Raw genomic sequence first — 72089 nt, forward strand, 5'->3', positions numbered from 1 at the left:
GGTGAACATTTCCTTAGGTGTTTCTCTTCCATTCAATATTCCTCTATTGTGAATTCTCTGTTTAGTTATGTAAACCCCCCCCCCCCTTTTTTAACTAGAGTACTTGATTTGTTGCTGTTTAACTTCTTTAGTTCTTTATATATTCTGGATATTAGTCCTCTGTCAGATAAAGGGTTGGTGAAGATCCTTTCCCAATCTGTAGGCAGTTGTTCTGTTCTGGCAACAGTGTCCTTTGCTTTACAGAAGCTTTTCAGTTTCATGAGGTCCCATTTATTGATTGTTGATCTCAGAGACTGAGCTTTTGGTGTTCTGTTCAGGAAGTTGTCTCCTATACCAATGAGTTCTAGGTTCTTCCCCACTTTTTCTTCTAACAGGTTTATTGTGTCTGGTTTTATGTTGAGGTCTTTGATCCACTTGGACTTTACTTTTGTGCAGGGTGATAAATATGGATCTATTTGTATTTTTCTACATGTAGACATCCAGATAAACCAGCACCATTTGTTGAAGATGCTGTCTTTTTTTCCATTGTATGATTTTGGCCTCTTTGTCAAAATCAAGAATACTTAGGTGTGTGGGTTTATTTCTGGGTCTGCTATTGAATTCCATTACTCCACAATTCTTTTTGTATGCCAACACCACGCAGTTTTCATTACTGTTGCTGTATAGTACAGCTGGAGATCAGGGATGGTGATACCTCCAAAAGATCTGTTGTACAAGATTGTTTTAGGAATTCTGGGGTTTTTGTTTTGTTTTGTTTTTCCATATGAACTTGAGAATTCTTCTTTCAAGGTCTGTAAAAAATTGTGTTGGTAATTTGATTGGAATTGCATTAAATTTGTAGATTGATTTTGGTAGAATGGCCATTTTCACTATGTTAATCCTACCTATTCATGAGTGTGGCAGATCTTTTCATCCTCTGATATCTTCTTCAATTTCTTTCTTCAAAGTCTCTCTTCAGAGACTTGAAGGTTTTTTGCTCTATTTTTTTTTCATACAGGTCTTTAACTTGCTTGGTTAGAGTTACACCAAGCACATTTATGTTTTTTTGTGGCTATTGTAAAGGGTATTATTTTCCTAATTTCTTTCTCAGCCCTTTTGTCTTTTGTATACAGGAAGGCTAGTGATTTTTTTTTTTTTTTTTTAGTTAATTTTGTATCCGGCCACTTCGGTGAAGGCATTTATCGGCTGAAGTTGTTCTCTAGTAGAATTTTTGGGGTCACTCATGTATATTATCGTATCATTTGCAAATAGTGATACTTTGACTTCCTTTTTACCAATGTGTATTCCCTTGATTTCCTTTAGTTGTCTAACTGTTCTAGCTCAGACTTCAAGTACTAAGTTGAAGAGATAAAGAGAAAGTGGGCAGATTTCAGTGGGATTGATTTAAGTTTCTCTCCATTTACTTTGATGTTGGCTATAGGCTTGCTCTGTATTGCTTTTACTATGTTTAGGTATGTGCCTTTTGACCCTGATCTCTCCAAGACTTTAAATATGAGTGGGTGTTGGACTTTGTCAAATACTTTTTCAACATCTAAGGAGATGATCATGAATTTTTTCCTTCTCTTTGTATATGTTGTAGATTACATTAATGGGTTTCCATGCCTGGAAACATTAATAGATTGCATGCCTAGGATAAAGCCTACTTGGTCATGGTGGATGATATCTTTTATGTGTTCTTGGATTTGTTTTGCAAGTATTTTATTGAGTATTTTTGCTCCATGTTGATAAGTGACATTGGTCTGAAATTATCTTTTTTTTGTTGGATCTTTGTGTGGTTTAGTTGTGAAGATGACTGTGGCTTCATAGAATGAGTTTGGAAATCTTCCTTCTGCTTCTATTGAATAGTATTGGCATCAGCTCTTCTTTTAAGCTCTGTTAGAATAGAATTCTGCCCAGAAAACCACCTGGCCCTCCAGAAAACCACCTGGCCCTAGGCTGTATATATATATATATATATATATATATATATATATATATATATATACCAGCGGCTATTTCCTTAGGAGATATTGTACTAGTTAATTTATTTACCTGATCTTGATTCAGCTTTGGTAAATGGAATCTATCAAGAAAATGGTCCATGTCAAACTTTGTTGCATATAGACTTTTGAAGTAGGACCTAATGATTCTTTGGATTTTTTTCAATGTCTGTCGTTATATCCCCCTTTTCATTTCTGATTTTGCTGATTTGGATAGTTTCTCTCTGTCTTTTAGTTAGTTTGGTTAAGGGTTTGTCTATCTTGTTGATTTTCTCAATGAACCAGATCTTGGTTTCATTGATTCTTTGAATTATTTTATTTTTTTCTAATTCATTAACTCCAGCCATGTGTTTGATTATTTCCAGCTGTCTACTCCTCTTGGGTGTGTCTGCTTTCTTTCTTTCTTTCTTTCTTTTTTATCTAGGGGCTTTCAGGTGTGCCATTAAGTTGCCTGTATGAGATGTCTCTACTTCTTTCTGAAGTTACTTAGTGCTATGAACTTTCCTCTTTGCATTGTTTTCATGTGTCCCATAAATTTGAAAGTTGTGCTTTCATTTTCATTGAATTTTAGGAAGTCTTTAATTTCTTTTTGTGTTTCTTCCCTGATCCAGCTGTCATTGAGTAGAGTTGTTTAGTTTCCATCTGTATGTAGGCTTTTTGTTATTTCTGTTGTTGTTGAGGTCTAGTTTTAGGCCATGGTAGTCTGATAAAATACAAGGGATTATTTAAATCTTCTTATATCTTTTGCGGCTTGCTGATGCCTACCTTTTGACCACCTATCTAGTTTACATTTATCTTTATCAGTGTATTTCCAGGGAACAATTACTATATTTTTTTTCTAGAGAATATTGCTTTTTTACTATAGATATAGATGCTATTGTGTTGTTTGGATATTCCAAAAGAATGAGAATATGTGTTTATTGCTCCCTTATAAGGAAGTTGTAGTTTTATAAAATGAAATTATGGCAAAAACGTAAGCTGGGATTTGTGATTTTGATCACATCATCAGGGTCTTTGATATACCTTCAACAAAAGGAAACACACAGTACTTTCCCATATATGTTTCTGTCTTTTCCATAATTTAATAAATTTTAACTTAGTGTGAGTTCACCCAAAGAAAGATGTAATTTTTTTAAAACAGGGTTTCTTTCTTTAGCTTTGGCTGTCATGAACTCACTTTGTAGACCACGATGGCCTCTAATTCACAGGGAGCTCCCTACCCCTGCCTCCCTTAGTGCTGGAATTAAAGGCATGTACCACCATGCCTGGCTGAGCTGTGATTTCCTTAGACGACCTTGCAGTTTGGCTGAGCAATGTCACTGGCTGAGAGTGACACTGCACTGAGAGTCAGTGCAGTGAATGCAGAAGGCTCTTCACAAAATTAACAGGGTTTCATTGACCATAGAATGATTCATGAGTTGGGAAACACTCAGGACTAGGACAGGTTTGTAGAATTCTTCCAAGAAGTCTGAGCAGCTGTGTTGAATAGCCTACTGCAGAAGCAAGGCAAAGGAAGTACTTGATAGGCTACAGCTAAAGCATTAATATTTGCTTTTTCTGGTGCAAAGTCCTTCGTTGAAGGTCTTGAGCTATAGTTTGCTAGTGTTGGAACCCAAGCTGAAGAGCAGTCTTAGCTTGCTGGCCTCTCAATTAAATTTCTAAAAGCAATGTCTTTGTTTAGTAGCATTTTTTGCGAAAGCATAAGTTGGGGGTTATTTGCTGAAGCAAGAACACTGGGTCAGTGACCACAACACTAAAGAAAAGGAGAGGCAGGGACTCCGGCGAGCAGAACGCACCGTTTTGGAGAGGCAGAAGACATGAATCTCCGGAATTGGTGAGTGGAGAGTCAATCGAAGCTAGAATTTGGACTTTTGGGCTTTCTAAAGGAGAGGGGACACCACAGAAGTGTGGAGTGCTAGTAGATTTAGATCGGGCACGGACTTCTCCGGGAAGGAAATAGGGTGTTTCCCTTGTCCAGGCCTCCCTCGGGGAAACCCGCAGACAGCACCAGGCAGATGAGCGCAAAGCTCACATCCAGGAGATCAAGGCAGCAGAGACAGTGCTCGGGGCCCCTTACAGCAGTGGTCTGCTGTAACCACCCGTTGAACACTCGTCCCCTCCTTGGACACACGTCCCACTCAGGGCCCTCTGGACTCGTGGAGCGTCCCCTCCGCCATCCCGCTGACGTGATCCAGAGCTAGACCTCAGCAGGAAGTGCAGTGGAGCTCACGCCCCAAGCAACCAGAGCGCAATAACCACAGAAACCTCCTCACAGGAGGAGCGCAGGCCCAATCACAGAGCTCCAACCACTGAGCACTAACCACAGAGACTCAGATCCACAATACAATTCTTCCTAGATACCAAAGTGGCAAAGCTCAGTGTCTGGGACCCAAGACGGGCTGAGGCAGGGAGGCAGGGCTCCAGACCCCGCAGCCGCAGCGGAGAGCAGTAACAACCTGCTGAACGCCACCACTCAGAGAAGAACACACCCCACCAAGGGCCCTCTTGCAGAGCTCTTGACCCCACTCAGACCCACAGTACAACCCTTCCCAGATCCCAAGCCTACAAGTGGCAGCACGGTCTACACAGGGCTGCCCAGCCAGTGATTGTATGGGCCATCCAACCCCTCAGTGGCAGAAAACCAGCTGAATAGACACCAAAGACCAGCAGACTTGTAAAATCAATATGCGTGCATTCTTCAACAGCGCTTGCGATCCCTTAGTGCCTTCAACAACTTCAGTGCCTGCAGGGAACCCCTCTCACACACTGAAGGCCTCTTCATTCACCAACATCCTGTCCCTTAGGACACACCCACAAGCACATGCTCAAACACACACGCTACCCCGCATTTGTCCTTCTACGCCTTCGAACTTTCCTCCTACAGGTATAGCTGAATAACCAACGCACACACTGAAACCACTAGACCTCACCCATTTTCCTGAAGAATTCTCCAGATACCAGAGAAAAACCAGTCTGACCTGCAGAATCCAGGAACAGACAGTGAACATTACAGATAACCAAATGGCCAGAGGTCGGCGAAAGAATGCAACCAACGCAAATCAAGATATCATGGCTTCACCGGCAACCTTCAAAATTATTGGACACTCCAACTCAGCAAAAACACAAGAAAATGATTTTAAAGCTATGATTATCCAGTTATTTTTGGCACATAAAGAAGAAACCAACAAATCTCTCAGAGAAATAGTCACAGAGATTCAAACAGTTAAAGAGAATACAAAAAAATTCCTTAAAGATCTGGCCTCCCAAATAGAAACAAAGAAAAACGAAGTGAACAAAGAAGCTCTTAAAGAAACACATGCAAATATAGCCAAACAATTGGAGGCAGAAGCAGAGGCACTAAGAGAGGAAAGAAACAAAAAAAAAAAAATAGAGACCATCTTGGAGACACAGGAATCCACACTCAAACAGATGAAGGAAATGTTGCAAGACATGAAAACAGAATTAGAATCAATAAAGAAAACACAAACCGAGAAAACCCTGGAACTGAAGAACTTAGAGAAAAGAGAAGGAATCACAAAGGTAAGCATCACTAATAGAATACAAGAGATGAAAGAGAGAATCTCGGGTGCTGAAGATACACTCACAGAAATTGATACTTCTCTCAAAGCAAAAATAAAATCAGAAAAATCCCAAACACAAACCATCCAAGAAATCAAGGACACCATGAAAAGGCAAAATCTAAGAATAATAGGAATTGAAGAAGAGGAGGAGTCCAGGCTACAAGGTCCAGAAAACATTTTCAAGAAAATTGTAGAAGAAAATTTTCCCAACCTAAAGAAAGAGATGTCCACAAACATACAAGAGGCCTACAGAACACCAAATAGACTAGACCAGAGAAGAAACTCATCATGCCACATCATAGTCAAAACACTTAATCTACAGAACAAAGAAAAGATACTAAAAGCAGCAAGGGAAAAAGGCCAGGTAACATATAAAGGCAAACCTATCAGAATCACACCGGACTTCTCATCAGAAACTATGAAAGCCAGAAGGGCCTGGGGAGATATCATGCAGGCCCTAAGGGACCACAGATGCCAACCTAGACTACTTTACCCAGCAAAGCTTTCAATCAACATAGATGGAGAAAATAAAATATTCCACGACAAAACTAAATTTAAGCAATATTTGAACAACAACCCAGCCCTACAGAAGATACTAGAAGAAAAATTCCAATCCAATGAAAACAAATACACCCAAGAAAACATAGGTTAAAGATAATTTCCAACAAAAATCAAAAGCAAACAAGAAATGATTCACAATAACATCGCCAACTCCACAATAATAGGAAATAACATTTAATGGTCATTATTATCTATCAACATCAATGGACTCAACTCTCCAATAAAAAGACACAGACTAACAGAATGGGTGAGAAAACAGTAACCAACATTCTGCTGCATCCAAGAAACACACCTACGCAACAAAGATAAACATTACTTCAGAGTAAAAGGCTGGAAAACAGTTTTTCAAGCACATGGTCCCAAAAAACAAGCAGGAGTGGCTATCCTAAAATATCTAATAAAATAGATTTTCAACCAAAACAAATAAAAAAAAACATAGAGGGGTACTACATTTTCATCAAAGGAAAAATTCACCAAGAAGACATCACAAATCTAAATATCTATGCCGCAAATACAAGAGCACCTACATTCATAAATGAAACATTATTAAAGCTTAAACCACACATTGATTGCAATACCCTAATAGTGGGTGACTTCAACACCCCACTCTCACCAAGGGACAGATCAACTAGACAGAAACCAAATAGGGAAATAAAAGCACTTAGAGAGTCCCTAAATCAAATGGACCTAATAGACGTCTACAGATCTTTCCCCCAAACTCAAAAATGTATACCTTCTTTTCAGAACCTCATGGAACCTTCTCCAAAATAGACCATATAGTTGGTCATAAAGCAAGCCTCAACAGATATAAAAAGATTGAGATAATCCCTTGTATTCTATCGGACCACCATGGACTAAAGTTGGACATCAACAACAATGGAAATAACCAAAAACCTACATGCACATGGAAACTGAACAACTTGTTACTCAATGACAGCTGGGTTAAGAAAGAAATAAGGAAAGAAATTAAAGACTTCCTAGAACTCAATGAAAATGAAGGCACAACATACCCAAATTTATGGGACACATTGAAAGCAGTGCTCAGAGGAAAATTTATAGCACTAAGTGACTTCAAGAAGAAATTTGTAACATCACATACAAGTAACTTAATGGCCCAACTGAAAACCCTAGAAAAAAAAGAAGCAGATATACCCAAGAGGAGCAGAAGACTGGAAATAATCAAACTCAGGGCTGAAATCAATCAATTAGAAACAAATAAAACTATTCAAAGAATCAATGAAACAAAAAGCTGGTTCTTTGAGAAATCAACAAGATAGAAAAATCCTTAGTCAAGCTAACTAAAAAGCAGAGAGAATCTATCCAAATCAGCAAAATCAGAAATGAAAAGGGGGACATAACTACAGACACTGAAGAAATCCAAACAATCATTAGGTCATACTACAAAAGCCTATACACCACAAAATTTGAAAATCTAAATGAAATGAACAATTTTCTTGATAGATTCCATCTACCAACATTAAGTCAAGATAAGGTAGAAAGAATAACCCTATATCCCCCAAAGAAATTGAAGCAGTCATTAACAGTCTCCCCTCCAAAAAAAGCCCTGGGCCTGATGGTTTCAGCGCAGAATTCTACCAGACCTTCAAAGAAGTGCTAACTCCAATTCTCCTCAAACTCTTCCACAAAATAGAAACAGAAGGAACACTACCAAACTCATTCTTTGGAGCAACAGTCACCCTGATGCCCAAACCACACAAAGACCCAACAAAAAAAGAGAACTTCAGACCTATCTCTCTTATGAACATTGATGCAAAAATACTCAATAAAATACTTGCAAACCGAATCCAAGAACACATCAAAGATATCATCCACCATGACCAAGTAGGCTTCATCCCTACCTGGTTCAACATACGGCAATCCATCTATGTAATCCACCACATAAACAAACTGAAGGAGAAAAACCACATGATCATCTCCTTAGATGCTGGAAAAGCATTAGACAAAGTCCAGCACCCATTCATGTTTAAAGTCTTGGAGAGATCAGGGATACAAGGCACATATCTAAACATAGTAAAGGCAATATACAGCAAGCCTATAGCCAACATCAAACTCAATGGAGAGAAACTTAAATCAATCGCACTGAAATCAGGGAGAAGACAAGGCTGCCCACTCTCTCCATACCTCTTCAACATAGTACTTGAAGTCCTAGCCAGAGAAATAAGACAACTAAAGGAGATCAAGGGGATACAAATTGGAAAGGAAGAGATCAAAGTGTCACTATTCGCAGATGATATGGTAGCATATATGAGCGACCCCAAAAATTCAACCAGAGAACTCCTTCAGCTGATAAACACCTTAAGCAAAGTGGCAGGATACAAAATCAACTCAAAAAAAAAATCAGAAGCCCTCCTGTATATCAAAGACAATAGGGCCGAGAAAGAAATTAGGGAAACAATACCCTTCACAATAGCCACTAATAACATAAAGTACCTGGGGGTGACACTAGCCAAGCAAGTGAAAGACCTGTTTGAGAAAAACTTCAAGTCTCTGAAGAAAGAAATTGAAGAAGATATCAGAAGATGAAAAGATCTCCTGTGCTCATGGATTGGTAGGATTAACATTGTGAAAATGCCCATCCTGCCAAAAGCAATATACAGATTCAACCCAATTCCCATCAAAATACCAACTCAATTATTTTCAGACTTTGAAAAAAAAAAGATTCTCAGCTTCATATGGAGAAACAAAAAACCCAGAATCTCCAAAACAACCCTGTACAACAACAGATCATCTGGAGGTATCTCCATCCCCGATCTCAAGCTGTACTACAGAGCAATAGTAATAAAAATTGCATGGTATTGGCATAGAAACAGAAAGGAGGATCAATGGAACCGAATAGAAGACCCAGAAATAAACCCATGTACCTATGAATACTCAATTTTTGACAAAGCAACCAAAACCATTCAATGGAAAAAATAAAGCATCTTTAACAGATGGTGCTGGTCTAATTGGATGTCTACATGCAGAAAAATGAAAATAGATCCACATTTATCACCCTGCACAAAACTAAAGTCTAAGTGGATCAAAGACCTCAACATAAAACCAGATACGCTAAATCTGTTAGAAGAAAAAGTGGGGAACAGCCTAGAACTCATTGGCACAGGAGACAACTTCCTGAACAGAACTCCAACAGCACAGGCTTTAAGAGCAACAATCAATAAATGAGACCTCATGAAACTGAAAAGCTTCTGTAAAGCTAAGGACACCGTCATCAAAACAAAACGACTGCCTACAGATTGGGAAAGAATCTTCACCAACCCTTTATCTGACAGAGGGCTAATATCCAGTATATATAAATAACTAAAGAAGCTGAAAAGCAACAAACCAAGTAATCCAATTAAAAAATGGGGAACAGAGCTAAACAGAGAATTCTCTGTAGAGGAATATAGAATGGCAGAGAAATACTTAAAGAAATGCTCAATGTCATTAGCCATTAGGGAAATGCAAATCAAAACGACCCTGAGATATCACCTTACACCCATCAGAATGGCCAAGATCAAAAACTCAAGTGACAACACATGCTGGAGAGGTTGTGGAGAAAGGGGAACCCTCCTCCATTGCTGGTGGGAATATAAACTGGTACTGACTTTGGAAGTCAATCTGGCGCTTTCTCAGACAATTAGGAATAGTGCTTCCTCAAGACCCAGCTATACCACTGCTAGGCATATACCCAAAATTTGCTCAAGTACACAATAAGGACATTTGCTCAACCATGTTTGTAGCAGCTTTATTTGTAATAGCCAGAACCTGGAAACAACCCAGATGTCCATCAACGGAGGAATGGGTACAGAAATTGTGGTATTTTTACACAATGGAATACTAATCAACAATCAAAAAGGAGGAAATCATGAAATTTGCAGGCAAATGGTGGGATCTAGAAAAGATCATTCTGAGTGAAGTATCCCAGAAGGAGAAAGACAAACATGGAATATACTCGCTTATATAGACCTAAAAGATATGATAAATATAATGAAATCTATACACCTAAAGAAGATAATCAAGATAGAAGACACTGAGTATGATGATCAATCCTCATTTAGAAAGACAAATGGGTTATGCATTGAACTTATGACAGGAGTCTACTGCAGTAAGCATCAGAAAGACTCTACCTAGCAGTGTTCCAAAGTAGATACTAAGACTCATAAGGAAACCTTCGGCAGAGTGCAGGAAATCATATGAAAGAAGGGGAGTTTGATGTGGAAAGGATAGGAGCTCCACAAGGACCAAACATATCTGGGCACAGGGTCTTTTCTGAGATGGACACTCAACCAAAGACCATGAGAGGATAAAACCTGCAACCTCTGCTCGGATGTGACCCGTGATAGCTCAGTAATCAATTGGTTTCCCATAGTAAGGGGAACAAGGACTATTTCTAACAGGAACTCAATGACTGGCTCTTTGACCTTCCCACCTCCCAAGGGAGGAGCAGTACTGTTAGGCCACAGAGGAGGACTTTGCAGCCAGTCCAGAAAATACCTGACAAAACGGAGTCATATGAAAGGGGAGGAGGTCCTCCCCATCAGTGGACTTGGAAAGGGGCAGGGAGGAGATGAGGGAGGGAGGGTGGGATTGGGGAGGGAATGAGGGATACAGCTGGGATAAAGAATTAACAAAATGTAACTAATGAGAAAAAAAAAAAAAACCACAGAAATTCACCAGGTTGTGGTGGTGCATGCCTTTATCCCAGCACTGGGGAGGCAGAGGCAGGTGGATTTCTGTGAGTTTGACGCCAGTCTGTTCTACAGAGCAAATTCCAGGACAGAGAAACCCTGTTTTGATAAACCAAAAATAAAGAAATAAATAATACAGAAAAAAAAGAAAAGGAGAGGCACTTGTGTAGAGCAGCAGGAGTGGGGGTCAGAGAGGAATAAGAGGTGAAAATGACAAAAGTTCATGATAGAGCTGTCAAACAATAAAAAAAAATCAATAGACTTTTCTTTGTGGAAAAACAACACTGGCATAATTCAGACTAGAGAAACATCCAAGAAATATTGACATTATAAGACAAAAGTCTGAATTCTCAAACACCTCAAAAAGAAAAGCCACCATACTTTTTATGAGCAGCCATGTGCTAAATCTGAGCAGTGTGTAGCCCATGGCAGCTCAGTATGCAAGTGAGTTCCCTATTAATGGGAACAGGGACTGTCTCTGACGTGAACTCTGTGACTGGCTCTTTGATCACCTCCCCCTAAGGGGGGAGCAGCCTTAGCAGGCAACAGAGGAGAACATTGCAGCCAGTCCTGATGAGACCTGATAGGCTAGGTTCAGATGGAAAGAGAGGAGGACCTCCTCTATCAGTGGAGTTGGAGAGGGGCATGGAAGGAGAAGAGAAACGGAGGGTGTGACTGGGAGAGAATGAGGGAAGGTGTTACTGCTGGGATACAAAGCAAATACACTGTAATTAAATAAAAAATAAAAATAATAAAAAAAGTTTTATATGAAATAAAGCTTTATTTTTGTGTAGTTTAGGCCACAGAATTAACACCAGCTGAACCATAGCTACTTAATAATCTCGTATCAGAATAAATTATAAAGAATGAAATAGGCCATAAAGTTTACATATCTATGTCATAGGTTTCAGAAAAATAATTACAGGCTATATATCTACATAAATAAAATCTAATATTCAGTATTGTTTAATGACTAGTTTTTCTCACAATATTTAAATGCAGTCTGCCAACACTGGTATTTTACATTAATGACTCTCATAATCTTGGATTCCTTCCTATGAATGCTATAGATTGTTACTGTAATATGTTTGGCACCATGAATACACTAAGTTCAACATTAGTCTCTATCATACTTCTGCAATAGAGAGAAGATCCACATCAATAAAATGGAACCAGGTTAATACACTGGAATTGGTTTGGATTCATTGAAAAAGAATTCTACTTTCAGGAATTTGTTAAAAAAAACTTTTCAGACATTACAAAATTACATTTGGCAACACTTAAGTAAGTTATAATACAAAGTAAATGAACTATTTGATGTATTCAGAAAGCTAATTAATAGAAAAAATTTTATACTTTTTTCATTAAATTTAACTAAATAAATTTTGTTAAAATGAGAAAAATCAGTAACATAAATGTGTCATGTATTGATATTGTTTGAAGCTGAGTAGTAGGAGTTCAGTATATACATTCTTCTTTTGATATTTTTGAACCTCTCCATAGTAGAATGACAAAACCAAGTGGACAGTAATGTGATTCAGGTAATTTTTAGCTATTTTATCTTTTACATTTTTCAAGAGTTTATAGTACAACCACCTTATGTTCATACTACCAAAATTCACAACATGGAAGAGAATTTTTCAAACTTTTTGTTTGATTCTATTTAATCAATTTAATTCAATTCTTATTTTTGTTTGATTTCCATTTAATACTTTTATTATTATAAATTTTAGATATGAAATGTTGTAAGATCTGAAAACTTGACCATACTTTTATGTTCCCCAATAAAACTGGAAAGCATCTGAGAAAAACAAACAAAAACTACTATGATTAAGTTACCAAGTATAAAGACTTGTTTACAGTTACTCAGCTATTCTTTGAATATGCCCAAGAAGGTAAGTACAAGGACTTGAATGTCTGTTGTGCCTATAGTTGAATCATATGTTAAATGTGAAAAGAAATGAATATAGTCAACAATAAAGAAGAATGTGGTCTTGGCAAATTAAATATTAGATAGAGCTAATGAGGTCCTCTTGAAGAAATGATCTTTGAAGTTCAAGAAAATTTGCTCATATAATCTCATCTCTCCTCCACATAGACCGCATCTTTAAAAACTGAGGAATATTATATTTTCTACAAGTTTATCTCTCACTTTCATTCCCTCTACCATTACCATAGCAGAATGTTTTTTTTTTAATTTTACTCTTTTAAAAAAAATACTATTTATTTATTTATTTTATTATTAGATACATTTTATTAGCTCTGTATCCCAGCTGTATCCCGCTCCCTCCCATCAAGGACCATGTATGGATATAACCTAGAGCCTCTGCTCGGATGTAGCCCATGGTAGCTCAGTAACCAATTGGTTTCCCATAGTAAGGGGAACAGGCACTATTACTGACATGAACTCAATGGCTCTTTGACCTCCCTACCCCCCAAGGGAGGAGCAGTCTTGCTAGGCCACAGAGGCGAACTTTGCAGCCATTCCTGAAGACACCTGATAAAACAGGGTCAGATGAAAAGGGAGGAGGTCCTCCCCAATCAGTGGACTTGGAAAGGGGCAGGGAGCAGAATATGGTTTTTAATGTAATGAATTTACTTCTTGTATGGTTTCATAGGATCACAGCAAAGTTTTCTAAGTTGTTTGAGGATACCTGAAGCATGGGGCGGGTCATGAATTTATAACCCTATTATTTTTTTTCTTTTTTGTTTTTTTTAATTTTTATTATTAGTTACATTTTATTAACAGTATCCCAGCTGTATCCTGCTCCCTCATTCCCTCCCAATCCCACCCTTCCTCCCTCATTTCCTCCCTCCCCCTTTCAGAGTCTTTCAGTAGCCCTCTGTGGTAGGCTCCTGTCCTGTTACTTGTTTTCTCCTACATCCAATGCCCATCCCATTTGTCTTTCTAAATGAGGATTGTTGATCATCTTACCCCAGGTCTTCTTTCCTGTTTATCTTCTTTAGGTGTATAGATTTCATTATGTTTATCATATCTTATAGGACTATATGAGTGAGTATGTACCATGTGTGTCTTTCTCCTTCTGGGATACCTCACTCAGAATGATCTTTTCTAGATCCCACCATTTGCCTGCAAATTTCATGATTTCAGATCTACCAAAGAGTCACATGTTTCACTTAAAAAAATCTTTTCTTCACCACATCCTAAAAATGTCCTTATGCAATAATTGAAATGTGTATCAAAACAATTTGGGTATTACTAAAGCTACTTAATCTTCACAAACAGTCTAAGGATATAAACAAAATGAGGAGCAAATTGCTAAAGTAGACAAAACAAAGTTAGGCATAGAGGAGGACTGAGGTAGGCTAACACATTAAAGGGACGACCCATCTTCATCTTTGAGAATGGAATCTGCCACTCCAATAAATTAAAAGGAAGAATAAACCCTAAGAAACATAAGTCTATGTATGTGACCCTACTAACAGTCATCAAGTTTATCAGTTCCCTGAAAAAAATGATTATATATTGACATCCAGAATCAGAAAACTTCCATTTAATTACAGAGAAAATCTTTATTATTAAAATTCATATGATAAATAAGAGCTGTAAATATCCAGATAAAACATTTCACAGTTTCTTAGAAGTTAATTCAAAAGGCGATGTAAAATTTACAGAGTTGTAAAGAGTTTCATTGATGAATCCTGACAAAGCATGTTAGCTTGATATGTAGTATGTACGGCAAATGGCTCCTCTCCATGAACTACTGGTTGATAAGATTTGCTATTTTATTGCATGACAATGAAAACATATAACATATAAGCCATTTCATTAAAGTAATAAAAGCAACAACAATGAAGACTATTAACAGCATAAAACAACCTGCATTCAAATTTTCTTATTAAAATAATTTGCTTAATTTTGAGACTTAAATTTAACTTTATAAAAGAAGTGAGATGATTTATCTTTAATTATACACTACCACAATTAAGATTCTCTTTGTATTCAGTCTTATAAAATTAAAAATGATAAATAAGAGATTTTAAGAAAATACTTCCCAAAGAGACTAGACAACAGAAAAGAGGCAACTACTTGGTAGTAGCTGAAACACTATTTATCTCATACATTAAACTTTTCTCGGAAAATTATGTCCAGCATTAGAAGAGAGAAAGGGAAAAAGAAAAAAATATCAAGCAAAAACCTGAAAAAAATATATTCATGTTTATGGAGCTATTTCTTAGAATTTAGCATCTTTATAATAGTAAGCAAAATAGGTGGTCATTTGTAATACATTATTTGAAAAGATTGCTTTAAGAATCACTTTCTTGGTTTGCCTGTGGTATATATGCAAGATTAGAGTCTCACAACAGTGTGATGCAGCCTTGATCATTCAGGCCTTTACAGCCATTGAAGCAGGACATTCTCCCCAAGCATGGTTGGATACCATAAAAAGCTAAAATGTTACGCTCAGGATGCGAGGCTAAGCACTGCACTCAGGGTCAGCCGCTTTGGACCCAGAGAAGAGCATGTCTGGTTGCATGCGGGTTGATGCCCCAGGTCCCGCCTCTGAGAAAAAGGTATCAGACCGGTCTGATGTTCTTTGGGTGGATGACACCTAAACGAACATCGGTACAAAGTCCCAATTTATTTCTAATATCAGAGATCAGACCTCTACTCTTGCCTGATGCATCTAAAACAAAAAGGGGGAACTGTAGAGAGCTGCGGAATGCTATGCCTTAAAGATGGAGCTGGTTTCCGCCTTCCGCCTTTCCGATGGTGAGTGCTCTCTGTCACAAACAATTCCACATTTGGCTAAGGCTGAGGATCTGGCTTGCTTCCATGTATGTGGACTTATCTGCATTGCCCACGTGGCACGCCTGGGTTGGCTACCCAGAGGCTATTTAAGCTGTGGGCTGGCTTTCCCCAGGGTCCGAGGATTGTTCAAGGTTTCTAAATAAACTGCATTAAAAAAAAAAAAAAAAGAATCACTTTCTTTACTGTGTCTTCCCTTCCAGCTCACCTCCCTCGGCTGGCAATGCCTCCATTGAATGCCACCACTTCATGCTAATGCCTAGTCTTAAGGTATGAACTTCAGGTATTTTTTGATGAAATAAATGTGAAGTTAAAATTAATAATTAGCACCTTATTATGATTAAGTTCATCAGAAAGCAAAGAAGGTAGAACAAAACTCAAATATTTTGAAGAGGAAGATGAAGAATAAGAAAATTGATTCTGATTCAGTATTCAGAAGCTGAATGCAAACCTACATAGGAAGAGATAAATAGCATAAAATCATTAGATACTTTTCTTATCCCTAAATGATGTAGAAGGACTAACTTACCAATGAACTGTATTTTCAGACACTCTAAAATGGTCAATAATATCATGGAAATAGTTCTCCCTTAAAGTGGTATGATTATAATGAAATCAATGTTATAAAAAGTTCAAACAGTGATTTTCCAAAGTGACATTAAGAAGTGTAATACATGTTACAAAAATAGTAAGCATAGATATTAAGTGTGAGTTCTAGTCCAAGCACCCACATTTGTTTCACAGTTTCACAAATGATTATTTATGATCTCATTACAATACAAAATTATAGTCAAACAGAAATCACTTTAAAACAAACAGACCACACACATTTATAGTTTCTTCTTTGAAAACAAAATGTAATACTTATTTAATACATCAAAACATATGTACATTACAAGGAATAACCAGAAAATACATACATATACTGTTGCTAGCAGCACAATGTCATTTTCCTAATCCCTTATTATTTTATAAACTGTAAAAGCATAATCTGTACTTGCTTAGACAAAACTTTAGAAGGTGTCCAGTAGAATTAGAAGTTATAATTCATGTTGATTTAACAAGTTTATCTCAAAACATATAGTATCATTAACTATATGCCTAAAACTACATGATATTTTTCTTATTATAAAGAACAGTGTTCTCTTCCCATTGTCTAATCAAACATTTAAAAAAGTGATCTAATTTATAATGTATATCATGCTTCAGACTATTCTAGTATTTATAGCCACATAACAGAGTTTTCCTGCTCAATAATACCTAGTAGGTAGTAAAGCTTTTGTAAATAGTGCCCAAGCTGCTGGAATGGTCAACACTTCTCAAAAGGTGAAAGAATTACTTTCAACAGTTTCTGAGAGGTAATTTGTGTAGGCTTAATAATCATGTAATTTAGCTAATGGAAAAAAAATAAAATCAGACTTGAAAGTCCACATGACACATGTCTTTAAGCCCTACTCTGGCTTGTGTAGAGCCCTGATAGGCATCACTTCACTTGGAGAATATTTGAAGGACAATAGTGATTTAAGACATTTACTTTACTTTCTTTCATATTTTCACTCTGCTTCAGCTTAGTAAATAATCGATGCACTGTTTCTTTCTTAGTGTGTAATAGGCTCAGTAAGTGTGGTAGTAACTCCTCAGATTTCTTCACTGTAGTTCTAAAATATGATGGAAAAAAATCTCTCAACTAGTCGGGTTCATACATTTCCAAGTGTGTTCTTTGAAACTAGTTTAAGAGAGACAGAACTGTGATTGTCACCTTTTTCCTTTCTCTAAAGCCTAAAGGCCATTTGAGTCATGTTGGGTCAACTCGAGAAAACTACCTGCTCTGCGAACATTCATTGTAGCATTTTATGCAATCTCAGAGGATTATTATGTATGAATTGTTGTTGCTCTTAGATTAAATATAACAAAGCCTGATTTCAGATTTTCATTTAAGGAATAGATGTGACAGATCATGTTTCATACTGAAACTAACAGAAGTAACCAAGCATTGGAGTTTCCAAATCCTTGAATGGAATAACAGGTAGAAGAGAAAAAAAAATACCCTATATTTGTAATGTTATCTGTACATAGGTATTGTCCATCCCACTCTAAACACAATCAGATATGTTGTTGGATTGCAAACTGTGATCACTACTACAAATAGATAATTGCACTCCCTTTGATTCAGCATCTGAGATAAAACTCCGTGTTTACGGTGGGCTTGAAATAGTAATTTCTTTGTGACTTAGGCTCACAAATAAAACTAATGACTAGCTAAGAGCATATGTGTGGAGAGTGTTGTCAAAATTTAAGCACTTAAATTTTAAAGACTTGGTCATACATTGCTGCATGGGTTTGTCACCAGCAATGACGTAGAAACATAACGGCCTAAATAGGACTTTTCACAAATATGTGCCTTTCCCACACAAGTAACTATAGAACACACTGAAAGACTGTGAACAATTTCTGTGTGTGCTGTCTTGCTCATAGGGTATTGAAAATGTGTTCTGGTACTTGCATTTCAGTCCAAGTTCAGTATTGCCATTTTATTTAGCGTAGTTCAGTAGCCACTGTGGACATGGCATGGTTACTCACAATTTTGTATGATTTGGTATGGAGTTGGATACTACTCGGCAAATCTTGTCTTGAAAGACGTCTTCGGAATTCATTAGTGGTAAAATAATATATAACTGGGTCAAGGCAGGAATTCAGACTTGCCAGACACAGGGCCACAGAATGAAATATTAGAATCACTCTCCTGGCTAAGCAGCTCTGAATTTCATTGGATTTAACCAGGAAATCTAAAGGAAAGCTGAAGTGATAAGGTGCAAAGCAAATTAGAAATACCCCTGCACAGGTCAGAATCATCTTCAAGGCTTTCTTTTTCTCTCCAAGATGTTGAGGAATGGGATATCTATTTCGCAATGATAAAGCTGTCTTCCAGGTACAGTACAGAATAATCATAAGAGGAGTTACAAAGCCAACCACCTCTCCAATAGTTATCATGGCAACAGATTGGGCCAGATTGACATTCCTGGTAGGAAGATCCACAAAACATTTGGTTCTGTTGCCTGGAGTATCATCATTGGTTCTGAGGAGAGGAAAGAGTAGGCAGGCAAGGCAGATGATCAACCACCCAACAATGCTGATATATAAGTCATATTTCTGCTTGCAGTCATTGAAATGAAAGGGGTACATGAGAAACCAAAATCTTCGCACACTGATACAGACCAAGAAGTAGATGCTGGCATACATATTAACATATTTCAGGTAGAAACAAAACATACAGAGGCCAGGACCAAATGGCCAGTCATGGTTCAAGTAGTAAAATATCCTCAGTGGCAGAGAGAGAATTTGTAATAAGTCAGCAATGGCTAAATTTATCATAAACACCACCGCTCTTTTGGTTTCTTTCATATAGCCATAAAATACCCACAGGGCTAACATGTTCCCTATGAGACCGGGCACAAGAATAACAGTGTATGTCACTGCATAAATGAAGTACCGGAAATCTGTGTTGTCTCCATCTGTCTTGTTACATGTATAATTATCAACCATGATTATTTCTAGAGGAACTGTCTGTGCTTACCGTTCATTCAAAATCGAAATCCACAAGTACTTGCTGTACTTTCCACAACAGGACTGGTCAATGATTCAGAAAGGCAGAGTATAAAACAACCTTTTGCCACAATTGTTTGCCTTTATGTATGATTTGGGAACTTAGGAAAAACTGATTGTATGTTTGTCTTAGATTTGTCTACATAACTATACAAACCTAGTGTGCAAGCACACATGAGAAGTTGATAAAGCTTTCCCCACTTGTTTATTGTGTGGTAAGCCTTTTCAGGACATCATGGAAGTTGCATGTCTCCCATTTGATTCCGAACTATGTCAAATTTCCATATGATAGTCATCAATTTGCAGGTGTTTGGAAGGAAATTTCATGTTCTTTATTTTCTTGTGTCTGGCTCACACAGAAGAAAGGTTTGCTTCACTGTAGATTGGATCTGGCACTATTCCATGATGACTTAATTCCATGGGTCTTTTTCTGAGACTTTTTCATATCTGTATTAAAACTGAAGAAAAGAGAGGGGGGGAGACAAACCTGCAGGTAAAAGAAAATAAGTCCATTATATCTGGCATTTGTTAAATGAGAAAAACTTGTCTTTAATAACCATGTCATGTCCAGAAGACAGTATTTCACAAAAATTCTCCCCATCCTCTAGCTCTTTACTCTCCTTTTTCCATTACATTTCTTGAGCCTCACTGGATGGGTGATACAGATATCTTGTATAGAGCTAAGAAGTCACAATCACTTATTTTTAGCATTTTGGTCAGTCTGCATTAATTACTTCCCACTGCCAAAAGAAGCTTTCTGACCAAGATTGAGAGCAGCACAGATCTGTGAGTACAAATAAAAATTTAGAAGGTATTTTGATAACATGAGCATGTTTTAGCAAAAGAGCACAGTAGATTCCCCTCTAGGGCTGATGGTTTTTCTATCCATAGACTTTTGGTAAGGTTTACAGTGTCAGTCATGAATTTCCTCCTATGGAACAGAAGATAACATAAAGTTGTGAGGGAGAAGGTGGGATGAATTTGTGTTTAGATATGTTCAGAACCCATTGTATATTGGTAAAATGAGAAATAAAGGCTATGTGTAAAAATACATTAGTTTAAATAGAATTTTAATGTGAGTAAAGATTAATATGCTCCAGGTTCTATAACAGTTATAGAACAATCCTTTTACAGGGTCACCTAAGACCATCGGAAACAGATATTTCCATTACAAATCATAATAGTAGCAAAATTACAGTTATAAAGTAGCAACAAAAATACTTTTATGGTTGGGGTTGACCACAACATGAAGAACTGTATTAAAGGGTCGCAGCATTAGGAAGGCTGAGAACCACTGTTCTATAAAGTGCAGAAAAGTAAAACTAGAAGGAACTTGAAAAATAATCTAGCATTTTGTTACTAAAATTGTCTAAGCCAACAAATTGGGAGCCTGTTAGAAATTCAGAAGAATATCAGCCCCTCCCTCAGGACCTGCATTTTAACAATTACACTCAGTTGAGTCTTTGGAAACTCTGATCTCCACCTCTGTTTCACAAACTTAACAGATCTTCAGACCCATGTGCGGAAGTCTTTTTCTTTAAAACAACAAAATTAATACAGCTTTCCAGGTGTTTCCTCCAGAGATTTTGATTAAACATGTTTTAGGTAAGGCCAGAAATTTCTATTTTAAAAAAGCTTTCCATATGATTCTGATATAGTCAGCATTACATTTGTCCGTGAAGCATCACTTAGGGGCCAGTGATTTGATTCAAATCCTTCCCAGATGTGAAAATAAGTGGGCAAACAGCCTCTCTTTAAATATTTCCATTTTCATGGGCCATTTAGTCACCTCTTAATTATCCAAGACAAGAGAGCAGAGCACCAGAACAGAGAATCAAATCCCCCAAAGGCTGACTCAGCTGGGTCCATGACCCTTCATCTGAGGTAAACAAATTTTAGCTTAGGGACTTGGATAGTTGCCTCAAGGCTGTTGAAATCTAGAAGGATTTAACTGACTTTAAAAATACGCGGAAAGAATAAAAATGAAAAGAGAATTATGAAACATCCTGCATTGGATTATCAACTCCATGTGATTTGAAGTGTGCATGATTCAGTCCTTGAAGGAATTATTGTTGTTTTGCCTGGTAAATAAATTGCTTGGTAAGGAAAATAGCATGTTTTGTCTAAAAATGTGGATATCACTTTATATAAAAAGTATTCAACTTGAAGATGTTAAATATTTGAAATTCCTCAAATAAGTAAGATGTAGAAACTTGATATTTATATATTAATGTAAAGAATAACATTGATATTAAAAGAGGTAATAACAAATTGGCCAGCTCTGAAAATAAATGGTATCTTCTCTCATGTGGTGATTTTGTTTAGGTGACAGAAAAATATAAATAGCAGGTACAAATATATGAAGAGGTACAAATATCACTAATCACCAGAAAAAAATTCAAATGATAAATTACTATGAAATATCACTCACACCACTATAAAGAACTTTTACAACAATTCAAAAGACAGCATGTAGTAATGAAGATATAGAGAAAAGAGTGATTTTTTTTCCTGCCTCATTGGGGGGAGTATAAATTGATCTCACATTGCAAAAAGAGGATTGCTGTTTTTAAAAAATTAAAACTAGAACTATCACATGACTCAATATTCCTACTCTGTGTTATATATCAAAAAGAAATGAAATAAGCATTTTGACAAAACCTCTTCACTCCTGTGTTTATTTATCATTTCTTTTAGACAACATACAGAATTAATGGCTCTATACCCATCAACAATAAATATAGAAACAAATGTCTGTGCATGCACACAGTTGAATATTACTCAGCCTTTGAGAATAAGGAAATTCTGCAGTTTGCAACAAAACTGCTAGATCTGAAGAAAAAATTTGTTAAGCAAAATATGAAGTCACACACAGATGCTGTGGAACATGAGCTCATGTAAATTAAAAATGACAGTAATCTTGGTATTAAACGTAGATAATTTTCTGTGCTAATATAAGCAATAAATTTAGTGCATTGCAAGGTATCCAATAAATGTTCAATAAACATCACTAACTTAAGTGACTATTGTCTTCAAGGGCATTATTATCACCCCATTTTAAAATTTGCATTTTCTACCCTAGTTTAAGTCTTTATTACTTAATTTAATTATCCATTTTTATTCTTCTCCATTCTACACAAGGCTTTTATTATTTTTTCTAAGTTAGCTCTTTAAAATTATATAATATCTATAAATCAGAAGCTGTATAGCATGGCAATCAATGGTCACCTTAATAACATCGCCATGTGCTTTTATAAAGTTTGATCTGCTATTTTTCTACCAGACCAAATGCTCACTTTCAATAGAAGTCATTCTCTTCAGGTCACCATTTTAGTTTTCACACTCAGCAGTAGTAGTGATGCTGCCTTAGCCTGAAGCTTTCTCCCATTTCTTGTTATTCCTGAAACATTCTGTGGTTAAAACAACATTGATATGCTAGCTGCCATCTTTGGCTCCCATTTGGAATGTTTTAAAATAACCTAACTTCCTCTTCCTTTTGCTATTTATGCATGCGTTATTTATGCTCTTGTCCTCCTGCCCATTATGTAACTAACTCAGAAACTCCTTGAAGTTATAGGATAGATCTTCTGTACCTTTCAGTCCTCTAGGTTCTGAGAACCTGGCTTGGTATAATCATCAAATATTTACTGGGCCAATATTTGTTCAACATCTACCATTTTCCAGGTGCCATAGTTGGTACTGGGAATATAGACAGTATATAAATGTGTGTGAATTTGCTCTTCCTAAACCTTAAAATCCAATGAAAAAGAATCAAAGTCACCATGCAGTTTTTAAGAATGTGGTCATAGAAAACGAAAGCATGTAAGAGAGGAACGATGCATTAGAGGAGAATCTGCAATTAATTAACTTACTAAAGCAACATAATCCCTAACAACAATTTGTAAACATTTGCGCTTAAACCCACAAACAAGTGTAGTCTTCACCCCTTATTAAGGAAACATCTTTTCAGCAGACAGAGATCACTATAGAAAACCATACCCTATCAAAATGAAAGCATACATATGAGTAACATTATACAGAATGGGCAGGTAATGTTTACAAATAGATATCCATATGCAAATACATATACATGTATATATGCCGTACCAATTAATGAAAATTATGCCAAGAATTTGAAAAACAGTGGAGAGTTGGGATGGAGGAAAGGGAAGGGATAAATGTTATACTTAAATTGCAATCTCAAAGAATTTTCAAAAGTTCTAAAAAAGAATGTATTTGCTGTTTGCTGAAGTAAATTAGCTGAAAGTAAGACTATACACTCTTAAAGTCTATTCTCTTCCAGTTTTTATTCCTTTATTATTGGCTACAATTTTTATTGCTATATATTTGTTGTGCAGAATACTGTATCTGATTATGACATTTTTGTACATGTATGTAAGCTGCCTTTATCTGGTAAATTTTCATCTCTATCTACATTTTATCCTAAAGCTCAGAAATATTCTAGAGTAGCTCCTTAATATTTTTCCACCAACTTTTTAGCATAGCTGATGATGCTTTCCTATCATTAGCCAACATGGTATTCTGATAGAAAAAAAATTGAACAAAACTTTTAGTCATAAGAAAAACTTAAGTCAGTAAAAAAATCCAGTAAAGTTACAGGGCACAAGGTTAACAAACAAAAGTGAGCTATGTATATTAAACACAAATAATCATTCATCTAGAGTTATAGGGACAAAAATCAAAGAGACATTTGTTTCAACACATTAAATTATTCATAGAGCCTGTCCTTTCATAAGAAAGAATCCACATTGTAACAGGTACCTGAATGTACCCTGACTTTAAATGAGAGATTTCTTTCAAGTACCATGGCAGACTTTAAAAAAAATTCCCCCTTCTTTCATATGATTCCCAGCACTCTGCCGAAGGTTTGGTTATGAGTCTCAGCATCTGCTTTGATACACTGCTAGATAGAGTCTTTCAGATGCCCTCTGTGGTAGGCTCCTGTCTTGTTACTTCTTTTCTCTTACTTCCAATGTCCATCCCCTTTGTCTTTCTAGGTAAGGAGTGATCATCTTATCCCTGGTCCTTTTTCTTGTTTATCTTTGTTAGCTGTACAGATTTTAGTATGTTTATCCTATCTTATAAGTCTAGTATCCACTTATAAGTGAGTATATACCATGTGTGTCTTTCTGTTCCTGTGATACCTCACTCAGGATGATCTTTTCTAGATCCCACCATTTGACTGCAAATTTCATGATTTCCTTGTTTTTAATTGCTGAGTAGTATTCCATTGTGTAAAAATACCACAATTTTTGTATCCATTCCTCAACTGAGAGGCATCTGGGCTGTTTACAGGTTCTGGCTATTACGAATAAAGCTGCTACAAACATGGTTGAGCAAATGTCCTTATTGTGTATTTGAGCATCTTTTGGATATATGCCTAGGAGTGGTATAGCTGGATCTTGAGGAAGCAGTATTTCTGATTGTTTGAAAAAGTTTCAGACTGATTTCCAAAGTGGTTGTATAAGTTTACATTCCCACCAGTAATGGAGGAGGGTTCCCTTTCTCCACAACCTCATGACCTAGAGGGGACAGGAGCTCCACAAGGACCAAATATATCAGGACACAGGGGTTTTCTATGAGACTGTTTCCTCAACAAAGGACCATGCATGGATATAACCTAAAACCCTTGCTTGGATGTAGCCTATGGTAACTCCGTATCCAAGTGGGTTCCCTAGTATAGGGGACAAGGATTATTTCTGACATGAACTCAGTGACTGGCTCATTGATCTTTTCCTCCCCCACGACAGAGGAGCGGCCTTGCTAGGCTACAGATAAGGACATTGCAGCCAGTCCTGAAGATACCTGATAGGCTAGGGTCAGATGGAAGGGGAGGAGGACCTCTTCTATCAGTGGAATTGGAAGAGGGCAAGGAAGAGATGAGGAGGGAGGGTGATCAGATTGGGGGAAATTGGGGGAAAGAGGGAGGGGGCTATGGATGGGATACAAGTGAATGACCTGTGATTAAAAACAAACAAAACAAACAAACAAAAATAAAAACACTCCCCTTATTTTGGGACCCTAACTTTCCCAAAAAAAAAAAAAAAAGAAAAAAGATGGAAGAGAGAAGAATACAAAAGCTCCAAATCACTTTCTTAAGCAGGTCATAAAATATTTCCTATAACCATTGAGGGGAGTGAGTATATATTTATGTTTATATATATATAACATGTTTTGCTTAATTTTATGTTTTGCTTAATTTTGTTGATGTTTCAAGAGCATGCTTGGTCCATATATAATGTAACTTTGTTTACTTATCTAGGTGAATCTTGCTTCAAATGAGTATCATTTTGAAGTCAAATAGCTCACAAATCCCTGGGACAGCTGTCTGGTAAGTGCTACATAGTGGTAGGAATTACCTTGGGAAAAACATTTTGTTGTTAATTCTCTTATAGTATTCACTCATTCTGTCAGGCCCACTAGATGTTACAACAGACTTTTTTTTTTATTATACAGAAACATGTTCTGCCAGGGTGCCATTTCTAGAAGCTTCAACACCTTCTGAGACTTCTACAGCTCAACTTAATGAAAGGAGGAAAGATGCATACAAGCAGACAGAGTTATTATAAACATTGTCATTCCTTCTCATAGATAAGTCCAAATGTCTCTGTTGAGATTTGAGGGCCATTTCCTCTTAAGCAGACAATGCATCCTGTTATTTGGCTCTAGAAATACCTTCAATTACTTGGACACATCATGAAAAGGGTCACTCAGCTTCACATCACCAGTGAGTAAAGCCAAGTTACATTACCTTCGACTATACTAGTTTGCAATTACTTTATATTTTGGATAGTAGTTCAGTTTTTATGAACTGTTGATGTACAGTACCAAAGACTTTCTGAGCTTGTAATAAGCATTAACAATACTTAAGCAAATGCCAGAATCCTTGCACCCCTTATCCATAAAAATGATAAGGTCAGTGTTTTTTTAAGAGCTGCCCATTTTTTGCTAATCTATTATACTTCCCATTTCTTTAGTCAACTCTCTAAAATTCTGGTCTCTAGAATGACCACAGTGTGTATTTACAGTATATATTCCCAGATTAACTCATAATAATTGCCCAAAAGTCAAAATAAAATATCTACATATTAACAATTTCAGTGTACACCCAAATATAAGGATGTACTTTGATTGTAAAAAAAAAAAGTATTGACATAAAGCCTAGACTCAACTTGTTTACAAAATTATCATTATCTCTTTCTTCTATATTCTTGAGTATCATTTGGTTTAAATTTCTCTGTCTCTATCTGTATCTGTTGAAATTTGCTCTGTTTTTCAGGGCTCAGCTATAATTTTATGTATATGAATCTTGGATTCAAGTAAGTTTGTTGAACATCTAAACCAAAAGATAATTTAATGTTAAGATCTCTTTATGTCATTTATATACTATAATCTTTTGGAAGCAATTTGATAAACCTCCATTTGTGGACTGTTTAACTTGGAATTCATTCATAGTGGTACTCAAGCCCTTTTATAAAAGTGTAATATCAAAACACTAGTGAAAGTATCAACTTACTTTTGAATAACACTCTAAAATACCTAAGAAACTATTTAAAATTCCATTTAGACCAGATCCAGCTATCAGTGTCTTGTATATTTGCCACTCTACATTTGTGTTTCCCAACTCTTTTCTTTTAGAGGACAAGCCACTATTCTACAAAGTTCCATTTCACACATTAAATTTTTAATATTTTTACTTTTTAGAAGTGATGAGGTGATCCCAAGTTATGCTGCAGTGGGAAAACTGTATGCGTTTCCTGTTCTCAGTGCTGACATGGCTTTGGGGATTTTCCTCAGCTTTTCTGAATGTCCACCTTGTGTCTCAGACCAGACATGAGCATTTGGGCAAGAAGAGGGGAATTTTTTTTGACAGGAAAGTTATGAGCTTCCAAGCTTACATAAAATAAACTAACGTCCAAGATAATCACATCCTTCTGGCCCTTTTCACTTTTTTGCCATCCTTCTCAAAATTTTCTCTTTGAGTGTGTGCCCTATTCACTGCTTCACAGGATGAATAGCCTGTGAAAGGAAAGGAGTAACCCAACCTTATGGGGTCTGGTAGAAAGAGCAAGGGTGGAGTAGAAAATAAAACCAGTCCCCAGGGCCTCACCTGAGGACTGGCCATGATTTCTGTGTAGGCTACCCATGTGGTATGATTTTTAAGGAACCAAAAAAGCTTTTTCTTTAGTAAAAGAGATAGAAAAAAATATATTTTTTTATTTGTTGACTAAGGCCCAATCTTCTTTTTCTATAAGGATAAGATTCTGCTGTCTGGAAAAATATTTAGGCTGGAAATGTCAGACTCTCACCTTTAGGAACTGATCTCTCTTTTTTTTAAATTTTATTAATTACACTTTATTTACTTTGTATCTCCCCATAAGCCCCTCCCTGCTCCCCTCCCGATCCCACCCTCCCACCCCATTTTTCATGCATGCCCCTCCCCAAATCCACTGAGAAGGGAGGTCCTCCTTTCCTTCCTTCTGATCTTAGTTTATCAGATCTCATCAGGAGTGGCTGCATTGTCATCTTCTGTGGCCTGGAAAGGCTGCTCCCCCCTCACGGGGAGATGATCAAAGAGCAGGCCAATCAGATTATGTCAGAGGCAGTCTCTCTTCCCATTACTATGGAACCCACTTGGACACTAAACTGCCATGGGCTACATCTGTGCAGGGGTTCTAGGTTATCTCCATGCATGGTACTTGTTTGGAGTATGAGTCTCTGTGAAGACCCCTGTGTTCAAATTTCTGGTTCTGTTGCTCTCCTTGTGGAGTTCCTGTCCTCTCCAGATCTTACTATTTCCCACTTCTTACATAAGATTCAATGCACACTGCCCAACAGTTGATCTCAAGAACTCTAACCTGACAATTTTCTCAAAGAAATTTAAATACCTCCACAGATTCACAATTTCTCAAGTATCCGTAATAGGTCATAAAACTTTTGCACCTTTTTCTTTTAGCTCATTTACTATACCCACATGCCCTAGTCATTTTTCTTAGCATGTTTTCTTTTTTATTTATTATTTGTTACAACTTATTTACTTTGTGTCCAAGCTGTAGCTCCCTTTCTCATCTCCTCCCAGTCCCACCCTCCCTCCCACTTCTCTCTCTATGAACCCCTAGTCCATTGATGGAGGAGGTCTTCCTCTCCTTCTATATGACCCTTGCCTATCAGGTCTCACTAGTACTGGATGCGTTTTCTTCCTCTGTATGCCCCTCTATGATTATTTGTGGTTCATTTCTATTTAGGGTCCTTTCTTCTATTGTATTGAAATTATGTAGAATTTTGTTTTAAATAACAAAGTATAATAGAGAACTAAGCCAGCGGTTCTCAACCTGTGGGTTGCAACACTTTTGGTATCAAATGACACTTTCTCATATGTTGCATATCAGATATCTTGCATATCAGATATTTACATTATGTTTCATAACAGTAGCAAACTTATAGTTATGAAGTATCAACAAAAATATGTTTTGCTTGGGGATCACTACAAGGTAGGAACTATATTACAGGGTTACAGCATTAAGAGGGTTAGGAACCGCTACTCTGAGCAAACACTGAGATCTTTAGCCATTTCAGAAAAAAAAAATGTTCATGGAAAATAATTTAAAGTTTAAGATTTAAAATATTAAATATCACTGATATGAAAATCTTTAATGTTCAGCAATTACACTTAGAATTTCCATAGGAAAATTATATCCCAAGATCATGACATTAATCTAAAATATGGAGATCTCATCATTTTTGTAATTTGAATGGCAGATAATAATTTTATATTAGACCTTAAGGGAAGTAAGGGAGGGAGGTACATAAAACTGAATGCTGTCATTTTAAATGAGGTTCAGTTGTCCCTAGTGACACAGCCTTGCCTTCTGCTGGGTAGGAAATAATTTTCTGGATCTTGGTGGCATTCCTTCTCTGATACTCCAAGAGAAAGGGGTTCTTGTTAGTTACTTCTTAATCTTCCATCACTTTTTCCATGTTTTAAGAGTCAGTCTATCAACAAAACAAGACTCGAGAGCTTATTTCCAAAAAAAGAAAAAAGAAAAAAAAAAGCAAACAAAAACATTGAATGGCCCCTATAGGCTCATATGTTTGAATACCTGGTCCTCCGTTGCTAGATCTTTTGGGGAATGACTTCTAGGAGATATGGGTTGTTGAGGAGATGTGTCACTGAGGCAAGCTTTGAGGGCTCAAAGGCCTTCAGCCATTTCCGTCTCTCTCTCTGCCACTTGATCTCTGTTTTAAGATGTGAGCTATCAGCTGTTTCTACTGCCATGCTTTGTTTTTATTATGACATCGTAACTCTGTGGATTTATAAGCCCTTGTAAATAATGTCTTTTATAAGTCGCCTTGGTCATGGTATTTTATCACAATAGAAAAGTAACTAAGGTAAAACCTCTGGTCTCTTTGTGTGGTGACACCATGCTAGAAAATACCAGTATTGTGATAATACACTCCTCTGGCAGCATTGGCCTCCTGATTAGTAATCACAAATGAAGTTTTTTTGTTTGTTTGTTTTGTTTGTTTGTTTGTTTGTTTTTTATCAGATCTTGGCTCTCAGAGTCAGTTTCCCTCCACTAGAATGACATTAACATCAAATAAGGGTAGTTGGGTATGGCTTACACATCCATGATTCCAGCACTCAGTGGTAGACAAAGGAGGATTATGAGCATGAGAACAGCCTCAGATATATATACACTGTCTCAAAAAAACAATGAAGATGAGTAGATTCCTTGACTTGATCTTCTACCAGTAATGGTTCTGTGTGGTGTACTCTCCCCTTGGCTTAGGTAGAAGCATGGAATAGTATATCATTGTTAGTATACCTCCTGTTGATCCAAACAAAATATTATGACCCATTGCCCTGAATTCAACTCCAAAATAAGATACAGATTAAGACGAGGGAATCCAAGATTAAATTTAAAACAAAGACTCTTGTAACATTGTAGCCACTTTCCAAGTACTCAGATAATGACATAGTCACTTAGGTGTCATCCATCTCTTGGTCTGTAATAAGTACTCTGAGATATAAAATATCATCCATCAAATAAAACTGTAAATATTAACTTAGAATTTTGATAAATTTATAAGAGAAGGCATCTAACAAATGATCTATTAGTGATGTTACATCAAATGACTCTCTCTTTTTTACAAATGACTTTCAAATGACTCTCTCTTTTCTTCCCACAACTGATATTTTAGTTACTGGATTCAAAATCATAGGGATTTTTCTCTCCTGTAGGGCAGGGATGAAATTTCCTAAAGAATCACAGATGTTATTACAATTTCCGCTTGGGATAAGGACAGGTCTTAGAATTTGATGAAAGATTAATATTTGACTGGAATGTTACATACTTGTGCATTGAATAATGTAATCTTACTAAATGTTAATAGGTTAATTTGAATTTTTAGGTAACTTATTATTTCTGTATATTATACAATTTGGCACTAGAAACTAATGAGAGTATTGTCAGGGCACTGTGACATGCTACTTCTGCTTGACTTTAAAACTAAATAAATTACAACTTATTTTCATTGAGTTATGTCAAATTTAAAAATATGTAGAAAGTGTACTCTTCCTAATCTTTTTAGATGTATTTATAGAAAGAGTAAGAGCTTCTTTTCCAAGTTCAAATTGGCTCAAATAACCAAGGGCCTCTTCTACCTCAAGTGAACAGCAACACAATAAGGAATGCTCATTGGCAAATGCAACTTTTTTTATTTTTTTAATTTTTTAAATATTTGTTACAGTTTATTAACTTTGTATCCCAGCTGTATCCTGCTCCCTCATTCCTTCCCAATCCTGCCCTCCCTCCCTCATCTCCTTCCTGTCCCTTTCCAAGTCCACTGATAGGGGAGGACCTCCTCCCCTTTCATCTGACCCTGATTTATCAGGTATCTTCAGGACTGGCAGCAAAGTCTTCCTAGGTGGCCTAGCAGAGTGCAGGGAATCATATGAAAGTAGAGGGAGTTAATATGACCTGGAGAGGAGAGGAACTCCACAAGGACCAAATATATCTGGGCAGAGGGGTCTTTTGTGAGACTGTTTCTCCAACCAAGGACTATGTATGGATATAACCTAGAACCTCTCCTCAGATGTAGCCCATGGTAGCTCAGTATCCAAGTGGGTTCCCTAGTAAGGGGAATAGGTACTATTGCTGACATGAACTCAATGGCGGGCTCTTTGACCTTCCCTCCTCACAAGGTAGAAGCAGCCCTGCTAGGCCACAAATGCAACTTTTTATGTTTTTTGAAGTATAATATATCCAGTAATACCAGGGAGGATTGCAGAAGTGAACAAATACTCATGTTTTGTCTGTTTACAACATTTTGACATGAGTGATAGCCATACTTCCACTTTGTTTTGTTAAATAGCATGACTTTCTTATTTTAAACTGACATATGTCTATAGTTGGGTATTATTTTATCAAATTCAAGCTAAATATATCCTGAAAATTGCAAACTTTACACATGTCTACACTACAAATGTAACTTTGAAAACATTATTCTTTTTTTTCCACTCTGATCTCTTACTGCTGTCCTAGGCTTCCACCATGCAAGAATATATTTGCACACAGCATACTAGGGTACATGTCTTTGAATTTTACCCAAATATTGACTTATTGTTTTAATTACTCCATAAGCTAAATACTTCAGTCTACACCATAGTCCCTCAAAATGCAAAGCAGGAATTCTGTACACTACAGTAATCCTGTGCATTTCAGTCTGGGTTAAGGTGGGTTTATATATAATTTAGTCACTCCCACTTATTAATTTATGGTTTTACCCTACATACAAGTCAAGGAAGAAATAAAGAAAAAATTAAAGACTTCATAGAATTCAATGAAAATGAAGGGACAACTTACCCAAACTTAGGGGACACAATGAAAGCAGTGGTAAGAGAAAAGTTCATAGTACTAAGTGCCTTCATAGAGAAATTCGAGACATCTCATACAAGCAACTTAACGGCATACCTGAAAGTACTAGAAAAAAGAGGAAGCAGACATATCCAAGAGAAGTAGACACCTCCAAATAATCAAACTCAGGGCTGTAATCAATAAACTAGAAACAAGGAACAATTCAAAAAAATCAATGAAATCAAGAGCTGGTTCTTTGAGAAAATAGGCAAGATAGACAAACCCTTAGCCAAGTTAACTAAAAGACAGAGGGACACTTTCAAAATCAACAAAATCAGAAATGAAAAGGGGGCCACAACAGACACTGAGAAAACCGAAAGTATTATCAGGTCTTACTTCAAAAGCCTTTACGCAATAACATTTGAAAATGTAAATGAAATGGCTAATTTTATCGATAGATTCCATTTACCAAAGCTGAATCAAGATCAAATAAATACATCAAATAGTCCTATATCCCCCAAGGAAATAGAAGCTCTCATCAAAATTCTCCCTGCCAAAAATGCCCAGGGCCTGATGGTTTCAGTGCAGAATTCTACTACACCTTCCAAGAAAAGCTGATACCAATACCCTTCAAACTATTCCACAAAATATAAAAAGAATGAACATTACCAAACTCATTCTATGAGGCCACAGTAACCTTGATACCTAAACATCACAAAGACTCACAAAAAAATGAGAATTTCAAACCTATCTCTCTTATGGACATTGATGCAAACATACACAAAAACCAAATCCAAGAACACATAAAATATATCATCCACCATGACCAAGTAGGATTTATCCCAGGCATGCAAGGGTGGTTCAATATATGGAAATCCATCAATGTAATCTACCATATAAAGAAACAGAAGGAAAAAAAACACATGATCCTCTCCTTATATGCTGAAAAACATTTGACAAGATCCAACACCCATTCATGTTTAAAGTCTTGGAGAGATCAGGTATAAAAGGCACATACCTAAACATAGTAAAAACAATATAGAGCAAGCCTATAGCCAACATCAAACTAAACAGAGAGAATCTTAAAGCAATCCTACTGAAGTCAGGAGCAAGGCAAGGCTATCCATTCTCACCTTACTTCTTCAACGTAGTACTTGAAATCCTTGCTAGAACAATAGGACACCTAAAGGTGATCAAAGGAATACAAATTGGAAAGGAAGAAGTCAAAGTATCACTATTAACACATGATATGATAATGTGCATAAGTATCCCCCAAAATTCTACCAGAGAGCTCCAGCTGATAAACACCTTCAGCAAAGTGGCTGGATACAAAATTAACTCAAAAAATAAATCAGTAGACCTCCTGTATAGGAAAGACAAAGGGGATGAGAAAGAAATTAGGGAAACTACACCCTTCACAATAGCTACTAACAACATAAAGTACCTTGATATGACTCTAAGCAAGAAAAAGACGTGTTTGAAAAAATCTTCAAGTCTCTGAATAAAGAAGTTGAAGGAGATATCAGAAGATGGAACGATCTCCCATGTTCATGGATCGGTAGAATTAACATAGTGAAAATGGCCATTCTGCCAAAAGCAATCTACAGATTCAGTATGTCTCATAAAAATACCAAAACAATTTCTACACACTTTGAAAGAATTCTTTTCAATTTCATATGGAAAAACAAAAACCCCCAGAATAGCTAAAACAGTCCTGTACAATAAAAGATCTTTTAGAGGTATCACCATCCCTGAGCTCAAGCTGTACTATGGAGCAACAATAATAACAATATCATGGTACTGGTATAGAGGCAGACTGATGTATCAATGGATTCAAGTCAAAAATAGAGAGATAAACCCACTCACCCATGGATACTTGATTTTTGACAAAGATTCCAAAACCATACAACGGAAAAAAGACAGCATCTTCAACACATGATGCTGGTCTAACTGGTTGTCTACATGCAGAAAAATGCAAATAGATCCATATTTATCACCTTGCACAAAACTCAAGTCCATGTACACCATCTCTGTTTTCATGGTCCACGTCAAAGAGATCTTTGACTGTTGTGGGAATCCCAATGTGAGCTTGATCTCCATACCACTATAGGTCTCTTCTGAGGAGTGCCTTCAGTGGTGTCTATGAGGCCTTAGAGCTCTAGAACAATAAGTGCTACATGGGGAAGGGTATCTCAAATGCTGTTGATATGTCAATAAAACTATTGCACTTTCTCTGGTTGGGAAAAAAAAACTGAATGTTGTAGACCAAGTAAAGAAGGACAAACTGATAATCGAGATTGATTGCATTGAAATAAGTCTAAGTTTGGTATAAATGCAAAACTGAGAGTGTTCCTGCCTATCTGCGAAAGTGCTGCAATAGAAAAGGGTATGTCCCTGTACAGTCACATGGCTTACTTGGCTGGCAACCCTGAAATCATCCTGGTGGTCTAGCTTTTCTCTATGAAGGATCCCATGCTGGCAACATGCAAGAGTCTATGATCCTTCCTGTGGGAGCATCCTATTTCTGGGAAGTAATGCACACTGGAGCAGAGGTAGAAAAAAAAAGTGTCATCAATGAGAAATACTGGAAGGATGCCCCCAATGTTAATGATGGGGACGGGTTTGTGCCTAAGATTCCTAAAAAGAAAGAAGTGCTGGGGTTGCCAAAGACCAAACTGGCAAAGGCTAGCTACACTGACCAGGTCATCATAGGAATGGACTTGGCTGCCTTTGAGTCCTACAAATCTGGCAAGTGTGAACTGAATTTCAAGTCTTCTGATGACTCCAGTAAGTACACTACACCTGACCAACTCGATCACCTGTATAATTCCTTCATCGGGGATTATCCAGTGGATACTCCATAGAAGAACCCTTTGACAAGGACAGAGTGTGGCAAAAGGTCACAGCCACTGCAGGCATCCAGGTGGTTTGGTATTATCTCACAGTACCCAACCCTATTTAGATTGCCAAGGCTGAGGGCAAGAAGTTCTGCAACTGCCTACTGCTCAAAGTGGACCAAATTGGCCCTGTGACTAAGTGTCTGCAGGCATATAAACTGGCCCAGTTCTATTGTTGGGGTGTCATGGTGTCCCATCACCCTAGGGAGACTGAGGATTCTTTCACCACTGACCTGGTGGTGTTAGGTCAGAGATCTGTGCTGGGTAAATCAAGGCTAGTTGCCTATCTGAACACCTGGTCAAGAGCAATCATCTCCTTAGAATTGAGGAAAAGCTGGGCAGTAAGGCCAAGCTTGTCTTTCAGGACCACGTATGGGCTGGAGATCCCTGGAGCCACCAGATTCTTAGACTCTCCCTGTCCCTGATGTCATTGAGGATGCTCAAAGTTGGCCCAGTGCTTGCCCTTCATGTCAATGCCTCCATAGACTTCCGAAGCCACGCCTGACCACTCAGAGCCCTAATGGAAACCCCAGCTTTGTAAGCATGTGATTGGGCCACATCATGTTTCTGTCACTTTGCTTCCCAGCTGGTGTCCAGAGTAATCTCTAGGTGATCACAAGGAAGCTTTCTCAGTGATTCTACAGGCAAAATAAAAGCCTCTGTGACCCATAAGAAAAAAAAAACGTTTTTAATGAGTTTTATGGTTTTTTTAGATTGCTTTATTTGGTTTCTATTCAGTTCTTGATAATATTTTTTGAGACTTCTTTATCTCTCAAGGAAGAAGTTGTAAATTGATTAGTGATATTCATGGCTATCTATTACAAAAAAAAGGTAGATCACGGGGTGAGTGGAATTACTGGTGTAGATCTGACACGAACCCCACAAGGAGAGCAACAGAACCAGAAGATTTGAACACAGGGGTCTTCCCAGAGAGTCATACTCCAACCAAATACCAGGCATGGAGAGAACCTAGAACCCCTGCACAGATGTAGCCCATGGCAGTTTAGTGTCCAAGTGGGTTCCATAGTAATGGGAAGAGGGACTGCCTCTGACATAATCTGATTGGCCTGCTCTTTGATCACCTCCCCCTGAGGGGGGAACAGCCTTACCAGGCCACAAGGAAGACAATGCAGCCACTCCTGATGAGATCTGATAGACTAAGATCAGAAGGAAGGAGAGGAGGACCTCCCCTCTCAGTGGACTTGGGGAGGGGCATGCATGAAGAAGGGGGTGGGACATGCTGGAGAGGTTGTGGAGAAAGGGGAACCCTGCTCCACTGCTGGTGGGAATGTATACTGGTACAACCACTCTGGAAAGCTATCTGGCGCTTTCTAAGACAAATAGGAATAGTGCTTCCTCCAGACCCAGCTATACCACTGCTAGGTATATACCCAAAGTTTGTTCAAGTACACAAAAAGGACACTTGCTCAACCATGTTTATAGCAGCTCTATTTGTAATAGCCAGAACCTGGAAACAACCCAGATGTCCATCAACGGTGGAATGGGTACAGAAATTGTGGTATTTTTATACAATGGAATACTACTCAGCAATCAAAAAGGAGGAAATCATGAAATTTGCAGGCAAATGGTGGGATCTAGAAAAGATCATTCTGAGTGAAATATCCCAGAAGGAGAAAGACAAACATGGGATATACTCACTTATATAGACCTATAAGATATGATAAACATAATGAAATCTATACACCTAAAAAAGATAATCAACTGAGCGGACATGGGGTAAGATGATCAATCCTCGTTTAGAAAGACAGATGGGATGTGCATTGAACGTATGACAGGAGTCTAATGAGCGCACCTGAAAGACTCTAACTAGCAGTGTTTTCAAAGCAAAGATTCATGACCAAACCTTTGGCAGAGTACAGGGAATCATAAGAAAGAAGGGGAGTTAGTCTGATGGGGAAAGGATAGGAGCTCCACAAGGACCAAATATATCTGGGCACAGGGTCTTTTCTGAGACTGACATTCAACCAAGGACCATGTATGGATATAACCTAGAACCTCCACTCAGATGTAGCCCATGGTAGCTCAGTAACCAATTGGTTTCCCAAAGTGAGGGGAACAGGGACTATTTCTAACAGGAACTCAATGGCAGGCTCTTTGACCTCCCCACCCCCGAAGGGAGGAGCAGTCCTGTTAGGCCACAGAGGAGGGCTTTGCAGCCAGTCCTGAAGATACCTGATAAAACAGGATCAGATGAATGGGGAGGAGGTCCCCCCCATCAGTGGACTTGGAAAGGGGCACGGTGGAGATGAGGGAGGGAGGGAGGGAGGGACTGGGAGGGAATGAGGGATCGGGACACGGCTGGGATACAGAGTTAATAAAATGTAACTGATAAAAAAAAAAAAAGATCCTGCCTTAGAAGAGGATGAAGACCATCAGGCATGAACAAAAGCAGATGGGTTTTTAATGCCTTTTCCAAGATCAATGGAGTGAGCAAGGCAGTAGACCAGGGCTAATAAGGCAGTTTTTTTCCTGTAACCCCTAAACTGCAATATTTTGGTCAGTCAGCTTTTAATTAAAGAACTAAATATGTCAAAAAAAAAAAAAAAAGAAGGGGGTGGGAGGATGGGATGGGGGAGAGGAGGGAGGGGCTTATGGGGGGATACAAAGTGAATAAGTGTAATTAATAAAATAAAATAAACACCTTCTTTGCAGAGAGAGTCCTCATGTTATGGAAATGGATGTAGTTGGTCTTAGGAGTCAAGTGTCTGCCTAGAGAAGGGATCAGGTACATGCAGGTGACATGGGTGGAGCTTGCTGCATGGCACGGGGTTCAGGAGGTGGAAGTCTAGTTTCTACCAGCTAGGGATGGGAACAAACAAGTTCATTTGTAAGGATAGATGAGATTATCTGTTAGAGTCAGGGCTTTCTACCTGAAGAGGTTGTCCAAGAAGGGGCATAAGGAGGCACGATCCCAAGAACACAGGTATTAAGATTAAGAATTAATAAATGGGACTTCATAAAACAAACAAGAAGCTACATAGTAGAGAACACCATTGCTCTAGTAACAGGATAACTGTCTTACCAGTTATGCATTCAACTGAGGGTTAGTATCTAGAAAATATAAAGAACCTTAAAAAGGAAACAACAAGAAAACAATAACCCATATTAAAAATTGAATCATAAGAAAGAAGGAGAGTTAGTCTGATGGGGAAAGGATAGGAGCTCCACAAGGACCAAATATATCTGGGCACAGGGTCTTTTCTGAGACTGACATTCAACCAAGGACCATGTATGGATATAACCTAGAACCTCTGCTCAGATGTAGCCTGTGGTAGCTCAGTAACCAATTGGTTTCCCAAAGTGAGGGGAACAAGGACTATTTCTAACAGAAACTCAATGACTGGCTCTTTGGTCTCCCCACCCCCCAAGGGAGGAGCAGTCCTGTTAGGCCACAGAGGAGGGCTTTGCAGCCAGTCCTGGAGATACCTGATAAAACAGGATCAGATGAATGGGGAGGAGGTCTCCCCTATCAGTGGACTTGGAAAGGGGCACGGTGGAGATGAGGGAGGGAGGGAGGGACTGGGAGGGAATGAGGGATCAGGACACGGCTGGGATACAGAGTTAATAAAATGATAAAAAATAAATAAAAAAACTTAAAAAAATTGAATTATAGAACTAAATAGAGAGGTGAGAAAAGATGAAACACTAAAGGCTGAGAAACATTTTTTTTTTAATGTTCAATATCCTTAGCTGTAAGGAAAATGTAAGTTAAAGGACCTTTGAGTTTCCCTTTCACCTCAGTCAGGATGGCTATAAAAAAATAAATGACAAAAGCTGGCTCAGATGTAGGGAAAGGAGGGGACTTTTCATCACTAATAGAACTGCAAACTGGCATGTTCAGTATAGAAATTAGTGTGAAAATTTGCAAAGCACTAAAAATAGATTTATACATAATTCATCTATACCCCACTCTTAGGCATATACACAAAGGACTCCATGTCTTATTGTAGAGATACTTGCTTGTCCATGTTCCGTTCTATTCACAATAGCCATTGAATGAAAACAGTCTATCAACTGATGAATGAATATTAAAATTGTGGTATATTTACATATTTGGCTGTTATTTAGCTATTCAGAAACATGATATTGTGAAATTTCATGTAAATGGATGGAGCTGGAAAAAAATCATTCTAAGTGAGCTAATTGTGATCCAGGAAAACAAACATCACATGTTTTCTTTCAGATATGTGTGCTTCACTAGGAATACCCATAGAAGTCAAGGAATTAATAAGGGCTATGGAAAAAGGCTTTTAAGGGAGGGGAGGTAGGATGAACTGCTATAAATCGTTAAAAGGGAATAATGGAACAGAGAGGGTTAATCTTGGGTTAATAAATAAATACTAGGATATATGTGTGTGTATGTATGTACGTATGTTAACAAAGATGAAAAAAGTTACTCATAACCATCACTGAGCTTTTTATTTGCTAGCATCTACTAGGGATATTGTTGCCCTGTTATGAGTACCCTCTCGCTCTCTCTCTCTTCTTACTAGAAGATAATTGTTGGACTCGGAGGTCTAATAGACCATGAAACATTACAAGCTTTTGGCCATTTTTCTTGGTTACCCTCTAGAACTTAAAGGTAAGAGCATATTGCTGAAGATATCACAGGTTTGAATCATAGAATGTTGGAGAAGTCAGGCTGGTACTGACCTGGAAACTTCACTTCTCTTGGCTAGTTTCCAAGTGCTAAATGGTGCTATATAAGCTATGAGAAAGAGAAGTAATGACATTATTACTGAACTGCAAGCCTTGTGAACTACATTAATGATTGTTTGGTGAAGAAATGCCCACCGATGTGATATAGGTATAAACATCATGGGATCACCCACCAACTTTCTAATTGGACTTGAGATAAAACCCATATTTGGTCCCATGATCAGGCCAGGAACCTATAGCTATAGAGATCATAGGCTCTAGGGGAAAGCCTTCTACTTTCAAGCTGCTAAATGGTTAAGATGCTAAAGTGATAAATTGATTTCTAATGACATTATTATACTCATAGATAAATGCGTCTCTCAACCATCATCAGAGAATCTTTTATTTGCAGTAGGTGGTGTGTAATACAAAGAACTACAACTGGCCAACCATCATAGAATAATAGACTGTAGAATTCCTATAAGGAATGTATATACCATAAATCCCCCATCATAATGGAAGAGGGGAGGAAAGAGTATGAGAGTCTGGAGTGGTTCATTACCACAAGGGAAATTTATCTAGACACAGCAGGGAAGATGCACATACTCACAATGGTTTTACCACAAAACCTATGTTAGATTAAGTCAGATCAAATCCTAGTATGGAGAGGGAAGTTAGGCAAAAGTTAGAACTAGAAATATAGACCTATAGCCAGAAGTTATATAAATATAGTTTATTGTTAGCTTTTGGAAGAGGTAGAAACGCTTTCTCTAAGAATTTAGTCCCTAATAAATTGACAACTCTCCAGTGAAACACCATAAAATCAAGCATAACTGTACAGCACAAATTTATCTTGATTTGGACACAGAGTTGAGTAGGTAAGGAAAGGGAGTAAATCAGGGAATAGTTGAGGTGTGTGAATATGATAAAACACACTGTATTATATTATCGAAGAATTACTTGAGTTCCTCCCTATTTAAGTGAATTTCAAATTTCCTCAAAATTACAAAGATTACCCAGCACTCATCTATTAACATTTTCCATATACATATAGTACTTATTTGAGATAATAGATGGTCCCTTTTGATGATAGATGCATGTATAGGCTATATAGGCTACTTGCTGTATAGACTATTCTATCATGTATCATGTGTAAGTAATTTATGTCTTACCACTGTGGACACGTGCCTGCTTTTATTTCTTCCATCTCTTGTTACACTCACTCTTACTATATTAAGGAACACCTCAAGATCTTTCTTCTTTTAGGAAAATATGCAATTAGAAAGAATAGGCCCAGCAACTTGAATGTGGCTTCCAGATGCCCAAAATTGAGTACATATTGAAATACATTACATTAAATACAAACATATTGACATGTAGAAAATATGTCTACTATGGTAGTAATATTGTTTATTAAATACCTAACTTACTGATTAAGAATATAATTTGTTTTATCATGAGATATCAGCAGCAGAGTACACTCACATTTAATTTATCTATGCAGTCATTTTGCTCATGATTTATTTATTCAATTTTTTTCTGTGACCATACATATATATACCAAATTTTGGTCACTCTCAGTGCCTATCACCCTTTCTCATGCCCCCTCTCTCTTGATGGAGACCATCTATTTCCAAAAAGCCACCTCTGACTTTGCACTTTTTTTAATCTTAAAAATATTGAAGTTTAAATCCACAAACACTACACATTTCCTAACAATGATTATATATCTACATGGTTGCTTGAGTATTATAATTCTGAGAACAGCCCTCCAGATAGGAAAAGGAAAAAAATACTTCTATTTTTCATTCTGAAAATTTCACCATTCTAATATGTCTCCAACCACAGACTTGTTAACCAACAAGTAAACACTTGCCTAATATTTATGCAACATCGTCATGTGCACTATAATTTTTCACCACGGAAAAATGTCATATTTTTTCTCATGTAACTATTGTTCTATTTATTTTCTCTATGCAGAGAGGCCAGTGTGTGGTGAGTGAGTTTGTGTATGCACACATACTCACACATTATATATAAACATATATAAGTTAAGATATATATCTTAAGTATATAATGTTGAAAATGTTTATGTAATCATTGCATAAATTTAATTTCAAATGTAAGTGAAGGCTAGGTACCCTAATTTTTTAGTTTCTTTCTGAAGAATATTAAATAAACACCTCACACAAATAGGGACAGGACTACAATGAAATGACCTAAGTACTTCCCTTTGATTTAAGAGGCTGGAAAACCAGCAATAAATGTAAGCAGTATTATAATGCAATATGTTTTACAATATCAAAAATATTGACAATGGACACACTATCTAAATAGCAACTAAAAATGAGGATAATTATGAATTTTAGCTTTGCCTAGGCTCTGCTATTACTACAAAGGGAAAAAATTAAAATAACACATTTTACCAAATCCTCTAGTAAATCTTTCCATGTGATGCAAGGGTACATCATTTTACTGTTATAACCTTCTCACTATGTGGTAGATTACTATATAAATCAGCATATATGCAGCAGGTAGGTGATGGAGGCTCTCAATATTTGCTTGGTTATCTTTGGGTAAAAGAGTAATCTTTAGGGGAAGGATGCTGGAACAAAAGTTAAGATAATATTTAAATACTTACTGTTTATCCAGTTCTGTTAGAAGCTCTTAATCCATTTCGCTGCAGATGCCATCATAATAGGGTTGGTTAATTCATTCATGCCTGAAAAAAAAAAAAAACATAAAATAGTAAACAAGTGCAGCCTGGAGGACTAGAAAGTTTTAGCAGCTACTGAAAATGAGACACCAAAATTGATTGCAAGAGGCAAAACAGAATGAGTAGATAGTTAAATCTAGCCCTCAGTGGTTGCAAGGTAGAGCGTGTAGCTGTCCTTTTACCATCTGACATCTCAGTTGAGTTGGCAGCCTTTGAAGTCTGTGAGAGAAGATAGGAATGCCACTGGCAGGGTTCACAAGTCACTCCCTGGTCACAAGGTGCACTCAAATTTGATGAGTTATCCTAGAAAAATCCCACATTCCCTAGTCAAACTCACAGCATGATTGGAAGGAAGAAGCTTTCTTTTCCTCTGTCAGCAGTTTCTGAGAGGTTCTCCTGTCGACAGTTCTCTCGCTTCTTAGAAAATACACAAGGAAGGAGACTCAACTAGGTGTGAGCATAGCTGTTGCTGGAAGTCAAATTTCTCCACAAAGTTGCCACCTGTGTGCCTTTCTTGTGTTTGTAGGTTGCTTCTGTGTAGGGTGAGTATGGACACAAATGACTACACCCTATCTTTCTGCATTGCACTTTATCTAGTGAGCCCTGCTCAGGTTTGCCAACTTGTTTGAAATATCCTATGACATATCCAGTCCTTATAGGCACTCTTTCCAGGAATCTCCAATGAAGTGAACATATTGCCAGGATTTGTTAGATATTACATTTTTAACAGCGATAAATGACACAAAAATTTTATTTAAAAAGGCAAATGAGTAAGATATAAAGAAGTATATCTTACTTGGTAAAAAGAGTAAAGTAAAAGTACACAGAGGGAGACAATGTTCCCTGACTGAGAAGTAGGAGTATCTGCTAGCCATAATATTGCACCGTACGTGTTGGGAAAGATCTTGCAATTAGGAGGAGAGGGCATGAAAGATATTGCAAGCTCTTTCCACTAAAGACATGAATTGAAACTTTCTGTAGGAGAATCTCAAATCAATCACCTCCTTTGTTCCCCCATCTCACCTGGCCTCATAGTCTCCATTTCCTTATCTTAGAAGTTAATATAATAAATTGTGCCTACTTTTAAGATGCATCATTAAGATTATATGATATCTCCCAAGTAAAATTCAGTGAGACAAGGCTTGGAGTCAATAGGTGTTCAATAAATACTGTCAATCCTTTATCTTGCCTCTGTCACTTATATAACAGGATTCTAGAAATATAGAAGAGTCTCAATAAATGCTTGGAAGAAACTAAAAAAGTAAGAATGGTGAAAATAAAAACTATGGAAGGTGTTTTTGGTTGTTGTTGTTTTTTATTACTTTGATGGTGCGGTGACATAGAAACAGAATCTTAAACTTCTGTGGTCAAAGCAGGAGAATCACAAGTTTGAGGCAATCCTGGGTTATACGGTGAGCAACCAAAAATATTTTGTCATTGGAAGAAGGTGCCAAAGTGGAATAAAAGGACACCTAAAGAGTATGAGTAATAAAAAGGCATCTCCAAATGCTTCAGAATTCAGTTATCTGTCATAGGGAGTAGGTAAGAAAACTCACATATCTATTCCACTAAGCTAAGCAGTATTGGTTTGCCCTTTTCATAAAATGAACTATAGAGTGATCAGAGCTTTTGTTCTTTTCTAGCTAACTTTTACCTGTTTAGAACCAATGTTTTTACTTTAAAGGTCAAATCTACTATGATTTTGCAAGCGATTTTAAACTAATGCATTAATGATAGAACTGAAAGCAGTCTCCATGACCTTCACAGAGATCATGCAGGTATTTTCTCGACAGAGTTACTTAAGTAATTTATGGGAATCAGTATGGGTTTAGGCACATTTCCATGGGAAGATAGATGATAGCTTCAGTGCCTCATATCATAAACAAAAGCTTCCTGAGAGGGCTCTACAAATTGAACCAGTGCACATATAGGCAGCCCTTGGGAATGACATGATGTTTACATTGATATGACTGATGGTAATATGGATCAGCAAATATTGTGATCTCTCATTTACTATCAAAATATATTAAGAATTTTAACAGTTTTTTAACATTAGACTTTATTAATCCTTTATTAAAACTTTTTTGGTAGCGTGTTAAAATATTGGTGCTTTAACTTTAAAAACAAGATAACTGAAGCAGTTATTCTAAAGGACTCACTCTTTACTAACTGGTAAGTTAATGGCAAGTCAGGGCTGGGACCTGTCTTAATGCAAAAGCCTATGTCCTTTTCTTCATCGTATTTTTTTTTACCACTATTCATTATCTCTGTGTAGATATTCCTCTTTCTCTTCTATAGCCAAAGCACTTGAAGGTAAGGTTAACCTTATTGAGATATTAATTCTGTAAATCAGACAACCGGTAAAACTCAGTGTCCTTCTACTTTCTTCGGTATCCTGGAAGCCGATATTCCTTATGATGTGCAGAACAGTTGTGCATCCCTCTCATCAACTCTCTAGCCTCCCATTCCCCAGAGAGGAGCACAAATGTGAACACATCCTTTACATTATTCATCCATTTTCATTGGTGTTTAAAACTGGGAGTGAGACACTGACAATTTTTCTGATGTGACAATCTGCTGAACAACTGACCAAAAAAAGACTGCCCTGGTAAAATGAATAATGCCTTGTTTACAAGCATGTTAGATGTCAAGCAAAACATAACCCTGCCCTGCAAAACGTATTTCCTCATAGCAATGACTCAACACTCACAACAAACGTGCGAAATAAATTCCTAAATTAAATAGATCAAATAGGAAGACCTATAGAAAATTGCCCCAGATTAAGAGTACAGACCCACAATGAATTTTATGGTGGTTTAGCAATCGTAAGGCATGTCCAAAAGTGCTGCTTTCACTGATCCATAATCCTCATGTTACCCTTTTCCATTTATTCAACTGCAGATATTCTAACTACTTTGTTGTGCAGAAGCATTTCAAACTGCAAGCTTAATCTAGCATAGTGCTTCTGTGTGCTAAAGAGAATCTGTCAAAAAAAAAAACAAAAAAACAGTCAGGTGAGAACAAGACTCAATTGTCCCGGTGTACTTGCAAACCAATAACATGGTATTTTGGAAACTTTACAGAGGAGCTCTGACCAGTTTTGCAAAGTGTCTGTTCATTTCAGCACAATGATATCCAGTTTACTCACACTGTTTTTGCAGACTGGGAAATGAGGAAGCTTAGTTTTTCATTTACACTCTCCCTACTCAGTCACAAAGCATGGCTTAAAACTCCAGCAATGGTTGGTTAATAAAATTTATAAATGTGTTCAAACATTGATCTTCCAAGGCTCTTCCTCCATTTCTTTTCAGATAGAAAACAAACATGAAATTAAGTATAATGTGAGCAGGAGAAAATGATTGAGACTAATTTACAACAAAAAGAGGCTGTCTAAAATCTTTTTCTTGTGTAGTATTGTGTTAACCTCTGAGCTCAGAGCTGACAAGATGGCTATGACAATGAACTAAACCAAAGTATGTCAGTTTAGATTCCAGTTATTTCTTTCTCTATTATACTCATAGACTGTGCTATAAGCCTAAAAACAGGAAACTGAAGTCTTTTTTGCTAGTGCAACAATTTACTTACAGGCACAAAATTTACTCTATTGTCTCCTTTCATGGTTTGTTTTAATTCTTTATTAATTACACTTTATTCACTTTGTATCCCCCCTGTAGTTCTCTCCTCCTCCCTTCCTAATCCCTCCCTTCCTCCCCCTTAAACCCTTGTACTCTTCATGGAGGTTCCTATTTTCCCTCCAATTCTTTTTTTTAATATTTTTAAATTATTTTTTTATTTTTATTAATTACAGTTTATTCACTTTGTATCCACCCCAGAGTTCCCTCCATCCTCCCCTCCCAACCCCACTCTCCCTCCCTCTTCCCCACCTGTGCCCCTCCCCCAGTTCACTAATAAGGGTGGCCTCCTCCCCTTCCCTCTGATCCTAGTCTATCAAGTCTCATCAGGAGTGGCTGCACTGTCTTCCTCTGTGGCCTGGTAAGGCTGCTCTCTCCTCAGGGGGAGGTGATCAAAGAGCAGGCCTATCAGTTCCTGTCAAAGACAGTTCCTGTCCACATTACTATGGAACCCACTTGGACACTGAACTGCCATGGGCTACTTCTGTGCAGGGGTTCCAGGCCAACTCCATGAGTGGTCCTTGGCTGGAGTATCAGTCTCAGAAAAAAAAAAAAAACAAACAAACAAAACTTTGCCAAGTCTTTTTGGATCTGTTGCTGTCCTTGTGGAGCTCTTGTGCTCTCCAGGTCTTACTATCTTCCACTTCTTTCATAAGATTCCCTGCACTCTGCCCAAAGTTTGGCTATGAGTCTCAGGATCTGCCTTGATACCCTGCAGGGTAGAGCTTTTCAGAGGCTCACTGTAGTAGGCTCCTGTCCTGTTCCCTGTTTTCTCCCTTCTCCGATGTCCATCTTTTTTGCCTTTCTGAATTGGGATTGAGCATCTTAGCCAGAGTCTTCCTTCCTAATTAGCTTCTTTAGGTGTACAGATTTTAGTATTTTTATCCTATCTGGTGCTTTCTCAGACAACTAGGAATAGCACTTCCTCAAGATTCAGCTACACCACTCCTAGGCATATATCCAAAAGATTCTCAAGTATACAAGAAGACATCTGCTCAACCATATTTGTAGCAGCTTTATTTGTAATAGCCAGAAGCTGGAAACAGCCCAGATGCCCATCAGTTGAGGAATGGATACAGAAATTGTGGTACATCTACACAATGGAATGTTACTCAGCAATAAAGAACAAGGAAATCATGAAATTTGCAGGTAAATGGTGGGAGCTGGAAAAGATCATCCTGAGTGAGGATGAAAGCAGAAAGACACACACGGTATATACTCACTCATAAGTGGATATTAGACATATAATATAGGATTAAACATACTAAAATCTGTATACCTCCAATTCTTAAGTGTCATAATGTACCACATTCAACAGGAGGTCATAAAACAAAAATAAATAAATAAATAAATAAATAAATAAATAAATAAATAAATAAAACTGGAACTGAAACTCTATTTAGAGAAGCTTGGATTAGAGGATTTTTTAAATGACTTAATATTAGCTTGCATATAGTACCACATATTTTGTTCTAGTATCTCACTGAGTCTTATAGCTATAATTTAGAACTTCTGTTCTTAAACCCTACCGTTTCATAGGTTAATTTCAAGCAAACTAAGCTTTATGAAAGTTTCTAATGTCCCAGATATAATTTATTTTCAAATAATACCAGCTTCGTTGAACGAGTAATTAAAAAATACTAAACTTTTAAAAAGCAGTGTATTGACTCTGTATAGCAAAAAGTTGTCATAAATCCCATTTGTATAGTCATATGTGTAGCTTATCCTTCTCATTCAAATATGTTTCATTGGGATAAGAGTTTTTTTTATATGCCGCAACTTGAGGTGCCAGGGTGTGTTGGTACCCCTTGGTTGCCTCCTGTTTTCTGAGAAGAAGAAGGTGGAATGGGGGAAGGGTCCAGAGACTGGGAGGAAAGAAGGGAGGGGGCTAGGATCAGGTTGTAAAGTGATTTGTTTTTGTTTGTTTGGTTTTTTGAAACAGGACTTCTCTGTGTCCCTATCCTGGAATTCACTCTGTAGACTAGGCTGGTCTCTGACTCACAGAGATAACCTGACTCTGCCTCCCTGAGTGCTGGGATTACAGACATGCACCTACATACCTGTCTCGGGCTATAAAGTGATTAGATAGATAGATAGATAGATACATAGATACATAGATAGATACATAGATACGTAGATACATAAATGGAAGGAAAAACGGTGATTTTTCTGTAAATGTAACAGACAATTGTTTAATTTTGTGAAAGTTGTTTAATTTCTTTAGCATAATTTTCTTCTTTTTTAAAATGGATGATAATAATCGAGGATTAAAATGTAATATAGATTCCTCAGTGCTTTGGAACTTTGTACTGAAAAATCAGGAAGGGTTGTGACAGGTTTTAATGATTAAGAATCCAAAATAAAATTCAGGGCCAGTAGTAGATAAGCTTCAATGACCTGCTAAATACTAGATTCTAGGTAGCTGCTTAAGTATTCAATAATTTAACCTGACATTATTACTGAGGACATAGGTTAATATGAGGTTTCATTTTTTTAAAAAAACAATCAAATCTTGAGAATAGTCTGAACCTGGTCAAACTTTGCCTTGGTTCATTAGGAGCTCAGATGCTTCTGTTCCCTAAGCAAACTTGGCCAAGCTCAGAATGTTTTCAGTTTGTTAAAGGAAGCTGACTGAGTACCTACAGCTTAGGGACAAGACAATGAGCACAAACTCAGAATTCTCATAAACACTGTCAAGTTAGTACAGTTAGGACTTAGATTGATCAAATCAAACCTCATTTACTTTCTAAAACAGTTTTCTTTTCAGATGTAATTTTAACTCCACACCAACAAAAGGCTGAGTGAAATTAATTTTTTTTTTTTTGTTGAGCACCAACTTTCAGGTATGAAAATAAAGTAAATCTGTCTTTAATTAGTACGCTGCGGTTTTACAGAAATATAATTAAAAAAAGAAAGAAGTTAAAATGAAAGACTACAACAAAAATTATATTTGTGAATGTAGAATTAAGGTGTCACCATAGCAGACACATGTAAAGGAAAGTCAAGTAATTATATTTTCCAAGATTAAATAAATAATAACCTTGATGTAAGAATTAAAGGGATCCAGACACATAGATATTAAAGTAATGCACAAGTTTGAAAGCTTCCCTGTGAGCATTTTCATCTCTTAATCAAACTTGGTGGTAACAATATTTAACTGTAAAAATCCCATCTGAAAAAAAAAAATAGTCTATCCTCCCCATACTGTTCATTTTCATAGCACACTAGCAGCCCAGACCTACAAAGAGACTACACACTTATGAAAATACTACCTTATAAGTCACCCAGGATCACCTAACATTAGAGCAAATGCCTCTAAGTAGTAAACCATTCTTATTACTGTTGTCTTTCAGTAAGAATTATTTTATAACATAAAAACATCACTTATAAGAACCATTTCACAACAAACCACAATCAGCTTTTTTAAACTATTTGAATCTGATCTGTCAAGGTAAACACAAAATAATTATAGGTAAATGTTTGTCATTATAATTATGTGAAGGCCACCCATCTGATAGTGTCTTGCATATGTCTTGTACACTGAACAAACGTCTGTTGAAGAAGCAAATGTGCTGTCAGAAAATAGGAAATGAGTTGGGTGGGGAGGAAGGAACTTGAAAGAGTTGGGGGAGGGGAAATGTGATTTGATGAAAATATTAGCACTTTTTTTAAAAAAAAGTACAAAAATTGAGTGAACTTTTTTCTTTTACTTGGTGGAAGACACGGACATATATTTTATGCTTACATTAAGAAAGTAACAGTGCTGTTCAAGATGCAAGCTGACCTTGAATTAGAAGCCCAAGTTTCTGCTCTGAGAATATAGTGCTTCTATATAACCTACAACTGACTGAAGCAATAAATCAGCTTAAACTTCCTTGCTAAATAATGTGAGTTAGTAAAGTTCCCTATCCAGCTCCAAGTTTCTAGAGTCTTACAGACTTGATTTTGGTTAATAACTTACAATCCTATTTCGGGGAAACTCTATTTGCATCTTTGTTCTTGGCTAATGCAAATGTAGTTGTGGTTGTACATGAAAACTCTGCCACAGAAGCACACTGCTCTCTTTCACTTGGCTTATAAAGACTATACTAACAAAACTGACTTCAATTTTCAAATCCCAAATGGTGCCTGTGTATATGATAAATGTTAACAACAATCAAACAACTAATTAAAATTAGTTTTGGATTCAGCTCCCTAGTAATTCCATAATTATTCAGCCCTTTCACACTCTGGCTGTAGCCAGGCAGATATACTGAAACAGTTACTGCCTTCCCAAATCTGGAATACCTGTATCTCATACTTCCTGAATATTTTCTTTCCCTCTACATTGATCACATGATTTCCCAGACACTGAATATAACACATATACATCAAACAAGTGGCCACATCTGCATTGTTTTATTAAAGCACTTAGTATCAATATGTATTTTGTTACTATTTTAATATAAGCACAGTAGGACTTGTTCTTTCCTATTTTACAAGGAATGTTTACTCTACCTCCCATGACCAAAAGCCCAGCAAATCAGTCTGTTACACCACTGGAGCCCGTGGGAGAAGTCTGAAGTGCATCATGATATTGAGAGGTTCTTGAGTGATTTCAAAATGACATCTTTTTACATTTCCAAATAAATAATGCATGAATCTTAATCTACAAGCCTTTTTAGGCAGCAGGAAGAAGTGAAATGAGCACTAGATGAGCTGCTGAGAGACCTAGAATTTAGCCTTTCTCTGTTAAAGTAAAGAAGTACTTGGCCTAGTCCTTCAATCCTTTGAGCCTCAGTTTTTTCCAGTTGTAAAATATAAGCTGCTTTATTTCTCGAAACACAAAGAAGTACCACCAATGGCCAGGATAACAAATTCCAATGAATTCTTTATTCTCCTCTTAGGAGGCTGATTTTTGAGAGACCAGCCTTAAAAGGAAATCATTTTAATAGGCAAGAGAAATGAGACTGTCTGCACTCCACTTCTTAGGACTGCATAGCAATCATAGAAAGGAGTTAAATTCTATTTCTGCTTTTAGTAATCTTAATTATATGAGAGGAGAGAGTACTTTATCAGAAAAAGAAAATATATGTTGTTTTCTCCCATGAATTTCAGCTTCCTAGCCTAAAGGGAGTTAAATCCATTCATTCTTAAGTGTTTTCTGGTGAGATTCAGTAAGCGTTTGGAACAGATAATGTCCCGTGTTATGTCTCCTAAAGGATTTGTCCCGCCTTAACAATACCCAGCGCTGTATTACACAGTCCCCATCAAAATGGATGTACTATATGCATTTATTACAATAAGATTACTGCAAACATATACCAGTACAAGAGCAAAATGAGGGGTTTTTGTTGATGTTGTTGTTTTGTTTTTTGCTATGAACACAGACTTCGGGGAGGATGGCTTTTATATCATGTAAATATTCGGCAATCTGGCTAACATTATGTCTTCTTAAGCTAAAAAAGTTCAATTCCTCATATAAGACCAATGTATTTCCTGCATACCTCAACTTTACTGGAGCTGGCGGAAATAAATACCCTTTGAGGAAGAATCAAAGCTCTCTGAAATAGCCATTTCTGGTTGCTCAATAACATTATTTCTTTTCTTCCATGAAACTTTACCCCAGTATAAAAGCAAATCCAGAACATTGTTCTTGTCAACAAAGCAAGGGGACACCTATTTGCAATCTTATCCCTGGTCATGTTCCACATGCCTCTTCATCTCTGCCGTCACCTCAGATAGAAGTTCACCTTTTTCTTTCCTTTACTCTCAGAATACAAAGGGGAAAAAAAGCTACAAACCATCCCCTTACTTGTAGAAAACAAGTTAAGTCAAGCATACTGATCAGAAACATAAAATAAACCCCAAGCCATTCTCTCCATTGTTGTTTTTATTGTACAGAGTGCTTCCTCTGATAAATATATCTTATCTAAGAGAATCAGAAAAGCTGTGCCTATTTGTCTTTCTTATTTTCTTCCTTTCACATTATAATCATGTTGTTTTTCTTTCTGACTGCTTTTTTGATAAAAGAAATCTCTCTACAGTTACTAATAAACATAACTCACTTTTATAATAAAAATATGTAACTTATACATAAAGGAGAATGAATTTGTGCTGTTTAAGGTCTTGAGATACTAGGTTATCATTTTCAAAAACATTTTGAAAGGGACAATGAGTCAACTGTTTTTATCATTCAACAGTTTAAAAAATGTCATCACCAAAATATTATAGCAAAGTGTAGATAAAAACCACCCAGTACTTTCCCAGTAACCTTTCTTAATACAAAATAGGCTAAATTACAAATAGTCACCCCTATTTTGTCTAATATCAGTTATGCTAAATACATTATTATAAAAAGAAACATTCCATTTCAAACTTACATTTTGCCAAGTTCAAAGTTATAGTCCTCCTCTCACCTTAAGCAGACAATCATATGATTATCGTTCCTTGTGCAAATTCCAAAGAAATGACATTTGTGGATGGTCCAAATTCATTATATTCATAACCATTTAGATCTGACAGATAAGCTAGAACCTGGTGCCAATTGTCCAATTCTAGATATCAAGGATGAAAGACATATATGAAAGCTAATTATTCATTAACAATTTGGAGCCTACCGTTTTTGGTTTCTTTCTCTTTTCTCCAGAAGTCTCCAAAGAATTCATGTGACAGCCACTCCAACAAGGACGCTACTGATCTGTGCATTGATAAGTCTCCGTTTTCTGAAAACAACCAATCCAATCCTCATTCACTCTCCCAAAAAGAGAGGAACAGGGAGAGGGAGGGAGAAGAAAAAAGGGGAAGGGAGAGAAGGGGGAGGGAGAGAGAAGAGAGAGAGAAAGAGAGAGAGAGAGAGAGAGAGAGAGAGAGAGAGAGAGAGAGAGAAGGGGGAGGGAGAGAGGAGAGAGAGAGAGAGAGAGAGAGAGAGAGAGAGAGAGAGAGAGAGAGAGGAATGCCAAAAGAAAAATGGTAAAGGAAAAAGAAAAAAAGGCAGGTAAAAACTGCAGGATTACCAAACCACTACCATGTTGGAAAACATGGTATTGTGTTTTCAGAGTGAAATGTGCTAGCTGTTCTGAACACAGTGAACATTTCCATTTTCCAGTGGGTGAGCATTTCTCTCTCTCTCTCTCTCTCTCTCTCTCTCTCTCTCTCTCTTCTCTTTCCTCTCTCCTCTTTCTGTCCTCTGTCATAATGATGAAAGGCTATGCAACAGGCTTTACATAGTGCCTGCAAAGCCTCATATTTAGCAGAAGAAAAGCTTCTTTCTATTTGTAGGGCTGTAGTGCATTGTCTTCCAGTTTTGTGGTTGCAGTGTGCTTTGAGTCTGTGATAACACAGAGGCTGTTTCTTGTGTCATTTGCAGAAGCTAGGTGTCCTCAGGCCACTTCCATACATACCAGACCACTGCAAACTTCAGTATGATCCTTTTTCTCAACTCTGCACTTGTGTTTCAGTACCTATATAAATACTGCTATAAATATACAGTAGGTTCTAATAGTAAAGATCAGTGAGAGAATGATCCCTGCTTAGGGCATTCTTGAATATACAAATCTGTGACATATTGGCACTGAAGTGAATATTCTACTTCTTAAGAGGGATTTTTAACTTTAATTACCCTTCAACTTCCTGTTCACCAACTCTGTTTTCCTCAGTCCCTGTGATCAGGAAGTGTAGATAAACCTCCATTTTCTCTTAGTGGTTAAAAAACATGCAGTCAAGTGGGGTTGGTTTTCTGTAAAATATGCCTATGTCGTCAGGCTCTTGGGGGATGATGTTCCAAAGAATCGCTGAACCCAGGTATCTCTGAGCCCAGTGTCACATTTTATGAAATATCAAACATTTTCCACACCCAAACAGGAAGAAATACGTAAACTTTGACTAGTAATTCCAGATCATGGGAAGGGAATTTTTCACATAAGCCACAGAAGAAATTAATGTTAGTACAATTCCAGCCTCAGTCTAGGACATAACCTGTATGGTGAACTATACGGAGTGTTTGAAGTCCTTCTGTATCAAAGCACTCTTTTACTGAGCTTGAGAGACTTGTTAGTCTTCTAGAAATAAACATTTCTAAAATACTGATTTTTAGAATTCTTTTTAAAATTATTTTATTTTATTAATTACAGTTTATTCACTTTGTATCCCAGCTATAGCTCCTTCCCTATCCCCTCCCAATCTCACCCTCTCTCCCTCTTCTTCTCCTCTGCCCCTCCCCCAGTCCAATGATAGGGGAGATCTTTCTTCCCTTCCATCTGACCATAGTGTATCAGGTCTCATCAGGACTGGCTTCTTTGTCTTCCTCTGTGGACTGGTAAGGCTGCTCCCCCACCCCCTCAGGGAGAGGTGATCCAAAAGCAAGGCCATGAGTTCATATCATAGATGGTCCCTGGTCTTATTATTGGGGAACCCTCTTGGAACCTGAGCTGCCTTGGGCTACTTCTGTGCAGGAGTTCTGAGTAATCTCCATGTATGGTCCTTGTTTGGGGTATTAGTCTCAGAAAAGACCCCTGTACCCAGATTTTTTTATTCTGTTGCTCCCCTTCTGGAGCTCCTGTTCCTTCTAGGTCTTTCTATCTCCCCCTTCTTTCATAAGATTCCCTGCTCTCTGCCCAAAGTTTGATTATGTATCTCAGCATATGTTTTGATACCCTGCTGGGTGGAGTCTTTCAGAGGCCATCTGTGATAGGCTCCTCTCCTGTACCCTGTTTTCTCCCTATTCTGATGCCCTTCTCATTTGCTTTTCTGTATGAAGATTGAGCATCTTACCCAGGGTCCTCCTTCTCTTTTAGCTTCCTTAGGTGTACAGATTTTAGCATGATTATCCTATATTATAAGTCTAATATCCACTTCCAACCCTATATCTGACAGAGGGCTAATATCCAGTATATATAAAGAACTTAACAACCATTGGCTTATTCATATGAAATAAAATCAGAAAACTCTTTAAAAAAAAAGAAAAGAAAAGAAGTTAAACAGCAACAAATCAAGTAATCCAGTTAAAAAATGAGGTATAGATCTAAACAGAGAATTCTCAATAGAGGAACATCAAATAGCAGAGAAACACTTAAAGAAATGCTCAATATCCTTAGTCATCAGAGAAATGCAAATCAAAGCAACCCTGAGATTTCACTTTACATCCATCAGAATGGCTAAGATAAAAAACTCAAGTGACAATACATGCTAGAGAGAATGTGGAGAAAGGGAAACCCTACTCCATTGCTGGTGGGAATGTAAACTTGTACAACCACTTTGGACAAATAGGAATAGTGCTACTTCAAGACCCAGCTATACCACTCCTAGGAATATATTCAAAAGATGCTCAACTATACAACAAAGACATTTGCTCTACCATGTTCAAAGCAGCTTTATTTGTAATAGCCAGAATATGGAAATAACCCAGATGTCCCTCAGTTGAGGAATGGATACAGAAATTATGGTACATTTACACAATGGAATACTATTCTGCAATTAAAAACAAAGAAATAATGAAATTCACAGGCAAATGGTGGGATCTAGAAAAGATCATGCTGAGGGAGGTATCCCAGAAGCAGATTTTTAGAATTCTAATGCTCAAAACATAAGTCTTACTAAGAAGCCTTGTTGGAAACATTGATCGAAACTAGAAAAAAAGTCTGTAGTAAGGATGGAATATAAGGTAAACCTAGAGACAGACCAATAGGAAAACTGATCTGTCCAAGCTTAATTACAATGCCAATGGTCTCAACTGCTGAAATAATATTGGGTAACAAGAGTAATCAAAATATGCATTAAATGACATATGGGTACAGCAAACTAAAATATATTAACCCTGCTTTGCCTTTTTATTTTGTACTCTGGGACCTGGAATATCATAAAAATAATGCTCTTCTTGTTTATTTCAAGTGGGTTTTTCACAAACATTTAGTGTGATGATCTCAGCTTGCACATAGGCTTGCTTCAATTATAGATCTACTGAATGCCTGCTAGGTGTAAAACCATGGGTCACAGAGAGCTGGGGAGGACAAAATGTGGAGCAAAGAATGGAAGGTTGATGAAGGTATTGGAAAGGGTATCAGTTCCAGCAGCTTTCTTCAATCTAGTCAAACAGATATTTTGCAACCTTTTCAAATATAAGGCAACATAAATGTGATAACTTCCTAAGAATGTCATTCTAGTTATGTAAGCTATTAGTGGAATTCAGGCATCCAGAGGGCTACTATAAGGGATAGAATTTCAATATGGAAGCTGGGCAAGTCTTCCAGTAGGAGGAGTGTTTGGGTGGAATCTGTTAAGAATGGAAGGGTGCGGTGTTGCATGTCTCTAACCTCAGCTCTTGGCAGGCTACAGAAGAAAGATCACCATAAGTTCAGGGCAAAACTGGGTCTATTCTAGAAATGGAACTGTTTCTCAAAAAAAAAAAAATGACAAAGTTTTGTGAAAATTCCTGGTTCTTGCTGCTTTGGAGTGGAACCTCTTAGTATATCATTTTCTTCAAATAAGTTTTGAACACAGGTATATCTGTTACCTTACGTGGAGCATTGCTTTTTGAGATTTCAGTCTGTTGCCTCAGATGGAACACACACAAGCTAATCTTCATGTGTTTTGAAATAAAATACCCAACAGTGAAAATTTCTGGTATAGATTATATTTATCTTTTCTATTTAACTCAATAAATTGTATTCAGTCTGAGCAGAAGCCCCCACAGGAATCTATTGAATTTAATTCCAAAATGGTCAAATAATAACATGTAAAAGCCAAGTGATGACTTTGTCTAAGGTTTCATTCTAAAGATGAAGAAAGTAAGAGAGATGGATCACAGTTCAAGTCTCTGAGTAAATTATTGATAAAACTGAGACCAGTACTTAAGTTTCTTCACTACTACAATGTCCCCACCAAAATAAAGGGTATCTGGCTCATGCCTCATGTCATCTACCAACTTGGTGATTTAGCTGTGGTTACACTGCTGTGACCACTCTTTTATCTTACTTAGTAACAAAGAAAAAGTGAAATATGAACAAGGAAATCATGAAATTTGCAGGCAAATGGTGGGAACTAGAAAAGATCATCTTGAGTGAGGTATCCCAGAAGCAGAAAGACACACATGGCATATACTCACTTACAAGTAGACACTAGACAGATAATATAGGAAGCAGCAGAGGAGGCTGCCCCAAGCAAGAACTTCCATGCTCAGTGACTGAGACAGCAAAGGTGACAACCCTAAGTACAGGTCTCCATGCCTGGCAGTCAAACAGTGGACATCACTGAGCTGACAGATCTCCTACACTCTCATTTGTCCCTGCAGGCCCAAACTGAGAGTAGAGAACAGGGGGAAACTGTTTTCTGATTAGGCCTGCAAGCAAGTGACTGCGCCTTCAAGTTAGTGCATGCAGAGCTCCAGATCCAGAGTCCCTTTATGCTAGCTGCCAGACATCGGATCCTTCCCACCCACAACCCTACTGTGGGCAACACAGGGATCTTTGGGACAGTGTTCTCAACATTGAAGGTCCGGTTCTGTGGGTCTACCAGTGAAGTCCAGGAAAACAATTCCTGGAGCCCAGACAGATCTGAATACCAGGAGGACAGTACGACAGGCCTGTAGGCTTCTGAGGTATTCAAGGAATCTGTGCATATGCACTCATCCTGCTCAGAGTTCCAGCACCCCCTCCTGCACTTAAGCTTCATCCTTCTAGGCCTGTACATGCTCTAGCACCCTATCCTTCAAGGCACACTTCCATGCACAAACCCGCCTTTGCACACATGCACCTGTGACCTTTTTCCAATGCTATAGCTGGAACACCAACACCTACTCTCAAACCGGTGGACCATTCTTATCTTCCTGAAGAATACTCCAGACACAGGAGACAGAAAAACCCAGTTTGAAGTACAGACTCCAGGAATAAACAGCTGAAGTTAAGGATAAGCAGATGGCTAGAGGGTGGAGTAAGAACACATGAAACAAAAATCAGGACATCACGGCTTCACCAGCAACCCCCAAAATAATTAGAAATGTTAATTCGTTGGAAACACAGAAAAATGATCTCAAATCTATGCTTATTCAGTTATTAGAGGTGCATAGAGAGGGAAAGAAAAGCTCGCAAAGAAATAGAAGCAAATACAGCCAAACAGATAGAGGCACAAGTAGAGGCACAATTAGTGGCATATAGAGAGGAAACGAACAATAAACTAGAGGTCGTCATGGAAAGACAGGAATCCACATTCAAACAGATGAAGGAAATGGTGCAATACATGAAAACAGAATTAGAATCAATAAAGAAAGCACAAACAGAGCAAACCCTGGAGCTGGGGGAACCTAGAGAAAAGATCAGTAAACATAAAGGTAAGCATCACCAACAGATTACAAGAGACTGAAGAGAGAATCTCAGCCAGTGAAGATGCAATTGCAGAAATTGATACGTCTCTCAAAGAAAGAGTAAAATCAGAAAAGTTCCAAACACAAAACATGCCATGAAAAGACGAAATCTAAGAATAGATGAAAAAGAAGACTCCAGGCTCCAAGGTCCAGAAAATATTTTCAAGAAAATCAAAGAAGAAAAATTCCCAAACATAAAAAAGTGATGCCCATAAACATACAAGAGGCCTACAGAACACCAAATAGACCAGACCAGAAAAGACACTTTTCATTTCACATAATAGCAAAAACACTATCTCTACATAACAAAGAAAAAATATTAAAAGCAACAAGAAAGGGGGAGATCCAAGATGGTCACAACCAACGTGCACCATATCTGAGGAACACAGGATCCGAATCTCTGAATTTCGTGAGTGGAGCAGCAGCTGAAGCCAGAATGTAGACATTGAGGCTATATGGGCCAGAGGGGACAACCCACGAGCTGCGACCATTTGGATCACCCAACAACATCTCTAGGGTCTGAGAGTAGTGAATATCCAACCGCCCTGCACTTCCTTTTGACAAGCCTCCCTCCTTGGTGGAGGTGGTCCTTAGTGCCTGCTGCCCCAAGCACAGACCTCCCGCTTAGTAACTGAGATGGCATAAGCAGGCCTCCCAATTCCAGGTCTCCCATGTCTATGAGCAGCTGTACAGGCTTCCCAGGGCCGCCCAGGTCTATGGGAAGATGTGCAGGCCTCCCTGGAACTCCCAGCAGGTGGATTTACCAGGGTCCAAGGTCTGCAGCAGCAGTGGCAGGGTGGCAGCTAGCCCTAACAGGAGCCTCCATGCTCCCTGCCTTTGACAGCAGAAGTAGCTAAACCAAATAAGGGTCTCCCTCCCCAGCGGACAAACAGTGGACACCACAGAGCTGACAGATCTCCCATACCTTCAATTGCCCATGCAGGCCCGTATCTGAGAGTAGAGAACAGGGAGAACCCCTGTGCTTTCTGATAAGGCTTGCTAGTGAGTGAGTGTGCCTTCAAGCGAGTGATTACAGAACCCCAGATGCAGGGGCCCTCTAATACTAGCAGCCAGACATCGGATCCCTGCCACCCACACACCCACTGTAGGCAACCTGGGGATCCTTGGGACAACCATCTCAACATTGAAGCTTCTGTTCTGTGAGTCTACCAGTGGAGTCTAGGTAAACAATTCCTGGAGCCCAGACAGATCTGAACACCAGGAGGATAGTACAACAGGCCTGTAGGCCACTGAGATATTCAGGGCACTTGCACATGTATATCATGCCCACGAACAGTGCCAGCACCCCCTGCTGCACTTAAGTTCCACCCTTTCAGGCATCTTATATGCTCTAGCACCCTGTCCTTCAAGGCATACTCCCACACACATCACCTCTCTTGTACGCATGTGCCTGAGACCTTCCTTCTTTAGCTAAAACTGAAACACCAATATCCACTCTTCAACCAGTGGACCTCTCCTCATCTTGCTGGAGAATACTCCAAACACCAGCTACAGATGGACCCAGTCTGTAGAACAGACTCCAGAAACAGACAGCGAAGGTAACAGATAAGCTAGAGGTTGGCATAAGACACATTCCTGAATACCAGAAAGACAGTACAACAGACCTGTAGGCCACTGAAGAATTCAGGACACCTGCGCATACACATTACACTGAGAACAGCAACAGCACTAGCATCCCCTCCTGTGCTTAAACCCTGCATTTCAGGCATCTAATTGCTCTAACACCCTGTCCTTCAAGGCATAATTCCAGACACACACCAGTGCTTGCATGCCGCCATTTACGTACCTGCTCCTGCGCCCATCCTCCCTTAGCTACAGCTGAAAAAACAATAACTACACTCAAACCTGTGGACCTTTCTTATCTTCCTGAAGAACACTCCAGACACAGGAGATAGACAGACCCAGTCTGAAGTACTGACTTTAGGAATAAACAGCTAAAGTTACTGATAAGAAGATGGCTAGAGGTCAGCATAAGAACACATCAAACAAAAATCAGGACATCACAGCTTCACCAGCAACCCCCAAAATCACTGGACATGATAATTTATCGGAAACACAGGAAAATGATCTGGATTCTAGGCTTATCCAGATATTAAAGCATATAAAGGGGAAAAAATCTCAAAGAAATACAGGCAAATACAGCCAAACAGAGACACAAGTAGAAGCATATAGAGAGGAAACAAACAAAAAATTGAGGACATCTTGGAAAGACAGGAATCCACATTCAAACACATAAAGGAAATGGTGCAACACATGAAAATGGAATTAGAATCAATAAAGAAAACAAAACAGAGCAAACCCTGAAGCTGGGGGAACTTAGAGAAAAGATCAGGAACCACAAAGGTAAGCATCACCAACAGAAAACAAGAGATGGAAGACAAACTCTCAGGTGCTGAAGATACACTTGCAGAAACTGATATATCTCTGAAAGAAAAAGTAAAATCAGAAAATTTCCAAACACAAAACATCCAAGAAATAAAGGATGCCATGAAAAGATGAAATCTGAGAAGAATATAAATAGACAAAAAAGAAAGTTCTAGGCTTCAAGGTCCAGAAAAAAAAACTGTAGAAGAAAAATGTCCCAACTTAGGAAAAGAAATGTCCATAAACATACAAGAAGCTTACAGAACACCAAATAGACTAGACCAGGAAAGAAACTGCACATGTCATATAATAGACAAAACACTAAATCTACAGAACAAGGAAAAATATTAAAAGCAGCAAGGGAAAAAGGCCAAGTAACATATAAAGTCGACCTATCAGAATGACACTAAACTTCTCAACAAAAAATATGAAAGCCAGAAGGGCAGGGGCAGATATCATGCAGACTCTAAGAGATCACAAATGCCAACCCAGACTACTATACCCAGGAAAGCTTTCAATCAACATAGATGGAGAAAACAAAATGTTCCATGACAAAACTAAACTTAAACTAAATCTACATAGCAACACAGCCCTACAGAAGATACTAGAAGAAAAACTCCAATCCAGTGAAAGAACAGGATACAGATAACGGAACAACAAAAAATTAAAAGAAAACAAGCATAGAGACATAGTAACACCACCAACTCCACATTAGAGGAACTAACATTCATTGGTCACTATTATCTCTCAACATCAATGGACTCAACTCTAGAATAAAAAGACACAGACTAACAGAATGGTTGCAGAAACATGATCCAACATTCTGCTCCATCCAAGAAACACACCTCTGCAACAAAGAAACACTACCTCAGAGTAAAGGGCTGGAAAATGTTTTTCAAGCAAATGGACCCAGAAAACAAGTTGAAGTAGCCATCCTAATATCTAATAAAATAGACTTCCAATCAAAATTAATAAAAAAAGTTGAGGAGGGGTACTTCATTCTCATCAAAGGAAAAATCCACCAGGAGCACATCACAATACTTTTTTTTTTATTAATTGCATTTTATTCACATTGTATCCCCCCTGTGGTTCTCTCCCTCCTCCTGTCCCAATCCCTCCCTCCTCCACCCTCTGCATGCATGCCCCTTCCCAAGTCCACTGATAAGGAAGGACTTCTTTTCCTTCCTTCTGATCCTAGTCAATTAGGTCTCATCAGGACTGGCTGCATTGTCTTCTGTGGCCTGGTAATGCTGCTTCCCCCTCAGGGGGAGGTAATTAAAGAGCAGGGTAATCAGTTCATATCAGAGACAGTCCCTGTTCCCATTACAATGGAACCCACTTGGATACTGAACTGCCATGGGCTACATCTGTGCAGGGGTCTTAGGTTATCTCCATGCATAGTCCTTGGTTAGAGTATCAGTCTCAGGAAAGACCTCTGTGCTCACATTTTTTGGTTCTGTTGCTCTCCTTATGGACTTTCTGTCCTCTCCAGATCTTACTGTTTCCCACTTCTTTCATAGGATTCCCTGCACTCTGCCCAAAGGTAGGCCATAAGTCTCAGCATCTGCTTTGATAGTCTGCAGGGCAGAGCTTTTCAGAGGTCCTCTGTGTGAGGTTCCTGACTTGTTCCCTCTTTTCTCCTTCTTCTGATGTCCAGTCTTTCTGGATAGGAATTGAACATTTTAGCAAGAGTCCTCTCTTGATTAGTTTCTTTAGGTGTACAGATTTTAGTAGGTTTATCCTATATTATATGTCTATATGAGTGAGTATATACCGTGTGCATCTTTCTGCTTCTGGGATAGCTCAGTCAGGATGATCTTTTCCAGATCCCACCATTTAACTGCAAATTTCATGATTTCCTTGTTTTTTATTGCTGAGTAATATTCCATTGTGTAGATATACCACAATTTGTTCATCTATTTCTCCACTGAGGGGCATCTGGGCTGTTTCCAGCTTCTGGCTATTACAAATAAAGCTGCTACAAACATGGTTGAGCAAATGTCCTTATTGTGTACGTGAGCCTCTTTTGAATATATGCCTAGGAGTGGTATAGCTGGATCTTGAGGAAGCGCTATTCCTAGTTGTCTGAGAAAGTGCCAAATTGCTTTCCAGAGTGGCTGTACAAGTTTACATTCCCACCAGCAGTGGAGGAGGGTTCCCATTTTTCTACAATCTCTCCAGCATGTGTTGTCTCTTGAGTTTTTGATCTTAGCCATTCTGATCGGTATAAGGTGAAATCTTAGGGTCCTTTTGATTTGCATTTCCCTGATGGCTAATGAGGTTAAGCCTTTCTTTAAGTGTTTCTCTGCCGTTTGATATTCCTGCTTAACACTTAGAATTCTCTGTTTATCTCTGTACCCCATTTTTTAATTGGATTACTTGAATTTTTTTTGCTGTTTAACTTCTTTAGTTCTTTATATATACTGGATATTAACCCTCTGTCAGATATAGGGTTGGTGAAGATCCTTTCCCAATCTGTAGGCTGTCGTTTTGGGCGATCTGGCTGCAACATCTGTCACCCCATTGATCGCCAGGGTTGATTTGGCTGATCTGGCTGGCTAGGCGGGTGTCCCCTTCCTCCCTCACTGCTGCATGTGTGTCCCTCCCAAAGCTGTGTGCTCAGATGAAGAGAATGACCTTTTCTGTAGCTGTGCTCCCCTGCTAGAACCTCCAAACATATCACAATTCTGAACATCTATGTCCCAAATACAAGATCACCTACATTTGTAAATGAAACATTTTTAACCTTAAATCACACATTGATCCCAACATCTTAATAGTGGGAGACTTGAACACTCCACTCTCCCCAAGGGACAGATCATTTAAACAGAAGCTAACTAAGGAAATAATGATACTTACAGATGTCCTTAATCAAATGGCCTAATTGATGTCTACATAACTTTTCACACAAACTCAAAAAAGTATTCTTTTCAGCACATCATGGAACCTTCTCAAAAATAGACCATATAATAGGGCACAAAGCAAGCCGCAACAGATACAAGAAGATAGAAACAATCCCCTGTATCCTATCAAAACACCATGGCCTAAAACTAGTCCAGAACAACAACAGAAACAACAAAAAGCCTACATACACATGGAAAAAAACAACTCTCTACTCAATGACAGCTTGGTCAGAGAAGAAATGAACAATGAAGTTAGAGACTTGCAAAAATTCAATGAAAATGAAGGCACAACTTACCCAGACCCAATGGGACACAATGAAAGCAGTGCTAAGAGGAAAGTTCATAGCACTAAGTGCCTCCAGAAAGACATTCGAGACATCTCATAAAAGCAACTTAATGGCACTTAAAAGCCCTAGGGAAAAAAAGACAGACACACCAAAGAGGAGTAGACAATTGGAAATAAACTCAGAGCTGAAATCAATGAATTAGAAACAAGGAAAACAATACAAAGTATCAGTGATACCAAAAGCCGGTTTTTTGAGAAAATCAACAAGGTAGACAAACCCTTAGCCAAACTAACTAAAAGTAAGAGAGAAACTATCCAAATCAGCAAAATCAGAAATGAAATGGGGGGCATAACAACAGACACTGAAGAAATCCAAACAATCATTAGGTCTTAAAACAAAAGCCTATACGTCACAAAATTTGGAAATCTAAATTAAATGGATAATTTTCTTCATAGATTACATTCACCATAATTAAATAAAAATCAAGTAAATAGATGCAGTCATCAAAACTCTCCCCTCCAAAAAAGCCCAGGGCCAAATGGATTATGAGCAGAATTCTACCAGATTTTCAAAGTAGAGTTAACTTCAATTCTCTTCAAACCATTCACAAAATAGACACAGAAGGAACATTACCAAACTCATTCTATGGAACCATATTCACCTTGATACCTAAACCACCAAAAGAAGCAACAAAAAAGAGAAAAATTCAGACCTCTCTCTTATGAACACTGATGCAAAAATACTCAATAAAATTCATGCAAACTGAATCCAAGAACACATCAAAATATCATCCACCATGACCAAGTAAGTAGGCTTCATCCCAGGCTTGCAGGGGTGGTTCAACATATTCAAATCCAACATTGAAATCCAACATAAAAATAAATGGAAGAAAAAATAATCATCTGCTTAGATGCGAAAAATGCATTTGACATAATCCGACACGCTTTCAAGTAAAAAGTCTTGGGGAGACCAGGGATACAAGGTGCCTGCATAAACATAGTAAAGGCAATATACAGCAAGCCTATAGCCAACATCAAACTCAATGGAGAGAAACACAAATCAATCCCACTGAAATCAGGGACAAGACAAGCCTAGCCACTCTCTCCATATCTATTCAACATAGTACTTGAAGTTCTAGCCAGAGCAATAAGACAACTAAAGGAGATCAAGGGGATACAAATCAGAAAGGAAGAAGTCAAAGTCTCATTATTTGTACATGATATGATACTATACATAAGTGAACCCAAAAATTCAACAAGGGAACTCCTTTAGCTGATAAACACCTTCAGCAAATTGGCTGGATACAAAATTACCTCAAAAAAGAATCAGTAGCTTTCCTGCATACAGAAGACTAAAAGGGCTGAGAAAGAAATTAGGGAAACTACACAGTTCACAATATCCACTAATAATGTAAAGTACCTCTGTGTGACTCTAACCAAGAAAGTGAAAGACCTGTTTGAAAACAAAACAAATCAAAACAAAACTCAAGTTTCTGAAAAATTAAATTGAAGAAGATAGATATCTAAAGATGGAAACATCTCCCATGCTCATGGATTTGTAGGATTAACACAGTGAAAGTGGCCATCCTGCCAAAAGCAATCTCCAGATTCAATGCAATTCCCATCAAAATACCAACACAATTCATATATATAATTCACATTATATACATATGAATACATATATAATTTTTAAATTTTATGTGCATTAGGGTGAAGGTGTCAGACCCCTTGGAACTGGTATTACAGACAGTTAACTGCCATGTGGGTGCTGGGAATTGAACCTGGGTTCTTTGGGAGGGCAAAGAGCACTCTTAACGACTGAGCCATCTCTCCAGTACCCCTGACACAATTCTTTACAGATCTTGAAAGAACAATTCTCAACTTCATATAGAAAAACAAGAAACTCAGAATTGCCAAAATGATCCTGTACAACAATAGATATTCTGGAAGTATCTCCATCCCTGATCTCAAGCTGTACACAAAGCAATAGTAATAAAAAACTGCATGGTACTGGCATAGAAACAGAATGGTAAATCAATGGAATCAAACAGCAAACCCAGAAATAAACCCACACACCTACAGATACTTGATCTTTTACAAAGAAGCCAAAACTGCACCATGGAAAAAAAGACAGCATCTTCAACAAATGGTGCTCGTCTAACTGGATATCTACATGTAGAAAATGCAAATAGATCCATATGTATCATCCTGCACAAAACTGAAGTCCAAGTGGATCAAAGACTTTAACATAAAATCAGACACAGAAAACTGTCAGAAGAAAAAGTAGGGAGGAGCCTTGACCTCATTGGCACAGGAGACAACTTCTTGCACAGAACACCAACAGCACAGGCTCAAAGATCAATAATCAATATACGGGACCTCATGAAACTGAAAATCTTCTGTAAAGCAAAGGACACTGTCATCAGAACAAAATGACAGCCTACAGACTGGGAAATGATCTTCACAAACCCTATATCTGACAAAGGGCTAATATCCAGAATATATAAAATACTCAACAAATTAAACAGGAATAAATCTAGTAATCCAATAAAAAATAGGGTACAGTGGTAAACAGAGAATTCTCTATAGAAGAATATCGAATGGCAGAGAAACATTTAAAGAAATGCTCAACCTCCTTAGGCATCAGGGAAATGGAAATCAAAACGACCCTGAGATTTCACATTACACCCATCAGAATGGCTAAGATCAATAACTCAAGTGACAATACATGCTGGAGAGGATGTGAAGAAAGGGGAACCTTTTTTCATCGCTGGTGGGAATGTAAACTTGTACAACCACTTTGGAAATCAATTTGGTGCTATCTCAGACAATTTGCAATAGTGATACCTCAAGATCCACCTATGCCACTCCTCAGCATATACCCAAAACATCTCTCACCATTCAACAAGGACATTTGTTCAGCCATGTTCACAGCAGCTTTATTCATAATAGCCCAAATCTGGAAACAACCCAGATCTCCCTCAGCTGAGGAATGGATACAGAGATTTTGGTACATTTACACAATGGACTACTCCTCAGCAATTAAAAACAAGGAAGTCATGAAATTTGCAGGGAAATTGTGGAAACTGGAAAAGATAATCCTGAGTGAGGTATCCCAGAAGCAGAAAAACACACAAGGTATATACTCACTTATAAGTGGATATTAGGTATATACTATACGATAAAGATACTAAAATCTGTACAGCTAAAGAAGCTAAGCAATAAGGAAGACCCAAGGTAAGATGATCAGTCATCACTCAGAAGGGCAAACAGTATGTACATTAGAAGAGGAAGAAAACAGAAACAGGACAGGAGCATACCACAGAGGGCCTCTGAAAGACTCTACCCAGAATGGTATCGAAGCAGATACTGAGGGTCATAGCCAAACTTTGGGCAGGGTGCAGGGAATCTTATGAAAGAAGGGGAAGAGAGAAAGACCTGGAGCAGACAGGAGCTCCACAAGCAGACCAAAGAAAACCAAAAAACCTGGGCCCAGGGGTCTTTTCTGAGATGGATACTCCAATCAAGGACCATGCATAGAGATAACCTAGAACCTAGAACAGATGTATCAATGGCAACTCAGTCTCCAAGTGGGTTCCCTAGTAATGATAACAGGGGCTGTCTCTGACATGAACTCGGTTACTGACTCTTTGTTCATCTCCCCCTGAGTGGGGAGCAACCTTACCAGGCCACAGAGGAAGACAAAACAGCCATTCCTGATGACAGCTGAAAGGCTAGGGTCAGAGGGAAGGGGAGGAGGATCTCCCTTAAGAGTGCACTTTGGGAGGGGCTTGAGAGTAAATGAGGAAAGGAAGGTGGGATTGGGAGGGAATTAGGGAGGGGCTACAACTGGGATAAAATGTGAATAAACTGTAATTATAAAAATAAAATTAAATTAAAAAATAAATAATTTAAAAAAATTAAAAAGCTTAGCATTGAAAATATGTTCAAAGCCTTTACTTATAAAAACAAAACAAAACAAAACCCATCATTCCAGATATGTTTTTTCCATTTGAATTTTCTCTGTCTATGTCTATTTTTGTATGAGAAATTCTGAAGGGAAAATTGCATAGCCTCACATCCTTGCCTCAGCGTATGTTTATCAGGTACATCTACACCGAAAGTTTCAAGACAATCAGCAAGAAAGGATGCTGGAGAAGAAAGGGAAGAATTGTAGAGAAGTATGTGCCACGAAATTTTGCCTTGAGCCAGATGTCCTAACCACATTAGAAACCCATGTTGTAATGGAAGTGAAAGGATTTGTAGGCTTCTTCCTTGCTTTGGACTTTTACTGATGGGCTCTATGTGAATAGATTTTAGAAGTCCCCTGAATCCATGAAACTACTGAGAAATTTTTTCTTGCATAATCTTATATCCATTTTTTCCTTGGGAAAGGTTTTATAATTACAATTAGATTCCCTAATGGATTCAGAACAACAACAATAACAAAATCCAACCACTGGATTAATAAGCACTGCGATCTTGGGCTTCCTGCTATCAGGAAGTGGTATGACAGGAAGAGCCCAGCAGTGGAGGTTTTCAGATAGTAATCCACCAAAAGATTACAAATGGCACATCTGTGTGACTTCCTCATTTCACAGGTGGTGAAAGCAAGCCCTAGGCAGTTATAACATTTGTCTTCTACAGTACAGCTAATCATAGTGAGTTCAGAAGAAATTGTTTTGAGAGATAATCTCTCTTCTCCTTATTTTCCTTGGTATTTCAGCAGCAAAGTGTGTGCTCATTGCAATGCTAATGTTTTCAACTTTAAGTCAGTGCAGGGGAGGCAAGGTGATAATAATGAAAAGAAAACTTTGAACACCAGATAAGTAGCTATATTTAATTCATTTTTAAACAATGTTTTTTTTTCCTTAAACTCTTAAATTGTACAAAACTTATATGCATTTTGAACATATGTGGGTTCTATATGGCTTTTTTTTTTTTTTTACTAATAAAAAGTTTTCATATCTCTCATAAACTTTTTCAAAGTTCATGAACCCACAAGCACTGGAAATCACTGACTTCATTTTTCAGTTAAGAGCAAACAAAGGCTGAGAGATGTTCTCACAGCCAGAAAGTAGAAAAGTTAAGAGGGGATAGAACTCAGCCTCTCCCTTTTAATTCAGTATTACTTGTATTGCTGCAAGCAGTCTCTTTCTCAACCACTTTATTAGTTCGAATAACTGCATTTGAGCATTTTCCTTATTATGTACTTATGGAAATAATTGGGTCAAATGTACTTAAAAGCAGGGCACTGTAGACTAAATACAAGTAAGGATTTGTAAATGAATGTGAGTTCTCTAAACTCTCAATCATTCAGCTGATGTGTTTTTTGAAGTGACTTTAGACACTGTAACTGAGGTCATAAGTTTAGGCTGCAAAGTAGGTCATCAGAGACACTCTGAAACTGACTATACTTTTTAACCAGAGAATTGAGCTATTGCACTAATCACCAAATCTCAGGAGCCAGACCTTAGATGCCAAAGACTATTCAGGTCTATTTCTCCAAAACAAAACCCAGACATGTCATAGGAGTGCTCCAACAAAAACGTTAGTATTGCTGTTACCTGCCATGTAATGCTTAATAACACTGGGAACTTCAATGCTACACATTGTTGAGATACTCCAAAAAAATCAGATGCCTTGCTGGCGATCATATTTTAAGATCCAATCTCTCCACATGGCTTCAATTTCTTATTGCATTCTTCCACTACTTTCAAGTATTAAGAGGATTTATATGCCTGACTTTATCTGGATCAAAAGTCTGTATGTTTGCTGAAAAATAATAAATGAACAAAACATATATATATTTATGTGAATATTATTTAGATTTAGTCTTGCAGATATATAGGTGCAGGTCAGAAATGTACAAAAGGGTTTAATTCAAATTTGGAGAATTCAAATTATCATAGTTTCTAGCAGCTAAGATTAATCAATATATTTATTTCACAGCACCTAAAAGGAACAGAGTTTGATGGGAGAATAAAACTGGCCCAGCTTGAGACTCATGGCATGAGAGAGAACCCATCCCTGTCACTATTAATGATAATCTGCTCTACTTGCAAAGAGATACCTAGCAAAAATTTCATCTGAGAAATTTCATTCAGCAACTGATGAAAACAGTTTTGACTGACAGCCAAACATTAGGCAGAGCATGGCAAAGAGGAGGAGGAAGGCTTAAAGGAGCCAGACAGGTCAAGGACACCACAAGAAACCCATAGAACCAATTATCTTGGCTCTATAGGGACTCACAGAAACTGAGCAACCAAAAAGAGAACATGCGTGGGACGGAGCTAGGGCCTCGGCACATACGTAATGGTTTGAGTAGCTCAGTCTTCTTGAGGGACTCCTAATATTAGGAATAGGGGTTGGCTCAGACTCTACTGCCTGCCTTTGGATTCGTTTCCTCTAACTAAGCTGCCTTGCTTAGCCCCAATAAGAAAAGGTGTGCCTAGTCTTACTTCAACTCCGCTCAGGTGGAGGTGATAAAAGAGCCAGCCACTGAGTTCATATCACAAACATCCCCTAGTCCCCTTACTAGGGACCTTATTTGGAGACCAATCTGCCACTGGGATACCTGTGTGCAGGGGTTCTAGGTTATCTCCGTGAATTGTCTTGATTGGAGTATCAGTCTCAGAAAGATACCTAGGCCCAGAATTTTTGGTTCTGTTGTTCTCTTTGTGGAGCTCCAGATCCTTCCAGGTCTTTCTATCTCTCCTGACAAAACCATACAATGAAAAAAAAAAAAAAACATAGCATCTTCAGCAAATGGTGTTGGTCTAACTGGATGTCTACATGTAGAAAATGCGAATAGATCCATATTTATCACCCTGCACAAAATTAAAGTCCAAGTGACTCAAAGACCTCAAAATAAAACCAGACACACTAAACCTGTTAGAAGAAAAAGTGAGGAAGAGCCTTGAATTCGTTGACACAGGAGACAACTTCCTGAACAGAACACCAGCAGCACAGGCTCTAAGATCAACAATCAATAAATGGGACCTCATGAAACTGAAAAGCTTCTGTAAAGCAAACGACACTGTCATCAAAACAAAGCAACAGCATACAGAATGAGAAAGGATCTTCACCAATCCTATATCTGAAAGAGGGCTAATATCCAGAATACATAAAGAACTCAAGAAGTTAAACAGCAACAAATCAAGTAATCCATTAAAAATGGGAGACAGAGCTAAAAATAGAATTCTCAATATAGGAATACTGAATGGCAGAAAAACACTTAAAGAAATGATCAAGTCTTTTGTCATCAGGGAAATGTAAATCAAAACGACCCTGGGACCTTACACCCATCAGAAAGGCTGAGATCAAGAACTCAAATGACAACACATGTTGGAGAGGATGTGGAGAAGGGGAACCCTACTCCATTGCTTCTGGGAATGTAAACTTGTACAACCACTTTGGAAATCAATCTGGCACTTTTTCAGAAAATTAGGTATAGCCATACCTCAAGACCCAGCTATACCACTCCTAGGCATATATCCAAAACATGCTCAAGTATACAACAAAGACTTTTGTTCAACCATGTTTGTAGCAGCTTTATTTGTAATAGCCAGAATCTGGAAACAACCCAGATGTCCCTCAACTGAGGAATGGATACAGAAACTGTGGTACATCTACACAATGGAATACTACTCAGCAATCAAAAACAAGGAAATCATGAAATTTGTGGGCAAAAGGTGGGAACTAGAAAAGATCATCCTGAGTGAGCTATCCCAGAAGCAGAAAGTGACTTGAGGTTTTGATCTTAGCAATTCTGGTGAAATCTCAGGGTTGTTTTCATTTGCATTTCCCTGATGACTAATGACTTTGAGCATTTCTTTGAGTGTTTCTCTGCCATATGATACTCCTCTAAAGATAATTCTGTTTAGCTCTGTATTCAATTTATTAATTCTATTACTTGATTTGTTGCTTTTTAACCTCTTGAATTATTTATATATTCTGGATATTAGCCCTCTGTCAGATGTAGGGTTGGTGAAGATCCTTTCCCTGTCTATAGGCTGTCATTTTCTTCTGATGACAGTGTCCTTTCCTTTACAGAAGCTTTTCAGTTTCATGAGGTCCCACTTATTGATTGTTGATCTTAGAGCCTGTGCTGTTGATGTTCTGTTCAGGAGGTTTTCTCCTGTGCCAATGAGTTCAAGGCTCTTCTCCACTTTTTCTTCTAACAGGTTTAGTGTGTCTGGTTTTATGTTGAGGTC

At 37.8% G+C, this 72089-nt stretch overlaps 1 protein-coding gene and 1 pseudogene across 2 annotated transcripts; one reads left to right on the forward strand and one right to left on the reverse strand.

Annotated features, from left to right (window-relative positions):
• Positions 1-16424: 16424 nt before the first annotated feature.
• On the reverse strand, positions 16425-53093 carry Gpr174 (G protein-coupled receptor 174). Of its 2 annotated transcripts, XM_060375083.1 has the most exons (4): positions 52961-53093; positions 52565-52669; positions 42259-42339; positions 16425-19670 (listed from the first exon to the last, which is right to left on the reverse strand). In XM_060375083.1, exon 4 carries the CDS (start codon positions 19121-19123, stop codon positions 18116-18118), a length of 1008 nt encoding a protein of 335 aa, XP_060231066.1. In that variant the 5' UTR covers positions 19124-19670; positions 42259-42339; positions 52565-52669; positions 52961-53093; the 3' UTR covers positions 16425-18115. The 2 variants fall into 2 exon arrangements, with proteins under 2 accessions (XP_060231066.1, XP_060231064.1); XM_060375081.1 differs by lacking the exon at positions 52961-53093 and having other exon boundaries at positions 52565-52791.
• On the forward strand, positions 34079-35463 carry LOC110542180 (alpha-enolase-like; annotated as a pseudogene).
• Positions 53094-72089: the final 18996 nt, after the last annotated feature.

The sequence above is a fragment of the Meriones unguiculatus genome, chromosome X (assembly GCF_030254825.1).
Source record: "Meriones unguiculatus strain TT.TT164.6M chromosome X, Bangor_MerUng_6.1, whole genome shotgun sequence".
Lineage (NCBI taxonomy): Eukaryota > Metazoa > Chordata > Mammalia > Rodentia > Muridae > Meriones > Meriones unguiculatus.

Excerpts from the sequence above, each read along its gene's own strand:
- Gpr174 (XM_060375083.1), bottom strand. The coding sequence starts at position 19,123 with ATGGTTGATAATTATACATGTAACAAGACAGATGGAGACAACACAGAT.